The sequence below is a fragment of the Miscanthus floridulus genome, chromosome 16, assembly GCF_019320115.1.
Source record: "Miscanthus floridulus cultivar M001 chromosome 16, ASM1932011v1, whole genome shotgun sequence".
Lineage (NCBI taxonomy): Eukaryota > Viridiplantae > Streptophyta > Magnoliopsida > Poales > Poaceae > Miscanthus > Miscanthus floridulus.
Window position 1 is genome coordinate 78,116,896 of NC_089595.1, and position 72,089 is coordinate 78,188,984.

Here is a 72,089-nt window from a genome sequence, read left to right on the forward strand (position 1 = left end):
CTTTATAAATGTGCCAACACCACTAAGTGTACACCACCATGTGTATGTGTGTTAGCATTTTCACAATCATTTTTCAAAGGATTAGCCACTCAACTTGCCACGCCACTTAATCCTAGCGATGATGCAAAGTTAGATCACTCTAGTGGCACTAGATGACCGATATGCAAACAAGTTTGCCTCTGTTGATAGTACGGCTATCTATCCTAAACCCGATCACAAACTTCTCTACACACCTATGACTGGTGAAATGAAATATCCTAGGTTATACCTTTGCCTTGCGCATTCCATTCCATCTCCTCCAATGTCGATGCAACACATGCACCAACACGATCAATAATGATATGATCCACTCTATATCATCACGTGATCATATTGGTTCATCGATCTTGACTTCACTTGCTTTTCACCGTTGCCTTCGTCCATCGGTGCCAAGCCTTGCTCAAGCTTCACCGCCACGCGGTCCATCGCTCCAAAGCCTCTGACTTGCCCTTCACGCTTGCAACCGGTCCATCAAGCCAAGTCTTGTCTTGATCTTCTCCACCTTGATCACATGACTCAATGTCATGTCTCATTTGCAATGAGCTCCTTCATCATCACATGTGTGAGCTTTGTAACATCTCCAAGCCATTTTCACCTTCATGGCATATGTTGCTCACACATATGTACCTGTGGACTAATCACCTATGTATCTCACATAAACATAATTAGTCCACCTAGGTTGTCACTCAATTACCAAAGACACATAAGGACCTTTCAACCGTGGATATTTTGGGCCTGATTTCATCAAAGAGGCTCAAGAGCATGTCATCATTATTCAGAGTCATTTGAAGGCCGCTCAGAGTCGACAAAAAGCCTATACGGACAAGCGAAGAAGGCCCTTGCAGTTTGTAGTTGGAGATTATATGTACCTCAAGGTGTCTCCTATAAGAGAGGTGCATCGGTTTAGTATCCATGGCAGGGTAGCCCCTTGATATGTGGGTCCTTACAAGGTTTTGGCACAGTGTGGCCTAGTTGCTTATTGTCTCTAGCTTCCCGATATATTTATCGGTGGTACACGATGTGTTTCATGTATCGCAATTGAAGAAATGTTTGTGGGTTCCTGATGAAGCTATGGAAATTGAAGGACTTCCACTCTAGCCTAATTTGACTTATATTTAGCACCCTGTCAAAATTTTGGATAAAAAAGGAAAGAGTGACAAGGAACAGTGTGGTGAAGTTCTACAAGGTGCAGTGGTAAAACCACTCAGAGGAGGAGGCCACGTGGGAACAAGAGAGCTACATATTGAAGCATTACCCCCACCTTCTCTCTGGTTCTGATGAGTAGTTGTTATGTTGAAATGTATTTCCTATCTCATTCCCACACTAGGCACACGAAATCTCGGGTCAAGATTTTGTTTTAGGGGGGTAGATTTGTAACACCCTCGGTGTTATATTGTACAATCTTTTGCTAAAACACTATATGAGCATCATACTTATGTTTAAATATATGAAATATAATGTGTAAATAAATTCCTGTGACTTGAAACATTAATCAGAAACACGAAACAAATGTTATATTTTATGTCATGTTATATCGATTAGAGTTCTAAATGAATTTTTATTGAACAAAAATGTTATAGAATGCATACTAGGCACTTTAATAAAGTTTGTAGTACAAACTTTGTAGGTGGCAATGAAATACTTGCGGTCAAGAACATGATTCGCTAGATAGCTTGCTTAATAGCTTGGAAATCGAAGTTGATGCGAATCCGAACAAACTTAGCTATTTTCTTAAGTCGGAGAATGGGTTGACGAAGCTAAGATTGATAATTTTCGTAGAAGAATCGGGCTAAGTAGTGGCATGGTCTTAGGGTTTGTTTTAGTAGCTTGATATACCATCTCAAGCATAAAATAGTTGGTTTAGCAATTGAAGCATTGAGGTAGGTTTTTGGGATGCTTTAAAAAGCGTGCAAGACACGTTGATTGGTGCCAGCGTCTGGCCACGGTCACCGGGTTCGGTTCGGCTTGGGTGCTGCACTGGCCTACCCCTGGCGCGCACGCGCGCATAGGTCTACACCACCATTGTCATGCCCTAGCACACGCTCACGCATGCACGTGCATCGCGCCAGCAAGCCTAGTCGGCGTAGTCGGCGTGAACCGGAGCCACCCCACGCTCATGGCCAACCATCTTGTCGAGCCCTGTGATGTCTTCAAGTCTGTCCTACACATATCTAGTGAGGTCCTCTTGCTCCTAGGGTAGGTGATTGAGCCGGTTAGGGCCAAGGCTCGTCGGAGCGCGTGGTCGCCTCTAGCGAACATAGTGTAGATGCGGTGTACGTGGTTGGCTCATTTGGGAGTGGAACGGGTATGTCTAGGACCTCTGGGATGTTACCAGTACGCTAGGCATGGAGTCTAGGTAGTGATGGTAGCGTGGTGTTAAGTGATTTCGCCGGCGTCGGTGTTGCCGCGGCCAGACCCCGCCATGGTGTATGGCCACGTCTATGCGCTACACCATTTTTAGTGTATGATACCTCTATCGATGGCGCTTCACTTGTTGAAGGTAATGCTTGAGTAGTACCATTGTGTGAAGAATTCTTCTGGTGGGCACAGATGAATCCTTGTTTATTATCGCTAGATGCTTATTTTTAATTCTGTTGTTTAATATTCTACACTCTTGACATTTGGCAATGTAATAATGAATTTCTAAGAACTCTGGATGTATGAAATGTATTAAGTATTGTAGCTCGTTCTCATTATTGGATCCTTAGAAAAAATGTGGATCTTTCGAGTTCTCCCTTGGGGTATGCCCAATGGAAACCGCCAGCTACAACATGCTTACGGGGTGCTTAGTGTTTGGTGGAAGACAAGCGCCTCCGTAAGTGCGTTATTTTGGGCAGTTCGACCACACCTGTCATTGCTATGATGGCCGTCTTGGAGAAGATGGGAAGAGGAGGAAGAAGATAGGAAGAGGAGGAAGAAGATGACATGTGGGGTCCGTACGTCAGTGATAGAGAGAGGGGGCTACCATGGACCCTATTCACTTGGAGCCGAGGGCATTTGAGTCCATACGAGAATACACGTCGTTGTATACGCCTGCAACTAGGCCCATATCATCCTCATAAGTATTCTATGGTATTTTTGTGAGGAACAAAGAATTGCGATGGTATGCTTCAAAATAGGTGAAAGTAATGGTGTTTCTCCATGCTTCGAAAATTGTAATGGTCCCAATCCAAAAAACCCAAACTTAAATGTTGTTTGGTTGGGCCTTTTTAGCCCATAATAGGTTCAGGCACAAACTGATCCCACTGCTTTGTGTTAGGTTATGTCTTCTTATAACGGATCACAATGTTAATGGATAAATGGCCAAACACAATGCCGATACCACTTGTCTTTCAGCGCTATCTGACCCCCTCACATAGTCGCAAGAAAACGGTAATGCTCTCTTCAAGGCATCCGATGCTCCGGACACGCCTTTCGTGGGCCTGTGGAGCCTAATATGAAGCCTGCTCCTGGCTTCTTAAAAAAACTATTCCACCACCTCCTTCTCCAACTCAACCACCCGCTGCTGGCTGTTCCTGGTAGCGTCAAGCTTGGGCGGAGGCACACATTCTCGACTTGGAGCCACGACATCGGTCTCGAGGAACAACACAATGATGATTGCCTCCTTGAGGATCTTATGCTCTAGCAGCTTGGTGCGGAGCCAAAACTCCTGCTCCCGGAGCTCCTCGACGACGGCTCGACCGGCCAAGTCGCACGCATCGGTTGCACTACACGTACGAGAATGGCCCATTAGGGCTGCATAATCGTCCGCTCGCTAGTATCTCCCCCCACTCCACGGCATTGAGCTCCGCGTCGATGAGCTTCCATTCATCCAAGCAGCAAGTAGATGTTATGCTGAAAGCGCATGTTGTAAGAGTATGTTTCAAGTGTTTTAGATGTTTTAGAGGTATATTGCAAGTATTGTATATTGATGTTACAAAAGTAGATCGGGATGTTGCACAGTTGTAATGGCTATACATGTATATTTCAAGTGTATGTTCCAAATGTTTCATCTGTTACAGATGTATGTTGCAAGCGTTTTATCTAGATATTATAAAAGTAGATCTGAATGTTGCATGTACATGCATGTTGCAAACATATGTTTCAAATGTTCTAGGTGTTTTCATACTCATATTTGCAAGTGTTTCATCTGGATGTTGCATATGTTTCCAATAGTTTTCAAGTATTTTTCAAGGGTTTTACACAAGTGTTTCAGACGCTCGAGTGTTTTATCTGCCTTCAGACGTATGTTGCAAGTGTTGCATCTAGATGTTTCAAAAGTAGATCAAATATTACTTCTCCCTGCGCGCTTTATGTTGTCCCGCCTTGGTGTTTCCTCCTCCTAGCACCGGCTGGACATCTGCTGCCCCTCCCTCTTTCTCGATGCTCATGACGTTCGGGGTGACGTGGGCCCCACGTGGACGTGCGAAAAATGGCTATAGGTGTGGGTGTCTGGATGCCCCATTCGTCCGGACGTTCGGGTGCTAGCAAGCCCGCAAGAAAAATCCTCACTCGAGGCACTGAACAAAAGACCTCGTCCTCGTGTCCATACGCCGCCATGCCTCTAGTGCATCATCGACGCTTTGCCGCTAACCCCGCCATGGTTTGGATTTCTTGCATGGTATCCTCCTCGACCTAGACGTATGTGAACCTCTCCCTCCTCTTCATCTTCTCGGTGACTTGGGGCCATTGGCCAGTTTCTACCCCTAGATTTAGGATCAATATGATGTCCTAGCCATTCTGCTTCACCTCAGCTTCCTATATCTGGCCCCCCTCGATTTTATGTTTCTGCAATGAGGGACTTCAGCGCACCTTCGCGGTCACCGGCACCAGCCAAAGCCTTGTGTCCAAGCATGGCAAGTTAAGTTCAAAATGGGATTCTTCGATTATCTTAGTTCTGAACCAAACACGTGGATGTAAGTTGAAACCACGACCACGAGCAAACAAACAATCTCCGCTTCTGATTACAGTGTAGTAAGCATTAGGCGTTGCAATTGGATCTCATTTACCTCACCATTTATAGAGTCCAACCAAACACCACCTTAGTTTCACGTGTTTGATTCAAGGAACCAACTTATTCTTGTAATGTGATGTGTCATAAGTTTATTTTATGAATTTAGTGAAATCATCGTATTTCTCATAAACAATGTATTAGAAAAAGCCAAAACGTCTTATAATCTAGAACATAGGTTGTATATTCTTATTTATTGTAGTCTCTTGTATTGTTTGAAATCCAATTTCAAACTGAATTGAATGAGATGAACCTAACAAATCGATCCGTAGTTGAATTTCATTCAAATAAGCTAATTTTAATTTGGAAGGAAAAACAAATACAATCGAAGCATTTCTGAGACAGGCCACCGTCATTTGTTGAAGAAGAAGAAATATTTAGCCTAGCAGACTGGCCTTTAAACCCAAAGCCGGCCCAGTCAGAATATCCGACCTTGACCTTACACGGCGCCGGTCTGAGCCGGCCCATGTACAAGGCAACCTCAGTCCTCGGATCCATTGCCATGTGCTCGAGCACTACTCGACCACGCTGGCCGGCGTCGCCGAAAGCGGCAAAGACGCCACGAAACATCGTCACCACTCACTGAGTCACACCAGAGAGAGGCAGATAGAGAGGGAGAGACAGCGCGCATCTCGGCAAAGCCCTCGCGTGCAATTATCGCACGACACTGCCGGTAGTTTGCAAAATTGCAAGACTGCGCACCGTGTTCCGGGCAAATCGGTGACGCACACCGGCACACGGCACACGGCACACGCACCGCTCCGTCCCTCCCTAGTCCGGACTCCCGCACCCCACGGCCCTACTTTACTACCCTCCCCACCTGCGAGATTTTTTTACACTTTTTTAAAACTATTTTTAATTCTAATACTATTTATTTTTTTCAACCGCGTCTATTCGCATGGCGCGGCGAAATCACATTGTTGCGTCATGCATGGGGGCGCGGTAGGAGCGGTGACGTGGCAGCGACAGGGCCGCTAAACACTGACGTGGTCGGGGTTACCGCGCCGCGGATCTGGACGCAACACTGATGCGCCACGGAGCATGACGTGGCAAGCCCGCGGCAAGACAGGCAGGCGAGCAGAGGTCAGGAGCGGAGCGAGGTCGGTCAAACATTCGGTCTCGTGTTTTCGAGCGCGGTGTCGCGACGAGCTGGCGCCCCCTCCCCCCACGCCTGCATTCACACACACGGTCAGCAACGCAGGACGTGATTTGACGCATGACGCTGACAGGCAGGCGAGCATAGCTCAGGGCCTCATTATGATCCATCCATCTCCAACCGGTCCGTATGCGGTTTAGACTTTGGAGGCCAAAGACTTAGGAGTATGGGAGTATAGTACGTATTGCGTGAGTACTCTATACACCTTCGATACCAAAGGGCCCCAGCAGCCATGTGTTGGATGTAGTAGAGCTTTGAGCAGCAGCTAACCAGCCAGTAGAACGCTAACGCTTTGCTAAAAAAAGTAGAACGCGCGCTGGTGCGGTCTTGGAATCTTGCACGCCCGCACATCCTCCTCTCTAGATTTATGAATCCAATGGCCATCCTCAATCGCTAATTCCTCCGGTAGTGCTAAATGGATGATCAACTTTGCATAAATAATGAAGGTTAAAGTTCAAGTGTTTATTATTAGATCAGTGATAATTTTGCATAAATGAATTTTAAAAGGAATTTTAAGGTGATTTAATATGTACTTCCTCAATTGCAATGTAAACTATACTTCCTCAGTTTTAAATTAAAAAAAACTCGACCTGCGGGGTAAGACAACCCCTAGGCATCGTGCTTTAGAAAAAGACATTCTCATGCAGATCTAAAAAAACCCCGAATCTCTGCCCCACCCACACACAGCGGCACTGCAGCTCCTGTGAGACTGGGCTCGCCTTAGACCTATGCTTGACGTGAGGCAGACGAGAGGATTTTTTTTAATGCGCAAATAAATTGCGTCTCCTCCGGTCAACAAATCCGCCCCCGAGGGGGTTCGAACTCTGGGCGACAGGGTGCAAAGCGCACAGCCAGACCAACTGGTCGAGCGTTCGCTTGCCTCCGTCTCAAATTATAAGATGTTTTCTTAACATACCATATATCTAGATGCGTAGCAAAAGGTTATGAATCTAAAACAAAAAATTCTTATAATTTGAAATAGAAGCAGTAAATCGTTTAACTTTTGTCCTAAATTAAATATGTCTATTTATATGCAACACCAAACAAGATTTCGAATGATACTAAATACAAATAAATTATTTCATAAAATATTGCTTATATATTTCAAGTGTTTATTTGTAACATTTAATATATAATCATATAGTATTATTTGTTATTAAGATGGCTGTATCAGGGCCCCTGATTGCGTGTGCCGCTCCAGGACCTATAAAACACAGGACCGGCACTGGCAGTACCCACGCGTGTGTACATTGACACACGGTCACTGGCCTGCCTGTCGGCCCCTGATTGCGTGTGCCGCTCCAGGACCTATAAAACACAGGACCGGCACTGGCAGTACCCACGCGTGTGTACATTGACACACGGTCACTGGCCTGCCTGTCAGCGCCATGCATCAAATCACGTATTGCGTTACTGACCGTGTGTGTGAGCGTGTGTTTAGTTTTCACCGTAAATTTCTAAAAGGTGCTACAGCCATCGAATCTTGCGATACATATATGGAGTATTAAATATAGATGAAAAAAAACTAATTATATAGTTTGGTTGGAAATTGCGACACGAACGTTTTGAGCCTAATTAGTCCATGATTGAATACTATTTGCCAAATAAAAACGAAAGTGCTACGGTAGCCCAAATTCCCAAATTCAGGGAACTAAACACGCGCTGAATGTAGGCGTGGGCGAGAGGGGCCGCCAGCTCGTCGCGCCGTGCTGGAAAACACGAGACCGAATCTTTAACCGACCTCGCTCCGCTCCTTACCTCTGCTCGCCTATCTTGCCGTGGGCTTGCCGCCGGTCCACATCTGCGTGGCAGCCTCGGCCACGTCAGCGTTCAGCGGCTCTGTCGCTGCCACGTCACCGCTCCTATCGCGCCTCATACATGGCGCGGCAACGTGAGTTCGCGGCGCGACGAATAGACGCGGCTTAGTTTTGAAAAAAAGAATAATTAAAAATAGTTTAAAAAAATGTTAAAAATAATAAAAAAAAAATCACCTGCGACGCCGTTGCTTCAACTCGATTCCAGCACTCCTCGTCTCCGCATCGCCGCGCCCGCGTCGCCGCCACTCCGCTCGCTTTTGCTCCCGGAGAACCCGGACCCGCCGACGCCGAGCGGCCATGGACGAGGAGTACGACGTGATCGTTCTGGGCACGGGGCTCAAGGAGTGCATCCTCAGCGGCCTCCTCTCCGTCGATGGCCTCAAGGTGAGCACCGACCACCCCGCCTCCCGGTAACGACACTCGGACCTCTCACTCCGGTCCCCGAGTCCGATCCGCCACTCTCCCCCCGTACCCAGACGCCGCTCGGGGCCTGCGCGGGGGGTCCGGTAGTAGAGTGCGTCGTGGTAGTAGATCAGGCGGCGCTGGTCTGGCCCCTGTCTGATCCGGGACTGGTGCGCTCGGATGGGTGCTTGTCTAAGCTATCTGCGCATCTGGCTCCATCTGGCTCCTGGCATTGGTCTGGAGAGTTATCCAGTTGATGCAGAACATCGTGAAATCCTGCGAGTGTTGCCACAATTTCTTGAATTCTGTAGACCGGAAAGATCAGGGCAAGGTTAGATTCTTAAATGAAGAGACAACTAATCTACTAGGAACAACTATTTAGATTCAAGTGAGATTCATTGCTTTGAATTCTGATCTATCGTACTTTTTTGTTTCTGTGACTTAAAAATGCTGTTCCCATCCTTTAAGACGATAAGATGGCATCTATCCTCTGGTATCAGTGAGGTGAGACGGGGGTAACTGAAAGGAGGGAGAAAGCTGCTTAAGTTTAATAGTCAACTTACTGCTTTAACTTGACCAATGGTGGATTCCTTTTTTAATGGATTCTGAAGAATTTTGTGTGATGCCTTTGCAGGTTCTACACATGGATAGAAATGACTACTATGGAGGAGATTCCACCTCCCTAAACCTGAATCAGGCAAGAACCTATAAATCTATGATTTTTGTTCTTTTTGAAACTGAAACATGTACTGAGTAATATGATCCAGTTTTGTGTGTGTGTTGGCTTCTCGTTCAGTTGGTTTGTGTAGTTAATGACTGATGAAGTACTCTCTTATTTTCCATTGTATTCCCTTTAATCACCCTTATCTTCTTTGTGAACAGCTCTGGAAGAGGTTTAGAGGGGAAGACAAGCCACCGGCACATCTAGGTGCGAGCAGAGATTACAATGTAGACATGGTTCCAAAGGTGTGATAACCCCCCATGGATTGTAGCTATCTATGTGCTTATTATTTCTTGCCACAGCCTCATCATACATATATTTTCATATTCTTGCGCACTAATTAGTTCCTTAATTGTTTTATATATTTGTTACAATACCATATACATCCTTTGTGCTGCTTAGTCTCGTCCTGACTGGAACCCTGGTCCAGATAGCGTTTCATGTCAATGCATTTATTTTTAGTGTTGTTAAAGAACAATAGTTTTATTTAGAATTCAGCCCATGAAATGCTTCAAACCTACAATCAATATATATGCTTATGTTAATTTCTTGATGATAAAGTATGTCGATATCAAACTCTCTTTCTCTGACCAGTTTATGATGGCGAACGGTACTTTGGTCCGTACTCTCGTTCACACTGATGTGACAAAATATTTGTCATTCAAAGCTGTTCATGGAAGCTATGTCTTCAGCAAAGGGAAGGTAATGTCTTGAGTTTACACTCATCCATCCTAGTTCTATCTTGTAAGTTCAGATTTTTCTGGGTTTCTCACAAGTGGTTTCTATATTCTAATCATGCTGCCTTATTTTCATTTTCATCAGATCCACAAGGTTCCTGCCACCGACATGGAGGCTCTAAAATCTCCTTTGATGGGTCTATTTGAGAAACGTAGAGCAAGGAACTTTTTTGTTTATGTCCAAAATTACAATGAAGCTGATCCAGTAACACATCAGGGGTTGGACCTCACAAGGATTACAACTAGAGAATTGATTTCGTGAGTATCTTGACCATCCTGGCATCATAGTAGTTGCTGTGATTGTTGTTCCTTGTTGCCATGTTATTATGTGTTGTATGATTCTTGTATCACTCCGCCTCATGTTGCTGTATGGATCTTATATGATTCTTCATCTACTTTGGCCTCTTTCTGCTTTCATACAGTATGATGATATTTTGTGCATCAATAATGTACACAAGTTAATTGTTGTAGTGTTATATTGATGAACAGCTAAACAAAACTGCTATAACCGTTCAACTTCTAAATGCTACACTTTTTCTTAAAAACTTTAAAGAGGATGTATAATACTTGGCATGTCCTCCTGCTGTCCTACATTATAAGTAACCTTATTTGTCATTTTGTTTTCAGGAAACATGGATTGAGTGATGACACTGGATTTTATTGGCCACGCACTCGCTCTGCACAGGGATGATCGTTACCTAAATGAACCAGCCCTTGATACTGTAAAAAGGATGAAGGTATGTTTTGAGTGAAAATTTGTTAAACTATTGTTCCTTTTTCATATTATATTGTAATTTTGTCAAATCTACTTCCTGGCATATGCATCAGTATTCTTGGATGGGAACATGATAAAATTTCATTGGCTATCTTCTCTTAGCTTTATGCCGAGTCTCTTGCACGTTTTCAAGGAGGCTCGCCTTATATTTATCCATTATATGGTTTGGGTGAGCTGCCACAGGTCAGTTGTTTCTCAATTCCTTTCCCTGACTTTAGTCACTTTGATGCTTCTAAGAAGCTTCCATGCTAAGGTGATATCTTATGGTTTAGGCTTTTGCACGTCTAAGTGCTGTTTATGGTGGTACATATATGTTAAATAAACCAGAGTGCAAGGTAGTGGCTTGACCCTTTTTTACTCCTAATTATCATAGTCTGCGAAAACAACTTATCAAATATGCTCTTTTCTGATTTCACTATATCGTTTGCAGGTTGAATTTGATATGGAAGGGAAAGTGTGTGGTGTTACTTCAGAAGGTGAAACGGCTAAATGCAAAAAAGTTGTCTGTGATCCTTCTTACTTGCCTAGCAAGGTAAATGCCACTGCCCATATAAAATTGAATTACTTTGTTTATGTGTAGGAGGAATTCACTGAAATCTTGATATATGTCAACCAAATTTACTTGAATTTTAAACCTTCCTGCTACAATATCTCTGTTGACTGCTTTCCTGGTGCTCTCCTGCTTTGGGGTTCACTTTGTGTTTGTGAATAGGTAAGGAAGATTGGAAAAGTTGCACGTGCAATCGCTATTATGAGCCACCCAATTCCAAACACAAATGAGTCCCACTCGATTCAGATTATTTTGCCGCAGAAGCAACTTGGGCGCAAGTCAGACATGTGGGTCTCTTACTCGTATTTCAAATAGTTTTCATTGGCTGAGTGCCTAAATTCAGTTTGCATCGTTTGGTTGTGACATGCATTCTGAAAATGTTTCTTAGGTATGTGTTCTGTTGCTCATATACACATAATGTTGCGCCAAAAGGGAAGTTCATTGCATTTGTGTCTGCGGAAGCTGAGACCGATAATCTGCAGTCCGAACTAAAGCCTGGAATTGATCTACTTGGCCAAGTAGATGAACTGTTTTTTGATATGTATGACAGATACGAACCTGTCAATGAACCATCTCTTGATAATTGCTTTGTTTCAACGGTAAGTTTAGCATTCTGTAATAACAAAGTGATTACAAGTCTCAGATATTTTAGATGTTTATGGAAGCTTTCTTTGCAGAGTTATGATGCTACTACACACTTTGAGACAACTGTGACAGATGTTCTTAGTATGTACACAGTGATTACTGGAAAGGTAAGGTTCATGTCATGTCTCTTTTTACTTATTTTTTGTGGTCAGCAAAGCAGATGCATGTATCAAATATTAATTTCTTCAATGTTGTATTGGGCCGAGAGTTCAAAATCTACAAGTGAATTTTGCTAGCTTTACACTGAATGGTCAATTGTTTGTTAACCTTCTCAGCAATAGATGATTTGCCTCAAAACAAAATTAATCCCTAACTAGACATCTATCTCTTTATTATTAGCAGTTTGACGTTACTATTTTATGTTTACTGGTTCAAAGATGGAGTGCACATCTTTAACTCTCTGCATGTCTGTCTCGCAGACCGTTGATCTCAGTGTTGACCTGAGCGCTGCCAGCGCTGCTGAAGAATACTAGAGATTTTCCTATTAAACATAGCATTTCCTCGAGATACCATACTTTACGTAAGACAGGCCCTGCCTGGTGGCTTGCCAGGTTACCAAAGTACTGTGCTGCAGGTGCAGCCGATTAAACGGACAGAAACAGCATATCACCGTATATCATTTATATGGTGTTTAAACGGGCTGGAGACCGTTTATGCGAACAGTGGACGATGATGGTGGTTCCTTTGTTCCTTACATGATTGATCGGATGGATAACTTTAAACTGTGTTCACGTTTTGCTAGAACCAGCTCGTTCTTGTCACTAATGTATCGTGATCACTTCTCAGATATGCACATCAGCATTTCCGTTTCTTGCTCTTCGCTAAATACCTCAGTAGTTAATGGGAGAGGGGAGACCCAAAGCACCCTAGTTCCGCTTTATGAATTCGAGATGGTTTTGGGACTTCTTGTATCGCCTAGATGTGGGTCTTTTTATTTTTTAAATAAAGGCACCCAAAGAAGTGTCCCGTACCTATATACATCAAGAGAAGAAAATGCTAGTACAAAAGGTGGACAAACGACCTAATAAGAAATAAAAGTATGTGAAACTTTGCAACAGTTAGTATAGTGTGGAACTTCCACGCAATGTTGTAAAACATCTGCAGAACAACAGAATAACATGAAGTTCACTACGCCCGGGGAGATCAAACACAAGTTTAAGATGTCCAATAACAAGTTCACGAAGTATATGCATTTACAAAACATACACAACCAAGTAGATCAAGTGAAAAGGAAATATTGCAATTCAAAATATAAGAGAAATGATTTGTTTAACTCAAGTTCGGGTTCCACTTGAACCCTATGCCTCCGTTGAGGTGTCAGTGAGCAACTCACGAAGTTCGTGCTCATGCCAGGTCCCTCACAACCACTTTCCTCTTCTCCATAGTTGATCTTTTTCCTTCTGTGGCAAGATCGCAATCCTCATAGACTTTCCCATGGCTCACCACGAGCATGGGAGCTCACCGGGTGACGTCTAGCTGTCTAGGAGCTTCATTTCCAAGAGTAACAAATGTTTCATGAATACTTGATAAAACTCGATATGTGCTCAAGATTTGGTTTGCTCTCTAACTCGAAATCATCAACCCAACACTTTGATTTGACAACTAAAACTCAATCTCACAAAGAGAGGGTCCGGGAGTGTTCCACGAGCAGTGGCAGAGCTTGGACACTTGAACGGAAGGGGCCAATCAAATGTGATCAACAATAGTAGGACCATATTAACATTTTCTTAACAACTAAATGGTAGAATTAAATATTTACTTGAGAAATCTTGTAGGGCCATGGCCCACTTTGGCCCTAAGGAAGCTCCGGCTCTGTTCACAAGGCTTATGATAGTTCTCTCATCCATCAGCACATGTGCTTATACAAGTTAAAACAACTCACGATGAGCGATGATACGGAATCTGATCCCTATGCGTTTTGGTTCTGTTGCAGTGCACTTTCGATGCTAGGATAGGGGCCTACCTTGGTGGTCATGGGTGACATAGAATTAGGGTTCGATTCCGATGAAGGATCCTAATCCAAGGAAGGTAGCAGGCACACAAATTACCCAATGCTAACACTAGGAGGTAGTGACAATAAATAACGATACCGGGTATATTAGTGTCTGGTAATTGAAATGCGGTCAATCTAAATCTCTTAACAAGAATGTATTGGAAGGTAAGTCTGGTGCCAGCGGCCACCGGGTCGGCCGGTCCGGCTCACAGTGAGAATGACACGTATGCTAGGAAACAAAAAAAAAAAAAAAAAAAAGAGAGCCGCAATTATTTGGTAAGCCGAGGACCTGCGCTCGAAAGCGACCAGCTGCATCCCATCCGCATCCGCGGCATCCGGCATCCGGCATCCGGCTCCTCCCTCTCGGATTCCCAATCGCCAGAATCCCATTCCCACCCCCGACGCGCCGCACCGTTCGCTTCCTTTCGTCAACTCCATTTCTCTTCTCCGCCGCGTCATCTCCCCTTCGCCGCCGTCGCCGCCGCTTCACCTGGCAGCCAGCCATGGATGAGGAGTACGACGTGATCGTGCTAGGCACGGGGCTCAAGGAGTGCATCCTCAGCGGTCTCCTCTCGGTCGACGGCCTCAAGGTGAGCCCGCCGCTCGCCCGCTCGCTTCCCCTACAGCCGCCGCTAGTATGATCCGTAGCTGCCGTGCTCGGATTTCGGTTCCGCGTACAAGTCCGGTGCTCCAAGGTCGCTTGCATCTCTTGGAGTGGGCTGGGTCGCTGGAGCACACGAGCTCCTAGATCGGGTGCCCCAGCCCCTTTGATCTGGACGTTGCGCGCTGCGATTAGATGCATGCTTCGCTTTGCTGTGGTATGCTGATCTATAGTGTTCGTCTACCTACGAGCCCCCCAGCTCCTTAAGCCCTTGGTGGATCCATAGGGGCGGACCAGCCATTGATGCAATTGAGTATAGTCTGAGCTTAGCAAGGAGTGGTTCTCTACTGCAAGCAGCCGTGCTTAATCGGGAAGTGGCACTTAATCGTACTGTTTACCAGCAATTCGGTGGAAGAACATGTAATACGAATTAAAGCGAGGACTAAGGAGAGGGAGGAGGGTGGCCATTCTTGCCCAAACTAATTGTACTTCGTTGTGTTGCTTGCCCACACTTGTTGCTTTTCATAAACCAATGTTTTTCAATTTCCATATTATCCTAATAAGTGGGTTTCCCTATTTGTTGCACATACACAGGTGGCAGCATGTCACTTGCAAAATGATGTCGATGATAGAAGTTAGGGTTAGGATTTCTGGGTTTCCCAAGCCACCCTGACCTTTGGCCTCAGCTTCAAGGAGGAAGCTGAACTGTGGTTGGTATTGGTGCTGCTGTGGCAGGGGCAGCATGGGTGTTGTTACCATAGGTTTGCTGCTGAGCAACTATGGGGCAGCTGGTAGAATGGGTGCTTCCTGGTAGCAGCCTGGTTGTTAATGGGTAAGGTGAGGAAGCAGCGGTGGTGGTAACGTACCAGAGTTGTAGGGCATGCCAGGTTGCCTTCAGCTGCTGACGGTAGCAGTGGAGCTGGTGACAGTAGCCACCTGCAGCTGGTACCAGCTAGGGGCATGGTAGATGGTGTTGTGGGAGAAGGTCATCTAGAACATGGGGCTGGCAATGGAACACTAGAGGTTAAGGGTTGTTTGTTTTGCCACCAAGCCGCAAGTGCGGCCATGCTAGAAGTTTGGCGGACAAAATGTCCGCCACACTCTTGGCGGGCTTTTTCAGCCAAATGCACTAACAAACAGCCAAACAAGGTGCAACAGTCAAATGTTTGGCCACGAAACAAATAACATCCTAATCGAGTGTGGCGCTCTGATCTTGCAGCATGGCAACCTCTGACGCCATGCAAACACGACTAGTCTCTAATAAGCTAGCTACCAAGAGTCCAAACCAAGAAGGATGGAATTAAAAGTCCCTTTCATTAAACAGTGAACCCTTATGACGTAGAGATGCTTTGGCCCTGTTTAGCAGAGCTCCAGCTCCAATAAATGTGTGGACTTTTTGGAGCTAGGTATTCCTAGCTCCATAAATCTGTGAATCTGGAGCTGTGGGTACATTTAAGTTGTTCGGATGAGTTGTTTCTTTCAGTTCTAGACAAATTATAGTCTCGAGGTTCTTGATTTTGGTATACAAACTCCAGATCTGAGGTGAATCTTGGAGCTAGAGTTGTGCCAACAGGCAATGGGGCCTTGTATTAGAGAGCTTTTAAGTGGATGTATAATGAGAATGCTGTATGAGGAGTCAATTTAAGAGTACATAGGATATCCAGAAGTTGCCACAACCCCTCGCAAACACCTCTCTCTTTTCTCAGTGCATTATGCATGTATGCATGAGTTGAATTATTCTGTGCCACCTGGTCTGTAATTGCTTTTGACCCTTATGCCATTTTTAGAACCTTCCTTAAGGTGTGGTATTTGAAGTCTACATGTAAGTGTAGGAAATTCACTTTTGAGGACGTGGTTTCGATGATATTGTAGGTTTTGCATATGGACAGAAATGACTACTATGGAGGAGATTCCACCTCGCTCAACCTTAATCAGGTAAGCAACTCCTACAACTTCTGTTTAAGTACAGAGGGCTCTAGATTTGTGCATCGATTTCTTGTCATAACAAAGCTTTTGATTGATTTTGCTGGAACTTTTAGACTGACATGCTTTTCACTCTACCTTTTGGAATAGCTCTGGAAGAGGTTTAGAGGGGAAGACAAGCCCCCAGCACATCTAGGTGCAAGCAGAGACTACAATGTGGACATGGTGCCAAAGGTGCAACACCAACAGCCTTTATCCTATGCAAACATGTCTTTTTAGCACCTTTATCAGCACAGCTGATATTTGTGGAAATACCTGCGAGATGATAAATATAACACAAACCCTGTGATCATGCATTATTTTGACTTGGTAGGAATCATTTGTAGTCTTTTAATGTGATTTATGTATTGATTTTTGCTTCAGAAAGTTATGAAAATCCCTTGCAGAACTGTTTGTAAAATGAAGTCTGCGAAGTACTCCTGCTAGATTTATGACTTATTTGTTAATAGTTTGCCTTTTTTACTATTTATACCACCGTGTACCATAATTATGTTTTTGTTGATTTAGTTGATTCATTGTTAAAAAAAAGACTGTTTCTGTTATATCAGTTTATGATGGCAAATGGGACATTGGTTCGAACCCTCATCCACACTGATGTGACAAAGTACTTGTCATTCAAAGCTGTTGATGGGAGCTATGTTTTCAGCAAAGGGAAGGTAGTCATCAGTCTATGTTCTCGTCCTGTTTTTCATCAACATTACGTTTCCTAAATTTTCTTAGATCTAGTAGGGTAACATGCCTTTTCTCTGTTATTATATTCAATCAGATTTACAAGGTCCCTGCCACTGATATGGAGGCTCTGAAGTCCCCTTTGATGGGCCTATTTGAGAAGCGCAGAGCAAGGAACTTCTTCATTTATGTCCAAGATTACAATGAAGCTGATCCAAGGACACATCAAGGATTGGACCTTACTAGGGTGACAACTAGAGAACTTATAGCGTAAGTACCTCTCTGCTTGTTGCATTATACTCATTCCATTGCTAGTTTACTCTAATAGAAAAACAGTAACCCCCCCCCCCCCCCCCCCCCCCCCCCCCCCACCCACCCACACACACCCCACCACCACCACCACACACCCCTGCATAGACAAAAAAAAATAACATACCTGTAAACCTGGATAACCCTTTTAAAGGTGTGAGTTATGACTTACCTGTAGTATTAGGGTGTCTCACCAATATGATTCTTATTGTGAATTTTCAAATCCATTGTAGACATTGCTTGGTGTTGCATCTTACAGTACCTATGAACTAAATTTGTTGTAGTTAGCATCTAAGGTTTTCCTAGTGCACTCTTGCTACATTCAGCCATTCAGGGTTGTGCTCCTACAAGATCCATTGTGAACTTTGCTGCCTCGCAGATTATACATGGATACCAGTTTATTCCATATGTTGTGCAAAGACATTTCTTTTGCATGTTGCTTTTATGTTCTTGTGTAAAATTCAACCTATGCATGTTCCAATCCCCTTAATGTGTTCATGACATGTGGGCCCATGATCCACATGTCAGTTACACATTTTGGGATTGCAATTTTGCAATGGCAAATAACTAACCTCTTTCTGCACAAAGGTAACTCCATGTTCCATGTGTATTTCAGAAAATATGGTTTAAGTGATGATACAGTGGATTTCGTTGGACATGCACTTGCTCTTCATAGAGATGATCGTTATCTTGATGAACCGGCACTTGATACAGTGAAAAGGATGAAAGTAAGTCTTGGCCAAAGCTGCTTCCTAGTTGCTATAGATAAACTTGTGTGCTTCCTAATGGTTTGAATATGATTCCTTTATATAGTGCAGTTATATTTACCTATTGTGTGCTTTTAGCTATATTCAGAGTCTCTTGCACGCTTTCAAGGAGGCTCGCCATATATCTATCCACTATATGGGTTGGGTGAGCTACCACAGGTCAGTCAAAATCGAATCTGTTAATACAATACTTCTTGAGTGGGCATTGTGTTCCCTGTTGATGACACAGTGCTTGTTTTGGGCTACAGGGTTTTGCGCGACTGAGTGCTGTTTATGGTGGTACTTACATGTTAAACAAGCCAGAGTGCAAGGTCTTCTTTTTCACCTCTCTTCACATAATTTGGATGCCTAGAAAATTCTCTCCTTTTTACCTGTGTTGCCTCATTTTATAGGTTGAATTCGATATGGAGGGGAAAGTGTGTGGTGTCACATCTGAAGGTGAAACTGCAAAGTGCAAGAAGGTGGTCTGTGATCCTTCGTATTTACCAAACAAGGTGAATACTCTCTATATCCAGATTTTAAAGGGCTTGGTCATTTTGGTGCCAAATACTTATATTTTGCTAGATGACAAGCTAATTTACTGAACTTTTTTCCCCCATCTTGAGAAGGTATTTGTTATTATATGGCCTTCTGGTGTTTTTGTTAAACTTTTTTTCCTCATTTTTTTGCCACACTAATGTTTCTCCACAGGTTAGGAAGATCGGTAGAGTTGTACGTGCAATTGCTATCATGAGCCACCCAATCCCTAATACAAATGAGTCCCACTCGGTCCAAATTATTTTACCTCAGAAACAACTTGGACGCAGATCAGACATGTGAGGCCTTCTCTCATGATGAAATAGTTTTCGTTTCACTAATGACTAGATTCACTTAAACACTTCTATGAAGTGGATCACTATGCTTGACACAATTATGATATTTCTGTCCATATCCTCTTTTTAGGTATGTTTTCTGTTGCTCATACACGCACAATGTTGCGCCAAGAGGGAAGTTCATTGCATTTGTGTCTGCAGAAGCAGAGACTGATAATCCCCAGTCTGAGCTACAGCCTGGAATTGATCTACTTGGTTCTGTAGATGAGATATTCTATGATATTTATGACAGATATGAACCAGTGAATGAGCCATCTCTTGATAATTGCTTTGTCTCGACGGTAAGATGTGCAGTATGCTAATAGAATGAACATTTAACTTCACTGTTTAAACATTCTACTAAATCTTTGTGGCTGCTTCACTGTGCAGAGCTATGATGCCACCACACATTTTGAGACAACTGTAACAGATGTTCTGAACATGTATACAATGATCACTGGAAAGGTAACATGGACTTCATCTTTATTTTTATGATTGGAGTGATGTAGCCTGCAGTAGTCTTTGGTTAGTGTACTGTGCTAAAATGTTGGTCAAACTTAAGTACATTTTTTTTTGAGTTTTAACTTAAGTCCAATTAAACGAAGACTTGTGAATCTGTATCTGTGATATTTTTATCGAGTAGTTACAACTAACTGAGCATTGTTTAATCATGACTTGAAGCACACCTTATTTTGAGCAGATCTAGATACCTAGAGTCGGAACTGTGTGTGTTCCACACTTCCACTGTTTATATTTGCTAACGGAAAATGTCGCCTATGCTCTAATTTCAAGATTTAATGAATCTAGTTCCTCGATCTACTACTTTATGTTGCAAATATGGATGAAACATGTGCATCCTAACTCTGATCTCATTGCAGACTTTGGATCTTAGTGTGGATCTGAGTGCTGCTAGTGCTGCTGAAGAATACTGATTTCAGTCATAATGTCATGTTTATCAAAGATCACATTGTCGGGGACAGCACATGGAAACTTTAATGAATGGCTGGTATGAGTTTATTCCGGTCCAGATTGTATCATGCCCCTTCTACTGTTCTGCGAAATGTCTACTGGGTACTTGTTGCTGGCAGAACTATGCACAACATTGACTCAAATTGATGGTTGGTGATGGTTGTATTATTTACTAGTTGATCGAATGGTGTAAAACGCTATACAGTGACCATCATGGTTGTGTGATGTATCATAACTGTTCAGTAAATTTGGGTTCTTTACTGTCGAGTTCTGCTTGATGCTATTGAGCGCTGCCCGATCTGCTTGTTCTACTGCGTCTACTGGGTACTTGTTGCTGGCAGAACTATGGACAATATTGACTCAAGTTGATGGACGGTGGTGGTTCTATTATTTACTAGTTGATCGAATGGTGTAAAACGTTATACAGTGACCATCATGGTTGTGATGTATCATAACTGTTCAGTAAATTTGGGTTCTTCACTGTCGAGTTCTGCTTGATGCTGCTGAACGAAGTTTGTCACCCATCGAGTTGTTCAAAGATTTTTTAGGGACGAATGCCAAAAATCTTTTTGGTCTGATGTGTCAGAACATGACCTTTGGCTCTTGTGATAGGGGTTGTTCGCCAAATTATGCAAATTTTTTTTTCTGGCAGGTGGAGTCTGGCGACTGAAATTTGTGGCACATGATATGGTGTTGAAAGGTTTGGGTCTTGTTGAATTTCATTTCTATTTTATACACCAGTTTAGTTGAGACTAAAAGTTCTGGTGTTGCTGGTGTTGGTGGTGTCAGTGTCATCGCAATCAAAAGGCCGTTTTGTTGTGTCAAGCAAGCAAGGGGATGAGAGCTGCAGCTCCGAAGATAATCACCGTGTTTGCTGAGGCTGAAGTTTGACTTATGCTGATGCTTATGCTGAAACGTTGCGAGGGAAAAACGCTGTTTCATAGCTGAAAAGTAGTTCTAAATAAGCTAAAGATAACAGGGCGAATGACTGATTCTTGTCTTGCCTCCATGGTTAGAATGGGAAAGACTATGGTTTTGCGGAGTCACTGTAATGGCTAGATATTATAACGGAGAGGCTAGCGCTTGGACGATCGGACTCAGAACGTCCGGACGTAGCTCCAGCCGTTCGATACGAGGCACAGTAACCATCTGATACGAGCGACATGCCGTGCTTTCCCATAGCGTGTGGCTCGCTCCGCTTTCCAGCGCGGCTGTCCGCCTGCCCTAGTGCGTCGTGCGTCGTCCGCAGGCTCCTGGCTCGCCATGCGCTCTATCCGCTAGCCCTTGACTCGTCCCGTCCGCAGGCCCTCGGCTCGCCACGCTCCATCCCCTGGCACCCAGGGTGTGCCCTCATCGAATATGCATTTGAAACATGAAACACTTGATGCAACATACGTCTGAAATAAATAAAATATTTGAAACATACACTTACAACATATGTGTGAAACATATAAACATCCAAATAAAACACTTGCAACATGCGTTTGAAACAGATGAAACATTTTTTTATATGTATTACAACATACTACCTCCGTTTTCGTTTACTCGTCACCGAAATTTTACTGTAGCAATTTTGACCATACGTTTTTTTCCTGCAAAAAATTTTTAGATACATCAAGTTTTCACATATATGATTCTTTATTGAACATACTTCATTAGTGTTATATACATTGAAGTATCTAAGAATTTTTTAGAAGAAAAAACAGATGGTCAAATTTGCTACAGTAAAAAGTTGCTGACAAGTAAACACAAACGGAGGGAAGTATGCAACATCTAGATGTATTTTATCCAGATAAACAACTTGAAATAGTTGAAATACCTAGAACATACACTTACAATATGCGGTTGCAACGCAATTAATGTCACCTTGCTGCTTGGATAGATGGATACTCGTCGTTGCGGAGTTTGACACCGGCGTGGTAGCAGCGCGGGGCAGCTCGCCGAGGAGGGGGGGGGGGGGGGGGGTTCACACGAAGCTCCTCCCCTCGCCTGCTTGCTGGAACATCCGTCGTGGAGGCTCACCGGCTCGGCGACACATGCGTGGAGCTCGACAACGCGCCGATGGCCGGTAGCGTGTGCAAAGCTTGACGGCACGACTGTCGCAACCTCTTCGTATCGAAGTCATCGACGCGAATGGATAAGAACAAAGGCCGCAACGGGCGAGGAGGAAAGGGAATGCCAAATGCGTCCAGTTTTTTTTAGATGGAGAAGCCGTGAGAGGAGCAGTGTTGGGTCGGTCCACGGGCCCAGCAAGGTGCATCCTGGCGTACGGACACCTTGCACAGACCATTATCGATATTATAAATATATCATCTGTCTTTTCTGGCTGCTACGAGTGATGCTACCTTCAAAAACGCTAGTACGTTAAAAGAAAAACTAAGCAACCTAGGAAGAACTTGACGTTCTTTTAGTTAATTATTTAGAAGAAAAAAAGTAGACATCCGAATACTGAATTGACGAGAACTCGAAACTGAATGGTCGGATGTATAACTTCATTTCCCACCCAATTAGATGAGCTAGCCTCACATTCTATTCTGGTTACAAGCCACTGTCGTAGAGTACACATGATGTTTTGGCAGGATGAAGTATGTAGGGGTGTTGGTTTAAAACCAATTATATAGATGAAGGCTAATTTCTGAGACGAATTTTTTAAGCCTAATTAATTTGTCATCAACGTATGTTTACTGTAGCACTATGTTGTCAAATCATGGACTAATTAGACTTAAAAGATTTGTCTCGCAAATTAGTCGTAAGTTATACAATTAGTTTCATAATTAGTCTATATTTAATACTCTATATATATATCTAAATATTCAATGTAACAGGAATTTTAGAAGTTCCTACCTAACCAAATGAGTTTTGTTTCTACCTCGCCGGTGTTTGGTCTCATCGTAATACAAAGACACGTAGCTCTCATGTGTTCGAGAGGCTTGTTGCTGTTGCTGCCTGCCTCGTGCGAGAATCGTAGCGCTGTCGTGCTACCTCCGGAGCCAGAGGTCAGAGTGACCCGGTCACTTGTTTATCTTATAATCCATCTTTTTTAGTTTATTTTTTTAATTAGAATAATATTTTTTTCTCATAACAAATTAGCCGGAACAATATTTCATCTTATTTTTTCAGCGAAGCGAACGGGCCCCATTCTTATCTTTACCACCGTGTGGTCATTTGTCATGCTCGCTTGTCCTATAAGCCGTACTTTTCAGTGAATAAACAGTGTTTTTCTCTTACAACAAATCAGTCAATAGTACTTTTTTACCTAGCTTATCAGCCAAACGAACATGACGATTGTCACTGTGGCAGAACCACCCGAAATAACACACCTTTGGAGGCATTTATTTTTCGCTAGACACTAAGCACCTCGAAAGTTGGCTACATCAGACAGTTTCGTCGAGCACACCCCAAGAGAGAACTCGAACAAATCCAATAATGAGAACGAGTTTACAATACTTAGTCTATTTCATACCACAAGAGTTCTCGAAAATACATTATTATAATACTAAGTTCAGAGTGCGGAATTTAAACAACGGAATTGAAATAAACATCTAACGATAAGATACAAGGATCTGTCTGTGCCTACTGTTCGCCTAAACGGCCGTTTAGCCCGTTTACACACCGTTTAAACGCTCGCGGTGGTACACTGTTTCCGTTTAATCGGTTGTTTTGACCGTTTAAACGACCATTTTTCCCGTTTAAACACCCGTTTTGCCCAAATAATGGGCTAAACGGTAGGTGACCGACTGTTTACCGTTTAGCGTTTATGATAACACTGTCTGTGCCCACCAGAAGAATCCTCCACACAACAACCACTCCTCAAGCTACACCTGCAACAGAGGTAAATAAACATTGAGTACACAATGTACTCATGATTCTTACCTGACTAATGGAAATAATTTCTCGACTCCAAAGGATAGGATAAGCTTTATGGTTTACTGGGTTTCTTTTTTGCGAAAAGCATTATTAGTAGTGAATCATTATGTATGTGTTTTATTAGCAGTCATGAATAGTTCATTAGCTAACCATTCTATGTAAGCACATATTCTACTTTTAAGCAAGAGTTGAGCAATCAGATCCATTCATCTTCTTTTTATCTTTCAGTTCTTACTATGGTGCTAGACCATAGCCAAGTCGTACCGTATCACACGGCGATTCACGAACTAATGTATCACAGCTAGGTACCCTGAAACACATGCCCTGCTTATACCCAGGCACAAGCAAGACCAACCCATCACTCTCCTATCAAGGGATCCAGGTCCTCGTCCAAACTTGGACTCCAAGCCCCCACTTCTGAGTTCCGGACTCAGTGTGGTGCTTAGACCTCCACCATCCCTATCTCCAATTAGTCGGTCCAGAAAGAGCCAGAACCCACGACAAGATAGCAACGAGCCTTCCTGCTCCAATAAGCAAGTATGTGCTCAGGATAATAAGTCTGTGACCTAACTATCATCCACAGCAATGGACGGTCCTTAACCGACAGGACAGAGAAAACAGTGTAACCAAGCTATGCCCCGTTGGCCGCGGGACACAACCTATTACACCCACCAATACTCATACCATATCCCTGCCCTGTCTCCATTTTCTTTCACCATTTTATCATGAGAATAATAATAATAATCACCTATTGTGAGTAAAGACATGTTACTCACGCTACCGATAGCCTAAGCATAGCAGCTACTCGACCTATGCTAGTATGGCTCATAGGTAGGTTTATCTATGCATGTAGTTTTAATATAAATCCTGTAACATAAATGCACATCACATATATATATATCTAGTGATTATTCAAAATAAAGGTTATGCACCGGGGCTTGTTTTGGGTAGGCGTATTGTCAGCTATGTTAGTCGTCGGTGGCTCCGAGCCTTCCTCCTGTACGAGGATCTCCTCCTCGTACTCCTCAATCACCTCCTCATACTCCTGCTCTCTAGTGGTCACGAACTCCACCAACTCATTCTCTACATGCATGCGATGATGATGCAACACTTAACATTTATGCAATAGCAACTCTTAAAATAAGAATACACATACTAAGCTACTAAGCTAGCTCTAATGACTAAGGCACTAAGCTAACAATCATCTTTACCAAGCAAAGTGTTGGGTTCAACTAACAAACACCTAGCTTTACAAATGAAGGATATATCTTTATTTCTACAAACGATTTAATGTATATTTGAAACAAAAAGCATTTAAATACCCTTATGTTTAGTCTATTCTAAAGCTACAAAAATTACAGTGAACACATAATAATACCACGATGCTGCTATAAAATTTTTAGGGCTAAAGCTATCACCAATTTATCACAAAAATTCCTACAATAATTCTACTAACAATATTAAACATTTCCAAATGATTTAATAGCTCCAAGTATCAACATGTATATATATGAACTAAGTACACTAACAGATAGAGCACAATTTTAGGAATGTAACAAAATTTGTTTCATAATTTTTGGACACCTACCTGATTTTATATGATTTACCAAAGATCAGCTAAAAAATTATATTAGAAAACTATTTCTAATTCCTTATGAAAAAGAAAAATGAATTCTCCCGCGTGGCCCACACGCGACGCAGCGCGCGCGCGAGTGCGCGGCGGCCCGCGCCGCCGGCCCACTCGAAGACGGCCCACGATGGGGAACCCCCGCGCGTGCTGATGTTTTGGCAAAATAGACCTCACACTTCTCTCGAATCACAACTAAGTACTAACACTATTTCCCCCTCTCTCATAACTTCTCACTTAACCCCCTGGCCTTTCCCTAATTCACCCGTGCGCACCCCCAATGACTCAGTGCACAGCGGCGCAGCGAGCGGCAATACTGAGTGCCTACACCGACCACCTAGGACCTACGTGAGCCCACCTAACAGGTCAATCACCATCCCTGGCCCGAGCGGCTATGCTAAGAGGCGGTGCAGGGTGACACAACTGGCTGGGGAAGGCTGCAGCGGCGTGCGGCGCCACTATTTCGGTGGGCTAGGGTAGCTACAGGCCTAATTGATTAGCGCATGAGCGTCATGAGGCTACCATGGACTAGGGCAAGGTGATAGTTGGGGCGGAAGATGACGGAGGAAGGCTGACCACATGCGACCGAGCCATGCGGTGGTGCCCGTGGCGGCACGGTCGCGTCAGCGATGAAGGGGAGATGGTAGCGGTTCGACTAAGGTGCGCAAGGTGGAGAGAGAGTCAAGGTGATGCTAGTGGTGCAGGTGAATTGGCTCAGGAGGGGCGATAGGAGAGCTGCCGACACCCATGGCCAAACGCGGCCTTATCGGCATGGCGGCGGGGAAACTCCAAAATTAGAGCTCGACCGGGCGCCATTCAAGGCAGGGACGGGTAGCTAGGCAGTTGTGCGATGGAGCCAACAATGCGACGAATCGACTTGAGATGATCTCTCCCTGATGAATTTAATGGCATGGCTCGATGGTGGCAGCAGAGAGAGAGAATAGAGAGGGAGAGCGAGGGAGCGGTGGGGGAGGGGCAGCCAGCGACTCAGCAAGGGCATGCCTTGGCGGGACATGGTTGGCGTGACTGTTTTAGTAAATAATTTAGGGTGTAACACCGAGGGTGTTACAGCTCTCCTCCCTTAAACAAAATCTCATCCCGATATTTTATGTGAGTGCCTAGTATAGGAAAAGGGTAAAAGTGAGCTTTTAACATAAACTATTACCTTGGCACACCGGGGAGAAGATGGGGATAATGCTCCAAAATATAACTCTACTGTTCCCATGTTGCTTCGTCCTCCGAATGGTTTTGCCACTGGACTTTATAAAATTTCACCACTCTATTTCTAGTAACTCTTTCTTTTTCATCCAAGATTTTGATAGGATGCTCAATATAAGAAAGATCAGGTTGGAGAGGGAGTCCTTCAATTTCCACCACTTCCTCAAGAACTCATAAACACTTCTTTAATTGGGAAACATGAAAGACATTATGTACTGCTAACAAGATATCTGGAAGTTGGAGACGATAAGTAACTAAACCACATCATTCCAAAACTTTATAAGGTCTGACATAACGAGGAGCTAACTTTCCACGGACTCTGAACCGATGCACACCTCTCATTGGGGATACCTTTAGGTACACATGGTTACCAACTTCAAACTATAAGGGCCTTCTTCGCTTGTCCGCATAAGTTTTCTGATGATTCTGAGCCGCTTAAAATGACTCTGAATAACGCTAACTTGCTCTCGAGCTTCATTGATAAAATTAGGTCCAAAGTACCCACGATCACCCACTTCAACCCAGTTAAGAGGTGTTCTACATCTCTTGCCATATAGGGCCTCAAAAGGTGCCATACGAATGCTTTCTTGATAGCTATTGTTATAAGAAAACTCAGCTAGAGTCAAGCATTCATCCCACTTTTCTGGATAAGAAGTGACACAAGCCCTCAATATATCCTCAAGTACCTGATTGACTCTTTCTGTCTGACCATCAGTTTGTGGGTGATAAGCTAAACTCCTCAGGAGATGGGTACCAAGACATTTCTGGAGTTGCTCCTAGAAACAAGAGACAAAGACTGACCCTCTATCAGAAACAATGGTAAGAGGAACTCCATGTAGGGTCACAATCTGATCAAAATATAACTTGGCATACTTCTTGGCTAAATACCTTGTATCCACCGGGAGAAAATGAGCGGACTTGATAAGGCGATCCACAATGACCCAAATAGAGTCATACCCCTTTGCCGCGCGAGGCAAACCCACAACAAAGTCCATGGAAATATCCTCCCATTTCCAAACAGGGATAGGCAAGGGCTGTAGAAATCTAGGCCTACACATATGGTCCGCCTTAACCCTTCCACAAATGTCACATTCTAAGATGTATTTGGTAATGACCTGTTTCATATTTGGCCACTAATACAAGTGATGTAAATCATGATACATCTTGTTATTTCCTGGATGAATGGATAATTTGGAGTTGTGAGCTTCATCCAAAATCTTTCTCCTATGCTTCTCACTTGATGGAACAACCAATCTATTCTTGAACCTCACTACACCTTGATCATTAATACTAAAATGTGGACCACGCTCTTCGGCAATTAACTTCTTGATATATGGAATTTCCAAAACATCTTGCCTTTGCTCTATAATAATTTGCTCAAGTAGATCCAAGAATAGAGCAATATGGGCTAACACCTCAGAATGGTTGAGAGACAAAGATTCTTCTTCAACTTGATGTGACTTCTGACTTAAGGCATTAGCTACCACATTAGCTTTTTCAGGGTGATAATGCAGTTCTAAGTTATAATATTTGATTAACTCAAGCCATCTCTGTTGCCTCATGTTCATCTCAGACTAAGTGAAAATATATTTGAGACTCTTGTGATCCGTATAAATATACACTTTATTTCCTAACAAATAATGCCTCTAAATTTTTACAGTGTGCACGACAGCAGCCAGCTCTAAATCATGGGTGGGATAATTCACCTCGTGCTTTTTCAACTAGCATGAAGCATAAGCTATCACACGTCCATCCTACATAAGCACATATCCCAATTTAGTCCTTGAGGCATCACAATACACATCAAATGGCCTGTCAATATCTAGTTGGGCGAGAATAGGAGCAGTGGTAAGAAAATGCTTCAGAGCTTGGAAAGCTTGTTCACAAGCCGAACTCCATACAAACTTGACATCTTTCTAGAGCAACTTGGTCATTGGTTGGGCTATTTTGGTGAAGTCAGGAATGAAGCATCGATAATAACCAGCAAGACCAAGGAACTGATGGATCTGATGCACTAACTTTGGAGACTTCCAATTTAACACATCTTGCACCTTGTTTGGGTCCATAGAGATACCCTCAGGTGCAGAACATGTCTCAAAAACTACACTCGATCTAACCAAAACTCACACTTGCTGAATTTGGCATACAACTTATGTTCCCTTAATCAAGTTAGTACTATCTGAAGATGTTGTGCATGCTCTTCTTTGTTCTTGGAGTATATCAAAATGTCATCAATGAACACCACTACAAACTTATCCAACTCCGGCATGAAGATTGAATTCATAAGATACATGAAGAATGCAGGAGCATTGCTAAGACCAAAGGACATGACTAGGTATTCATACAACCCATACCTAGTAGAGAAAGCTGTCTTTGTTATATCTTGTGGTTTGATCTTAATTTGATGATAACCCGAACGAAGATCAATCTTAGAAAATACCTTTGCACCAACCAAATGAATGAACAAAGTATCAATACGAGGCAAGGGATACTTTTCTTAATGGTTACCGCATTGAGAGAGCGGTAATCCACACACATCCACAGAGTACCGTCCTTCTTCACAAAAATTTCTGGGCAACCCCATGGTGAAGAGCTAGGACGGATAAAGCCCTTCTCCAATAATTCTGCTAACTGCTTCTTCATTTCTACTAGTTCTTTAGGACCCATGCGGTAGGGATGCCATGAAATAGGAGTAGTGCTAGGTTCTAACTCAATAGTAAACTCCACGTCCCTATCCGGTGGCAACCTAGGTAGATCTCCAGGAAAGACATTTGGAAACTCACAGACCATAGGAATAGAAGCAAGATCAAGAGAAGCTTCAACATGAGCAACAACTGGTACAGCTGGATCTGAGGGCATAAGGAGAGACAACCTATCCTCGAAAGAAGAAAGCCGTAACTCAACAACTCTCTGCTTAAGGTTCAAGACTACCCCATAAACTTGCAACCAGTTCATGCCCAAAATTGTATCTATGCCTTGCCTAGGCAGCACCATGAACTAGAGGCGGTAAGTGTGAGTGGCTAGCACTAATCTAACTGTGTCCATCCGAGTATTAACGCACAACTACGCATCTAGAGTACTGATTCTATAGGCAATAGGAATAGCCATAAGAGATATATTGTGCCTCTGTGCAAACCCCATGCTCATGAATGAATGTGATGCACTAGAATCAAACAACATATATGCTGGGTGGAAATCAATGGTAAACATACCATCCATCACATTTTCATTCTGCAAAAATCTCCTCAGCCTCAGTGAAGTTGACTTGTCCAGAGCGACTTATGGCCACCTTCTCGTGATAATCATCTTCTTGACCAGACGGGAGTTGGCTAAAGGCTGGAAAGTCTACGCAGGCTGGTTCTATAGACACTCCCAAGCATAGTGGCCCTCCTTGCCACACTTGAAACAAGCACCAAACTTGTTCCCCTGTCCCTGATGTGGTGGAACCCACTATCCCTGAGGCTGTTGTTGCACCTACCGAGTAGGTGCACGATACTGGGTGGGAGGTGCCTAGTAAGCCTGCTGAGACTGACGGGATGGCTATCCACTCGGAGAGTGATAGGACATCCTCCTAACAACCTGCACCTTCTGAGCCTGTGGGTGACTAGAAGATCTTGTGATCACCCACTTATGCTTCCACTCCACCTGAGAATCATGCTGAAGTCCCTCCATAGCAATGGCAGCATTCATCAAAGCACCAAAAGTCTGTATCCCCTAGTGTACATCTCCTTTTGCAAGATGCAAGAGAGGCCATGGTAGAAATGGTCCCTCTTCTTCTCATCAGTATCTACATGGGTCCCAGCATACTATGCAAGATGGTTGAACTTGTTCACATAATCCATCATAGTCATACTCTCTTGCTTCAGATCCAGGAACTCAGTCAACTTCCTGTTCAGCAAACTAGTAGGAATATAGTATTCACGGAAAGCAGTAGTAAACTTCTACCAAGTCACATGGTGGTCCACCGGCTGTATGGCATTGAAAGTATCCCACCACGCACTGACAGACCCCATAAAATGTTGTGCGGCAAAGCGCACCTTCTGCTCTTCAGTCACAGTGAGCAGCTAAAACTTCTGCTCTAGAATACGAAGCCAATGCTCTGCATCTAGAGGCTTAGCAGTTGGCGTGAACATGGGCAGGTGTGTCTTCAGGAAGTCCTGGTAGAAACAGGGCCCCATGGGAGCATGGACACCACCCCTATTCCCGCCATTGCCACCGGGGCCTCCACGGGCGAAGGCACTAATAGCCTAGGCAAGCATCTCCAAGGCACGGGCTAACTCATGCCGAGCAGCCAGCATCTCCGCATAGGTCATCGGAGGTGGTGGTGGCGGAGGAGGAGCTAGAAGTGGGCCTTGTGGCTGTCCCCATTGGTGTTGCCATTGTCCTCACCACGACCGTTATCACCCTGGTCTGCCCCAGCGCTGGTACTCCCCTGACTAGACCTCAGGTTCATCTATAAATAGATAAGAACCAACCATTAGGGACAACCCTCTAGATTAGGAACAAGAGACTTAGAGAAATGATAAGGCTTTTATTAAAGCATTCTTTTAGGTTATCCAATCAATTCACTAATCCAAATTATATGTGTGGGGGGAGTTTAGTTTAAGCAAGATTCTCTTTTCATGATGCATGCATCGGCCTACCCGTTCACTCAAGCCAGAATATAGCGGCATTCACAAAAGTTTTCAGCACATCGCACACTCACTTTCCACTTACTAAACGATTCTTACGTAGCATAAGTGAGTGTATCTATAGAAAATTGATTAGATAAAACCAGTGCCGCAATCCTAGATAGACCATATTGCTAGGGCTTATACTTATTTACATAATTTTATCGTATCCTACTTTTCGCAAAACTTTTGTTGGTCAAATTTTAGGTTTCAAAAAGAGTTATGAAACTCGTAACTCATTATTGGCTCTGATACCACCTGTGGAAGAACCATCCGAAATAACACACCTTCGAAGGCGCTCATCTTCCGCTAGACACTAAGCACCCCAAAAGTTGGCTACATCGGACAGTTCCATCGAGCACACTCCAAGGGAGAACTCAAACAATCCATATTTTTCATCCAGAATCCAATAATGAGAACAAGTTTACAATACTTTGTCCATTTCATACAACAAGAGTTCTCGGAAATACATTATTACAATACCAAGTTCAGAGTGCGGAATTTAAATAGTGGAATTGAAACAACCATCTAACAAACTATGCCCATCAGAAGAATCCTCCACACAACAACCACTCCTCAAGCTACACCTACAATAGGGGTAAATAAACCCTGAGTACACAATGTACTCATGATTCTTACCCGACTAGTGGGAATAATTTCCTGACTCCAAAGGATATGATAAGCTTTATGGTTTGCTGGGTTTCCTTTTTGCGAAAAGCATTACTAGTAGTGAATCCTTATGTATGTGTTTTATTAGCAGTCATGATTAGTTCATTAGCTAACCATTCTATGTAAGCACCTGTTCTACTTTTAAGCAAGAGTTGAGCAATTAGATCCATTCATCCCCTTTCATCTTCTAGTTTTTACTATGATGCTAGACCATAGCCAAGTCATACCGTATCACATGGCAATTCGTGAACCAATGTATCCCAGCTAGGTACCCCGAAACACACGCCTTGCTTGTACCCTAGGCACAAGCAAGACCAACCCACCACTCTCCTGTCAAGGGGTCTAGGTCCTCGTCCAAACTTGGACTCCAAGCCCCCACTCCTGAGTCTCGAACTTAATGTGGTGCTTAGACCTCCACCATCCTCACCTCCAATCAGTCGATCTAGAAAGAGCTAGAACCCATGACAAGAGAGCAACGAGCCTTCCCTCTTCCATAAGCAAGTATGTACTCAAGATAATAAGTGTGTGACCTGATTACCGTCCACAGCAATGGACGGTCCTTAACCAACACAGACAGGGAAAACATTATAACCAAGCTATGCCCCATTGGCCGTGGGACACAACCTATCACACCCACCAATACACGTACCATATCCCTGCCTGGTTTCCATTTCCTTTCACCATTTTATCATGACAGTAATAATAATAATCACCTATTGTGAGTAACGGTAGGTTACTCACACTACCGATAGCCTAAGCATAGCAGCTACTCGACCTATGCTAGTAGGACTCATAGGTAGGTTTATCTTTGCATGTAGTTTCAATATAAATCCTGTAATGTAAATGCACATCACACACATATATATATATATATATATATCTAGTGATTATTCAAAATAAGGGTTATGCACCGGGGCTAGCCTTGGGCAGGTGGATTGTCAGCTATGTTAGTCGTTGGTGGCTCCGAGGCTTCCTCCTATACAAGGACCTCCTCCTCATACTCCTTGATCACCTCCTTGTACTCTTGCTCTTCGGTGGTCACAAACTCCACCAACTCGTTCTCTACATGCATGCGATGATGATGCAACATTTAGCATTTATGTAATAGCAACTCTTAAAATAAGAATACGCATACTATCGGGTTCATAAACCTAGGGTCCCTCATGGATCTGCTTCCCAGCAAAAGCTCGGCCCAGCAGATGATGTTGCGAATGATGCACAACTCCAGGGCCGTCCCAAAAACCTAATGATAGGCCAGAAGAACGATCTAGTCTCCGACCGGAAGGCCTTGCCAAAGAAGAATGATGCTCGCTTTCAACTCTGGCTTGCCTCTTCGATCGGAAGGCCTGTCTAAGGAGGAACGACGCTCGCTTTTGACTCCAGCCCACCTCTCCAACCAAAAGGCCTAGCCAAGGAGGAATGATGCTTGCCTCTGACTCCGGCCCACCTCTCCAACCAGAAGGCCTAGCTAGTTCACCTCTGACTCGGGCGCTCATTTCTGACTCTAGCCTGCCTCTCTAACCGGAAGGCCTGGCCAAAGAGGAATGACGCTCGCCTCCAACTCCGACTCGCTTCTCCGACCAGGAGTACATCAAACCTATGCTAATAGCTCTTCTTCGTCTGGAAGGTCGGAGCTGACTGGGGAACGACCGATCGAGGATGCTCGCTCGGTCAAGACCCAGGAAACGAATAGAGCAAGTAAGGCAGGGTGCTCTAGTCAACCACAATATCAAGGGTCATACCCTACGCACCTATAGGATAGTACTATCAGGCCATGTTAGAAGGACGCACCACAACCTTCCAAACATTTCAGAACATGAATAGTGTTGTGGGCGCTGACACTTATCTTATAGTATGGTAGGTGCCGATGTCTGCCATACTAGAAGAAGACGGTGGAACCAACCACTTGCATCCAAACACCAACAGTGTTATGGGCACCGACAAACTGTCTTGTACCCGATGGTGTGGGTAACAAGACTAGGTACCACACACACTCATTCTCTCACACTCTCTCTTGTAAGGCCATCCCCTTCATCTATAAAAGGGATGCACTCTCTCCAAAAGACGAACAATTTAACCACTAGGATCGATTCATGAACGACTCGACAGGGATCCAATCGATTAGAACACCCAATGAATGACTCCAATAGAGCACACACTCAAATACTTAGCACACATAGGAGCTCCTGTCTCTCTCGGCCCTACGGTCTAGAGTCTGACTGGACCTCTTGCACCCTCATCTTACTCCCTCTCATTTGTAACCCCACAGCAAACTTTGAGCACCTGGGCTTGGCAATAAAAGTCACCGACTGACTCAAACTGGATGTAGGGCACGTTGCCTGAACCAGTATAAACCACATGTCATTGAGTGCTAGGCCACATCCGATCACAACGTACGACAAAACTACAAATATTTATGTGTTGGTCACTTTCTGCACTGACAATTGGCGCCGTCTATGGGGAAGATGCCGTACGTTCACGCTTTTGGTCATCGGATGGCCCACCTTTCCGCCACCTTCGCCATGGTGGGCTCAAGTGATACGACTCGCTTTGGCTCGCTGGAGTTTCCCGCTCTCCCACCTATTGGGATGTGGGTTCCTTTTGTCTTCAAGCCATCCCAAGCCATCCTCTTTGGAAGCCTGGACTTCATTGCCAACCGGCTCAGCATGCTTCACCTCCACGAGGAGGCACTTGTCCTAGCACCCGTCGGAGGAGGAGCGCCCTTCGTCGGCATCGAGCGACCTGACGACCTCAATGATGAGGTGCCTATGCTTCGCTCCGAGCCTATGCTAGGCTCAAACCCCACTATGAATAATGTACATACTGTTATTTACTCGCTATTTACTATTTTTCGTCGATTCTCTGGAGGGACCCCGTTGTCCCTACCATGACCGTCGTGCGACCGGTTCCCCTATGGCCTCACATCCCCCACAGATGCGTATGCACGGGGGCTCCAAAAGATGCTGGTGCTGCCCCTTCTCACTTCTGAATTCATGGGGATAGCAAACTATGCTCCCGCCTCTTTTCACGACCTCATGGATGACGATGTTGAGAGCGACGGCTCCAGCATCGGCGATGTCGTGGCACCTAGCCACCCTCTATCCCATGAGTGTGCTATGGCAGACGCCCTGGGATAGCCACTAGTGGTGGTGGAGTCTCTTCAGACCCACACCCCTCTGGACCCTCGCACGGATGCCCTCACATGTGCCTAGGAGCACGGTGAGGAGCTATGACAAAGGCGGTAGAGACAGCCACCACCTACGCTGGCATGCTCGACACACCTGATGCACCCCATGCGCATAACCCGGCGAGCGGCACCTGGGGTCGCGCCCGCCAGGTTCAGTGTAACATCATCGACGAGGGGAACAATCCCCCACAATTCACTCAGGCTAGTCAGAACATCGCTGCGGCGACGATGCTTCTACGTGGGCTTCCTGAGCCTATCGACCCACATGAGCAGGCGGTCCACCAGAACCTATGGGTGCTAGTGGAGACTACCATCGTTCAATAGGCAGAGAGCTCCACATCGCAACACTGACTCGTGGCCTCTCTCCCCACCAGGGGGGCGGGGATGCACTAGACGCATCGCTCCATCCGCCCACCACTATAGCCACCGAGCATAGAACAGGAGGCCGCGGCCACACCATGACCTAACCCGGTGCTTGCTCCACACTGGCCGCCTATGCATGAATGCCTTGAGCCGAACCGAGATGCTCGCAACATCATCAACAAATGGCATCAGGCCTAGCATGACAACACCTACCTGAAGCTAAAGATGCCGAGACCGAACGGCCCCATCACAGTGGGTAGCACCTTTTCGCATGCCTACATGTGAAACCGTGAGCATTTCAAGCCTATACGGTGACCGAAGTAATCCGATCGGGCACCTACCAACTAAAGGACAACAACAACAACGTTCTCACCAACACTTGGAACATTGAATAGTTATGTCGTTTCTACCCCTAAAAATTTGGTCTTACCGCTTTCTTTCACTTAACATTTGCTCCTACAAGCGCCCCGACCCGAACACTCTCGCCCTAGGTCACTCAGGGGCTCCACGAGGGTGCGATACCACCTATCTTTTTTACTATCTTATGGTAAATACTTTTCTACCCGAACAAAAGGGTAGTTCGTTCCTTTAATTGCCTTACATAACTTTGCTTTAAACATTCCGACCGATCACACCCCACCACAACCTATGGTTACGAGCAGCTAAGCTTCGCGGGCCACGCCTAGGTTCTTAAGGTTGTAGCCTGTAGTTCAAATGGGCAGGTGCAAAAAAGAAAGAATAAAAACAAAGTTATGCTAGGGTAAAAATAAGGAACGGATGGGATAAGCTTCCCTGAACAAAGTGATTCATCACAAAGCAAAATGGATGTATTCATGAATAAGAACTATTCACATGGGGGCTCCCCCATGAACTTAACTTTTGCATTTGCTAAACTACTTTTACTCTAATTCCTACTATGGTTGCCTGGCGGCATCAACTGACGGTGTGACCAGGGAAGGTAGGGGCTGCTCGCTCTCTGGTTGGATGAGACTTGGCTCAGTCGGAGGTGGGGCGGTGTTCGCTTTCGACCTAGGCTCCACTCCATCCGTAGGCTGGGCGACGTCCTCCTTGTGCACGCCTTCGGCCATGTTCGCATAGCGGGCATCCATCACCCACTGCACAAAGACTTGCTCAGCCACCAATTGTGCATGTGGCAGCAAGCTTTCCCCGAGCACATGGATGGCCTCTGGGCTCCAGCCGTCGGCATACCCGCTATAGATGGCAGCGAAGCCCAGATCCAGGTGGTGCGTCGCCACCGAAGTCAGCACCCCCGACATCCCATAGAACACCCCGTTGGTGATGAGCACCCGAACTTCATTTGGGACCTCTGCCAGTTGGATGGTGGGTGTGCTGGTGCTCGGCACCAACCTGAACACCTCCATGACAACGACCTAGGCGACGTTGTAGATCTGGTCAAGCTCCCCCTCGAGAGCATGTTGCTCTTCAAGGGACTTGGCCAGCGCCTTTGTATTCCGACCGACCATCGCCTTGGCTATCTCTAGGTCCTACTCCAGCAACCCAACCTTTCCACCTAGTTCTTGAAGAAGGATGGCGAGCTCAGAAGCAAGTTAAAGGAAAAACCAAGACATCAACCAAAAGTAGAAAAGGTACATACCGAGGTGGGTGTTCTTGAGGATGGAGAGCTCTTCCTCCTACCAAGTCACCTGCTCATGTAGCCGAGCATTTGCCTCCTCTGTCCTGAGCACCCAGCCCCAGAGCACGAGCACTTCCTGGTCAACCTCCGACTGGGCCTTCCGCTCTCACTCTAGGGCCTTCTGCTCTGACTCTAGGGCCTCTACGGAACTCTAAAGCGTCACCTTAGTCTCCGCCAAGGAATTCTAGAGCACTGCCTTAGTCTCCATCTAGTGGACCTTCGTCGCCTCAAGCCTCCGCCGTGAGCAGCTCCACCGCTCGCGCCTCCGTCGCCTTGACCGCCTAGCCTTGAGACTCATGGTAGACAGACTCTAGCTCGTGCTTGAGCTTGGCAACCCACTATGACATCATGGCCTCCTAGACATGCTCCTCTCGAAGGAAGCAAGACTTGCAGCTCGACATCTCCTCCAAGCCCTACAACACAAAAGGCAAACACGCTGAGATAACCAGTGGAAGACCAAGGGGCCAAGGATGAACACAAAAAACCTACCTCTATGACACGGGGTAGGTCAATAGTAACCGCCTACTGGATGGACTTGACCCACTCTAGGGCCTCCTCGAGCTTCACCCTAGTTTGGGCGAGATCAGACTCCATGGCGAGTCCTCTCCTCCAAGCACGTCCCAGAGCTGATCCTCCTGCTCATCCCGAAGGATGAACTGAACCTTCCTCAGGCCCTCGGGGTAGGGCCACACTAGCATACTAGGTCAGTGGTCGCCCCTTTCCTGCTGGAAGGCCTAGCCAACGATCGGACCACCGCCAGCTCTTGCGACGGCACCGACGGCTCCACCCTGTCACTGACTTCACCGTCGGAGGAGACCTCTACTATCTTGATTTCATAGCCCACCGACAGACGTTCAGCCTTCGGCCTAGCCATGTCTCCCCCCAACACGTCCAGCTCTAGCCAAAAGGGCGAGCCATGTGGCCCTCTGATCGGCAAGGCAGGGAGCCTGGTCTCCCTCCCCTCTTTCACCGTAATTGGTGTGGGAAGGATCGCAAGGGTCACCTATGACCTAGCCTCCGACGCTACCACTGTACTTGCGACCGGCTAGGAATACACCACCCCCAGAGGGGAAGGACCCACCGCCACCGCCCTGCTCTCCTCGCCACTCACCGCGGCTGGGTGTCCACTCCACCCGCATGGGAGTTGGGGCGATACTCAACCCCATCAACATCTGGCCGCTATCAAAACAAGTACATGTCAGTCTCGCTCAAAACACTTGAACTATGAGATCAAATAGTGCATACTGAGACGTAAGCGGCAAGGCTCTGAAGCCCTGACCTACTGGCAATGGGCCCGCTAGGCGAGGACCGCTCATGGGCCGTGACCCATGCCCCCTCACTTTGATTGGGGGGGGGAGTTGAAAGGTCCTTGTATGGTTTTGGTAATTGAGTGACAACCTAGGTAGAGTAATTGTGTTTATGTGAGATACATAGGTGATTAGTACATAGGTACATGTGCATGAGCAACATACGCCATGAAGGTGAAAATGGCCTAGAGATGTTGCAAAGCTCACACATGTGATGATGAAGGAGCTCATTGCAAATGAGACATGACATTGAGTCATGTGATCAAGGTGGAGAAGATCAAGACATGGCTTGATGGACCGGTTGCAAGCGTGAAGGGCAAGTTAGAGGCTTTGGAGCGATGGACCGTGTGGCGGTGAAGCTTAAGCAAGACTTGGCGCCGATGGATGAAGGCAACGGTGAAAAGCAAGTAAAGTCAAGATCGATGAACCAATATGATCATGTGATGATATGAAGTGGATCATATCATTGTTGATCGTGTTGGTGCATGTGTTGCATCGACATTGGAGATGGAATAGAATGCGCAAGGCAGAGGTATAACCTAGGGCATTTCATTTCACTGGTCATAGGTGTGTAGAGAAGTTTGTGACCAGGTTTAGGATAGATGGCCGTACTATCAAGAAGGGCAAACTTGTTTGCATATCGGTCATCTAGTGCCACTCGAGTGATCTAACTTTGCATCATCGCTAGGATTGAGTGGTGTGGCAAGTTGAGTGACTAATCCTTTGAAAAATAATTGTGAAAATGCTAACACACATACACATGGTGGTGTACACTTGGTGGTGTTGGCACATTTATAAAGGAGATGAAGTTGGAGTTGATGTGGATCAACTCGGCGATGGAACAGAGGCGAGAAGGGTTCGAAACTCCACTGGCGGAGTGCGGATAGTCCGACAGTGCCACCGGCACCCTATACAGAAAAGATAGGGTCTCACAGAGTGGACGAGACGCTGGTCGCGTGGTGACCGAACGCTAGGGTCCTACATCTGGCCAGTGGCGACAGAGAGCATGCAGGCGTCGGTCTTTGACCGGATACTGGTGCTGAAAATGACCAGACGCTGGCTGGGCGCGTCCAGTCAGGATGATGTATGGTGATGTAGGCAACACAGAAAAGTTGGAGAAGGACCAGACACTGATGCTGCGTCCGATCATGACCAATCAGACATGTCCAGTCATGACTGGAACCTTACTAGAAATGATCGGACGCTGGGGCCTTGCATCCGGTCACTTTGAGCAGCTGCGTCCAGTCGTCACTTGACCGTTGAGATCTAGCGACTGAGGTTGAAGGGAGGTGACACATGGCAAGCATCTGTTGACCGGACGCTGGGGTCCTACGTCCGGTCATTACGACCGGCACGTTCGGCCACCATGAGTTTTGCCCAGTGAAGGGGTAACGGCTAGTTTAGCCCGTGGGGCTATAAATAGAAGGGTATCTTGGCCATGGTTGGAGCTGAGCACCTTAGGGGAGTTTGTGTCCATGCTTGTGAGTGCTTAGGAGCCCTCCATCTCACATATGCTTGATAGTGATCATCCGACTGTGTGAGAGAGTGATTCTAGTGCAATTGCATCATGAGGTTGCATCGAGTGGAACTAGGTGATTGAGTTTCAAGCCAGTGGTGCTTGTTACTCTTGGAGGTTTCCACCTCCTAGATGGCTTGGTGGTGGTCTCCATCGAAGCCCGCAAGAAGCTTGTGCAGTGCTCCGAAGAAGAGCTTTGTGATGGGCATTGTGCTTGCCCCATGGGAGCCATGAAGAGCAACTCTAGTTGAGCGTGTCATTGAGCTACCTTCACTTTTGGGGTAGGTTCTTGCAGTGCCCGACGTGCGGGCTTGGTGGGTGATGCCAATTACCCACCGAACCACTAAGTGAGCGGTCAACACAACGGGGACGTAGCTTGTTGGCAAGCACGTGAACCTCGGGAGAAAATCATCGTGTCAACCTTGTTCTCCCTGTTGGTTTGCAATCCCTTTACACAAGCTTGTGATTACTTTTATATACATTGTGCTTGTGTAGTTGCTCTTGTAATTAGTTAGCTTATGTAGCTCACTAGTTACCTTCTTGCTTGTGTAGCATAGAAGTAGATCCCTTGCATGAATAATTTGGTTTGTGTAACCTTGTTAGTCACATTGCTTAGTTTGTGTAGCTAAGTATTTGCACTCTCTAATTTGGCATTGGTTGTCTTGTTATTGAGCATTGCTAGTGAGCTTAGTTGGCTTTGTGCTTTTGCTTACTAGCATGTGTAGGAGCTCCCTGTTGCTTAAAGTACTAGTGGCATAGGTTTATGTGACCTTGCTTCTAAAATTGATTAGGTGAGCTCTAGCTAGCCCGACACCTTTGTTGCTTAATTAGGATCTTTGCAAGGTGCTAGAGAACATAGATAGAGGGGTGTAGTCTTGGCTAGACTGATAGTTTTAATTCCACACTTGTTTAGGTTAACCGACACGATTAAGTTTTAGAAACAACTATTCACCCCCTCTAGTCGCCATCTTGACCTTATGTAACACCTCTGGTGTTTTGACCTAATACTAAAATTTGACATGTCATCATGTGCATTGCAAAGCATTTATATAGTATAAAGTTTTGAATGCATTCACTAAATAAGGTTTATTTCATAATGTTGTTATTTCATGTGATGTGTTTCAAAAACCCTAAATAAAGATCATGACCACAAGGGTCAAATTTCATGTGATCATGTGAGGCCATGTGTCATTTGACTCAAATAACCCTAATGGGCCATGTTACTGGTCAAAAATCAAAATCTAAGTAAAAGGAAGACAAATCAAATTTGAATTGATATTCAAATTATAAAAGTCCTTTTTGCCCCTTTTGACTAATTCAAAATCCATGAGGAATTTGGGATTGAGGCAAAAAGCAAAGTTGGAGATTATTTTATGTAGATCAACTTTGGTATTCAAAGTTTTTCAAGCTTACATATAAAATTTGGAGTAATTTTGAAATGATTCAAATGCTCAAATGCACCCCAAATTCAAATTTCAAAATGGAGGTAGAATTTGAAAATACTTCTAGAAGCAAAGTTGTAGAGTTTGAAAAATTGAACAACTTTCATTTTTGGAGATTTTCAACTTCTTTAGAAAATTTGTGAGTAATTTGAAAAATGGATGCAGTGGCAGTTCTGTAAATTTTTCAAAAATCTATCTCCACCTCTCTGCTTACCGCCGGTGCCACGCGGAGATCACCGCCGATCGGGTTTCACCGCTTTCACGCGCAGTGACACGCTAATACCTCCGTGGCGAGTTCGCTCGTGTGCTGTCAACACCATACGCCCTCCTTGCTATAAATAGGAGTATGCCGTCGTCATTCGGAGTTTTCCCGTCGATTGCTCGCCGTTGGTGTCTTGTCCGCACTCTCGCAATTCGTCCTCGCCGTAGTATCTAGGGCCAATTGCTTTTGCTAGAAGCTCCGCCTCGTCTTCCTGCTCCTCCCAAGCCTGATCATGTCGCTTCTGGAAGTCCAGCGCCACCGCGCGATGTCGTCTTCCCCGAGTCCGACAGGAGCTCCGCCATCCTCGGTCTCACGTGGTCCCGTCGACCCAGTACGCCTCTGCCTTCATCGAGTCTACCTACGTGATCACGGTGAGCTCTTGAATGTGAAGACCGTTTCGCTTTAGTCCCTACTGCAGCATCACCGTGGTTACGCCATTCACCATCGTGCTCAGTCTGCCATGCCCGGCATGGAGGTGTCTCCTGTGCACCTTTTTCCTTTCTAATAGCTAAGATTGATTCGGGGGAAGTAGTAGATCATTTTGGGGAGGTCTGTTTCGCCGGAGTGTCACCGTTGGCGCATTTTGCGGCTAGTCAGTGAGGGTAGTGCCGCCGTGATTGCTTTGAGTCACTGACAGTAGGGTCAGCCTGTCAGTACGAGTGAGGAAGAAGAACAGTGATGATTTTTATTTTCTATATTTGTGAATAGTGCTAAAACTTTGGGAATTTGTAGGAAATTCATGGTAGCTCCAAAAATTCTGAAATTTTGTGTGTAGCTTCTGTACATGAGCTAGTATGATTTAAAAATTTGAAACTTGAAATTTGAGTAAAATTTTAATGTTCAAATATTCAGTCTATTAATTGAAAAATGCAATTTCCATGATTTTTGTAGGTCACTGTATCATTCCAAAAATCATGAAATTTGTTTTGGTACGCTAATTTGTCATGAGGAATCTTACATAAAATTTTTAGGTCATTTGGAACAAGTTCATTGTTGGGCTTAATTCCAAATTAATTCAAAAATAAATAAAGACAAACCCTAAGTGTTTGATTAGTGTTGGATCTTGTTTTGGCCATGTTTTGTGACTAGTAGGATTCCAAGATCCATTTGGTCAAGTCACATGTGTGGATCTTAATGGTAGGATTGCAAGTTGGTTTTGTTGGCTTGCAACTGTACCGTGAAATAAAATCATTTGCGGGTGTTTTTACATTTCATGTACCGTGAAAGCATCATGTTTACATTATCATCATGTTAAAGCATATGTTATCATTTCATGTAGAACTCGAGAACGAAATGATTCTAGTTGAGCAAGTTCTGGAAGAATCCCCGGTTGTCATGGGACTTGATAATTGTGGTACTAATCTAGAACCTGAGATCGTCAACGAAGGCAAGCCCCGGTTTATGCATTAAGCCCTTACCTTGATTACTTTGAAAAGTTTATCACCTATGTTACTTATTGCATTAAGTTGTTTAATTCAAATGTTACTTACTTGATGCATTACCTACCTTGTTACTTGTTTACCATCCTTGAAGATATTTTTATTTACAAAAGCATAGAATGCTTAGTATGCTTTATAGTAGGCTTTCAAAGTAAAAGTTTTGATACAATCAAAGATGGCATACTGGCCAAAGAAAGAAAGAAGGTTGAATGAACTAGAGACTAGTCGGGTGACTTATCTTGAATGTTGGGTAATGTTGTCGGCTATGTCGCTTAAAGGCCACTCATTGTGGATCTTCTAAACGAGACACTTTGTAGTACTAGTCACATACTCTGGTAAGCATACTTCGGCTAATCCGATACTAAGACAAATGCCCGCACACTGGGAGTGGAGAGATGGCGAGAGTAGCGTGTACCCTCGTGGCTGGAATGTGGCCGGATTTGAGGTGTGCTGTGCTCTCGGGTGGCATGGAGACAGCTTAGTATAGGAGGATCCGGTAGCAAGGTTGATATATGCAAGATTAAGTTCTACATATGTCGTGTGATAAGGAATCCCCAGCTAGGACTTGAATCAATTCGAATTGCCGGTGCTCCGTGGATATGGAGACTCGATTCATTACAGAAGCAATGCAGGACTGGTGAATTACTAAAATATGAGGAAGAATGGAATGAGAAGGAATGGAATATGGGAAATGTACATTTAGTTTGAGATAATGAACTAAAAGGACTTAGGGGTAAAACTTGAAAATAGGATAAGAATAGTAAGCGTTTGGCAAAGGACTTTGAATTTTGCTACATCCTTACCTTGCCCCAAACCCTACATCTCTAAAAGTCTTACACCCCTTTACATCGGGTTAGTCTTGTTGAGTACTTTTGTACTCCGGGTTTGTTAACCCTTGTTGCAGGTGAGTCACATGCGCAGGCTTATTTTGGTCCCTGCTACATGTCTGTGTTTGAAGTCAATGACAATGAGGAGTGATGAATGGCCTTTGGACATGGAACTAGACTGTTTGATAAATAAGTTAATGTAATATTATCCCGCTACTATGGTTGTATGACACTTATGGTATTGTAAGTTTGAAAACAACTGGTTTGTAACTATGTTATCTTAAGACTTCCGCTATCTTTTACTCTGGTATATATGTTTGAATAAAACTATTGTAATCTGCAATGACTGTGATTGGGATCCTGTTTGAAAAGAGAATCGTGGATGATTCGGGTTTCCCGAGGACACTCGACAGACCTGTTGAGTTGTTGGGAACTCGTGTACACTATCTGAGGTTTGTTAAGACAACGATAGGTGCATGTGGGCCCGATTCCTTAGGAGGTTCTACCACAGCTGGTATCAGAGCAGTTCCCATCTAAGATCATTGTAGGTTACTTTGGAAAACCTTCAAAATGATTTGGATCAAAGAAAGTAAACTTGATATTTTAAAGTTTAAATTTTTTCTTCTTACCTTTGATCTAGACTCAATCCTGACTTATTTGAAAAGTTTGTGGCGGATAATATGATTAGGTTTGTCCTATGTATTAAAAATCTAGTACTTATGATTATATTAATCTTTTGTACTTAGATTCGTAAGATCGATTCATGCATCATGCTTGAGCACCTTGCATTATAATTCCCCTTAATAGTGGTTGGGTAAGTAATGTCAATCCCATTCTTGCTAACCTCCATTATCCTCAAGCTATTCTTATAGTCCTACCCTAAATTCTACAGGCTATGGCTAAGACCAAGAAAACTGCACGTAAGTCCACCGGACCTCATGGAGTCCCACGTCACCAATTGGCACCAAGAAATCACAAGCTTGGTGAAGGAAGTTCCAAGAACCTAGGAGAGGAAGGATCTTCAAGTAACCCTGCCAACGTTGAGAACCTTAACAAGGAGCTCAACACTCTTCGTCAAGCTCATGACAAAGACCAAGAAGAGCTGGCGGAAATGCAACGGGGTATCACCATGACCATGGAGCTATGGAATGAAGCCTGGACACGAGAAGATGCAGCCAATGAACACGTCAATGAGTTGGAGTTCTACGTAGAGGACCTAGAGATGGACAATGCCATTCTGCATGAGAATGTCCATATACTGTATGCTCAACTTCATCCTCCTCATGGGGATGGTGAAGTTATCGATGAAGAAATGATTGTAGATCTAGGAGAAGTCAAGAATGAGGAAGAGGAGGAGGATCCTGAGGAGTTAGTGTACTTCTCAGATGAAGATGAGATTTCGTCCGATATGGGCACGGATGCCAAAGACTAAAAGCTTGGAGTAGTAGTAGTTCCTTTACTGCTTTCCTAAGAAAACCAGGGTTGTCTTATGGGATACAAGACATGTAATATAAATAAAAACCCTTAGTAGTATGAAACCTTTTAAATGCTTTTAATAAAGAATAATGTAAGTAAATGTGTTTCTCTAACAGATGCCTCGTCCTATCACCTGAACTGGTGTTAGTGGCTCGCATGACGATGATGAGTGCCCAAATCCTCCACCAATGCCCTCGACTATGGTAGATGCCATAGCTGCACTCGTCAACGCAACAGCAGAGAATGCCAGGCTGTTAAGGGAGTTGGTGCAGAACCAGCAGGCACCATACCCTCATCGTGGCCATCGTAATGGAAATGATGAGTCAACTTATGTGGATTTTACTGACACACATCTGCCTGTATTCTCTAAGGCAGACGAACCTTTAGAAGCTGATCATTGGCTTAGGACAATAGAGCAAAAGTTTGAGCTGATCCACTGTACTGAGGTTCAAAAACTAAGGTTTGCGGCACAGCAACTCCAAGGAGCTGCTGGTGCCTGGTGGGCAAATTTGGTAGCAATACAGCCCGCTGGTCTCCAAATCAACTAGAGGGAGTTCAAGGATGCCTTCAGGGCACATTATATTCTGGACGGTGTGATGACCATGAAGTTGGAAGAGTTCTTGGCTCTTAAGCAAGGGGAGCACCCGGTGATGCATTATGTTGGGCGTTTCAACCACCTGTCGCAGTATGCTATTGAGTATGTGAATACTGATAGGAAGAAAAAGAATCCTTTTTTTAGAGGCTTGAACACTAAACTTTAGACAATGATGGCAGCCTGTGGTAATGCAACTTACCATGAGACAATCAACATTGCTATCGCTTCAGAAGAGAATTACCGCCGTCACAAGGAGGCGAAGAAGAAGAAAATATTTGCTTCCGGATCATCAAGTGGTAAGCGTTAGAAGATAGTATACCATCCTCAGAATCATGGCCGTACGCCATTCCACCCACAACAAGGCCAAAGCATGCAACAAATCTTCATTCGCCCTGCAACTAATACGCCTTATACTCATCAAGCACCGTAGCAGCAGAACAATACAAATAATGCAAACCGCAATGCTACTCCCCAGAATCACAATTTTCCATGCTATAATTGTGGTAAATCTAGGCATTTTTTCCGAGAATGTCCGTATCCTAGGAAGAACAATCCTGATGCACCCAAAGCCCCTGTTAATCAATCTCAGAATCAGTACAAGGGCAATGCTCAGAATAATCAGAAGGGTCAGGCTGAGAAGAAAACTAGAAGGGTATTCTATACTCAAGTGGAATCTATTCCAGAAGGAGAACCAGTTATGATGGGTATGTTTCCCATTGCTAAGCATCCTGCAATTACCTTATTTGATTCTGGTGCATCCCATACATTCATCAATCGTACATTTGTTGTGAAGCATGGGATAGCTATTAGGGAAACAAAAGAACCCTATCATATACAGTCGGCTGGGGGATGAATCTATACAAGGGAGGTAGTTAAGCATGTACCTATTGATTTGGGAGGATATGAGTTCCCTACCAATATGCTGATATTAAAGGATCAAGATATAGATGTGATCCTTGGTATGAACTAGTTAACTCAACACAGGGCTATCATAGATGTCCTACGTAGAACCATAAGGGTAAATGCACCTGACAGCAAAACCCAACTTCGCATCCAAATTCCCTTTTCTAAGAGTACAGTGGAAACAGTCTGTGCAACTATTATTGAAGGAGCCGAGGAAATTTCAGTGGTATGTGAGTTTACAGATGTCTTTCCCGATGACTTGCCTGGTCTGCCACCAGACCAAGACATAGAGTTCAGAATTGATCTGAAACCAGGGACAACACCAGTGTCCAGAAGAGCATATAGGATGCCACCGAAAGAATTAGCAGAATTAAAAATGCAACTACAAGAGTTGTTAGACAAGGGTTTCTTTCAACCCAGTTCATCACCTTGGGGATGTCCTGCTATTTTCGTGAAGAAGAAGGACCAAACCTTAAGGTTATGTGTTGACTATAGGCCATTAAATGAAGTCACCATCAAGAACAAATACCCCTTACCCCGAATTGATTTACTTTTTGATCAACTTGTGGGAGCTAAGGTATTCTCAAAGATAGACTTAAGATCAGGCTACCACCAGATTAAGATCAGACATGAAGATGTGCTGAAGACAGCGTTTACTACCCGATATGGACTATATGAGTATCTAGTCATGTCTTTTGGGCTGACCAATGCCCCGGCTCTTTTCATGTACCTGATGAACTCAGTTTTCATGCCCGAGTTGGATAAGTTTGTCGTGGTGTTTATTGATGACATTCTTATCTACTCTAAGAGCAAAGAGGAACATGCGGAACATCTCCGTATTGTTCTACAAAGATTAAGAGATCACCAATTATATGCCAAATTCAGCAAATGTGCATTTTGGTTAGAGGAAGTACAATTTCTGGGTCATGTGCTATTGCTGAAGGTATAGCTGTTGATCCGAGTAAGGTAGAAGAAGTCCTTAATTGGAAAGCACCTACAACTGTTCATCAAGTTCGTAGTTTTTTGGGGTTGGTAGGGTATTATCATCGTTTCATCCCTGACTTCTCCCGAATTGCGAAGCCAATTACTGGATTATTGAAAAATCAAACTAAGTTTGTATGGTCAATAGAATATGAAACAACCTTTCAGACATTGAAGAAGTTGCTGACAACTACACTAGTATTAGCACAACCTGATATCGAGAGGCCATTTGATATCTATTGTGATGCATCTGGGATTGGTATTGGCTGTGTTCTGATGCAAGAAGGCAGAGTCATAGCATATGCTTCTAGACAACTTAAGAAGCATGAAGAACATTATCCCACCCATGATCTTGAATTAGCTGCTGTTGTCCATTCACTCAAGATTTGGCGACATTATTTATTAGGCAATATATGTCATTTTCATATGATCATGTGAGGCCATGTGTCATTTGACTCAAATAACCCTAATGGGCCATGTTACTGGTCAAAAATCAAAATATAAGTAAAAGGAAGACAAATCAAATTTGAATTCATATTCAAATTATAAAAGTCCTTTTTGCCCCTTTGACTAATTCAAAATCCATGAGGAATTTGGGGTTGAGGCAAAAAGTAAAGTTGGAGCTTATTTTATGTAGATCAACTTTGGTATTCAAAGTTTTTCAAGCTTACATATAAAATTTGGAGTAATTTTAAAATGATTCAAATGCTCAAATGCACCCCAAATTCAAATTTTAAAATGGAGGCAGAATTTGAAAATACTTCTAGAAGCAAAGTTGTAGAGTTTGAAAAATTGAACAACTTTCATTTTTGGAGATTTTCAACTTCTTTAGAAAATTTGTGAGTAATTTGAAAAATGGATGCAGTGGCAGTTCTGTAAATTTTTCAAAAATCTATCTCCACCTCTCTGCTTACCGTCGGCGCCACGCGGAGATCACCGCCGATCGGGTTTCGCCGCTTTCACGCGCAGTGACACGCCAATACCTCCATAGCGAGTTCGCCCATGTGCTGTCAACACCGTACGCCCTCCTTCTTGCTATAAATAGGAGTACGCCATCATCATTCGGAGTTTTCCCGTCGACTGCTCGCCGCTGGTGTCTTGCCTGCACTCTCGCAATTCATCCTCGCCATAGTATCTAGGGCCAATTGCTTTGGCTAGAAGCTCTGCCTCATCTTCCTGCTCCTCCCAAGCCTGATCGTGTCGCTTCTAGAAGTCCAGCGCCGCCACGCGACGTCGTCTTCCCCGAGTCCGGTAGGAGCTCCGCCATCCTCGGTCTCATGTGGTCCTATCGATCTAGTACGCCTCTGCCTTCACCGAGTCTACCTACGTGATCACAGTGAGCTCCTAAATGTGAAGACCGTTTCACTTTAGTCCCTACTACAGCGTCACCATGGTTACGCCATTCACCATCGTGCTCAGTCCGCCATGCCCGGCGTGGAGGTGTCTCCTGTGCACCTTTTTCCTTTCTGATAGCTGAGATTGATTCGAGGGAAGTAGTAGATCATTTTGGGGAGGTCTGTTTCGCTGGAGCGTCACCGTCGGCGCATTTTGCGGCCGGTCAGTGAGGGTAGCGCCGCCATGATTGCTTTGAGTCACTGACAGTGGGGTCAGCCTGTCAGTACGAGTGAGGAAGAAGAACAGTGATGATTTTTATTTTCTGAATTTGTGAATAGTGCTGAAACTTTGGGAATTTGTAGGAAATTCATGATAGTATGATTTAAAAATTTGAAACTTGAAATTTGAATAAATTTTTAATGTTCAAATATTCAGTCCATTAATTGAAAAATGCAATTTCCATGATTTTTGTAGGTCACTGTATAATTCCAAAAATCATGAAATTTGTTTTGGTACACTAATTTGTTATGAGGAATCTTACATAAAATTTTCAGGTCATTTGGAACAAGTTCATTGTTGGGCTTAATTCCAAATTAATTCAAAAATAAATAAAGACAAACCCTAAGTGTTTGATTAGTGTTGGATCTTGTTTTGGTCATGTTTTGTGACTAGTAGGATTCCAAGATCCATTTGGTCAAGTCACATGTGTGGATTTTAATGGTAGGATTGCAAGTTGGTTTTGTTGGCTTGCAACTGTACCATGAAATAAAATCATTTGCGGGTGTTTTTACATTTCATGTACCGTGAAAGCATCATGTTTACATTATCATCATGTTAAAGCATATGTTATCATTTCGTGTAGAACCCGAGAACAAAATGATTCTAGTTGAGCAAGTTCTGGAAGAATCCCCGGTTGTCACGGGATTTGATAATTGTGGTACTAATCCGGAACCTGAGATCGTCAACGAAGGCAAGCCCCGGTTTATGCATTAAGCCCTTACCTTGATTACTTTGAAAAGTTTATCACCTATATTACTTATTGCATTAAGTTGTTTAATTCAAATGTTACTTACTTGATGCATTACCTACCTTGTTACTTATTTACCATCCTTGAAGATGTTTTTATTTACAAAAGCATAGAATGCTTAGTATGCTTTATAGTAGGCTTTCAAAGTAAAAGTTTTGATACAATCAAAGATGGCATACTGGCCAAAGAAAGAAAGAAGGTTGAATGAACTAGAGACTAGTCAGGTGACTTATCTTGAATGTTGGGTAATGTTGCTGGCTATGTCGCTTAAAGGTCACTCATTGTGGATCTTCTGAACGAGACACTTTGTAGTACTAGTCACATACTCCGGTAAGCCTACTTCGGCTAATTTGATACTAAGACGAATGCCCGCGCATTAGGAGTGGAGAGATGGTGGGAGTAGCGTGTACCCTTGTGGCTAGAATGTGGCCAGATTTGAGGTGTGCTATGCTCTCGGGTGGCGTGGAGACGGCTTAGTATAGGAGGATCCGGTAGCGAGGTTGATATATGCAAGATTAAGTTCTACATATGTCGTGTGATAAGGAATCCCTAGCTGGGACTTGAATCAATTCGAATTGCTGGTGCTCCGCGGATATGGAGACTCGATTCATTACAGAAGCAATGCAGGACTGGTGAATTACTAAAATATGAGGAAGAATGGAATGAGAAGGAATGGAATATGGGAAATGTGCATTTAGTTTGAGATAATGAACTAAAAGGACTTAGGGGTAAAACTTGAAAATAGGATAAGAATAGTAAGCGTTTGGCAAAGGACTTTGAATTTTGCTACATCCTTATCTTGCCCCAAACCCTACATCTCTAAAATTCTTACACCCCTTTACGTCGGGTTAGTCTTGTTGAGTACTTTTGTACTCAGGGTTTGTTAACCCTTGTTGCAGGTGAGTCGCATGCGCAGGCTTGTTTTGGTCCCTGCTGCATGTCTGTGTTTGAAGTTAATGACAATGAGGAGTGACGAATGGCCTTTGGACATGGCACTAGACTATTTGATAAATAAGTTAATGTAATATTATCCCGCTACTATGGTTGTATGACACTTATGGTATTGTAAGTTTGAAAACAACTAGTTTGTAACTATGTTATCTTAAGACTTTCGCTATCTTTTACTCTGGTATATATGTTTGAATAAAACTGTTGTAATCTACAATGACTGTGATTGGGATCCTGTTTGAAAAGAGAATCGTGGATGATTCGGGTTTCCTGAGGACACCCGACAGACCTGTTGAGTTGTTGGGAACTCGTGTACGCTATCTGAGGTCTGTTAAGACAACGATAGGTGCACGTGGGCCCGATTCCTTAGGAGGTTCTACCACACCTTACAGGAGTTGACCCAGTCGGTTCCCGACTAGCCCACGAGTCGCCGCGACCACCGTCTCAAGGTGTGCCCACTAAAGCAGCTAGCAAGGCATCCCCCCATTGAGGGTCGCACGCCGGCGTAGGCCCTAAAAATGCACGGTGTGAGCCTGCTCTTCCAACCGCCTCATCTGCCCTGGAGTAGGCAGGGACAAGGCTAACAATGCCTTCGAAGGGCATGGCGACCATGTCTGCTTCGCCTCCCACTCGCCAATGGTGTCCGAGCTCGCGGCGTGCATTCTCGATGCAGGAACATCACCGTGCCTCTCTGCCTCCTGTCCACCACCGGTGGACATAGCCGTAGGCTCGTGACGCTCCACTGAGGTCGTGATGATCTCCTGGCCCCCTCATCCTTGGAGGAGATCACGTCGTCACCCGTCTCCATGGGATCCTCTAACTCGAGCTCCACCTTGATGTCGCTCCTATTCTCCCCGGCGCGCACACACCCGGCGATATCCCACTCCTTCTGGTGCCGCCTCTGAGCCTTCTTAGGTCTCTTCTTCTTCTTCTCGACTGCCGCCTCCTTTAGGGTGGCTTGCCAAGCCATGCCATCTGGCCCCTTCTAAAGATGCGGCTGAGACTTGTAACCTTTGAGTCCCTTTGAAATGGATGACTCAAAGTCAAGATATAGAAGTGCAAAAAGGAAGAGAACATGGGGTAAGGAGAGGGGAGCATGCTAGATTAGACAGTTTCATGGCGTGAAGAGGTCTGGGCTTTCCATCAAGGGTCTCTTTGGCCCTCAGTTGCAGCACCCGATCAAGACGACTCCAGACCACGTCCGTCGGCAACTCCTTCGACAACGCGCGGTCAGGGTTTATTGGGCCGGTGTACATCCACATTGGCCACGTCCCTTCCACCAGTGGGGTGACCCGACAGCAAAAGAATGTGTGGAACACCCGCACCCTATCAAGGCTGTGCCACATCAGCTTCTAGAGCTCCGCCTCGATAATCTCTAGCTTATTCTACCAGCTGGCAGGGCCCCATGAGCAGCTCTCCTACCTCTCTGGCCTCCTACCGATGAAAGGTGGGAATGGCACCTCCATCGAGTTCTTGATGTAGAACCATTCCCCGTGCCACCCCCGATTGGAATCATAGGGGGTGTACGCGGGGTACGAGCCCGATGAGCTTAGCTTCTTCTATAGGGTGAAGCCACCAACTGGCGTGGTCCTGGCTGGCTTCCCCTCCGACAAACCTCGCCCGGTGAAGATTTGTCGAAAGAAGTCCACGTGCGGCTCCATCCCAAGGAAGGCCTCGCACATGGTGACGAATCTGGTGATGTGCAGCACCCCAGTCGGATTGAGGTGCTATAGCTCTAAGCCCCACTCATTGAGGAGCCTACACAGGAACCAGTGCATGGGGTATCCTAACCCACGCTCATGGAAGGCGAGGAAGGAGACATCCTCACCAACCTAAGGTCGTGGGAAATCCTCCCCCGTAGGAGCCCTCCAGTGCGCCACCTCCTTCGGTGATAGCACCCCTTCTCGGCGAAGGTGGCCAACATCGACTCACTAACGCAAGGTGACCTCTAGTTTGACATTGCGCTCTGGATTCATGAATGGATCTTTGAGTTTCTCCTCTCCCTCGCTCTCCCCTTTTTCTCCTAGGAACCGCCGTGGCACAGGAATGCTCTTGGCGAGAAAGAAGAAGGAGGAAAGGCGGTAGATGGGGAATAGATGAAGGAATGGGACAAAAGCCCTCTCCCTTCCCGTATTTAAAGAGGAGACATAGCTGTTGGGGAAAGGCGAAGGATTGGGATGAAAAACCCTCTCCCTTCCCCATTCAATGCGGATGGAACGTGATGGGATGCGTCCTGACCGATGGGATGCGCCCTACCTGATGAGACGGTGCCTTGTTAGATGGGGCGTGGCCTAGGCTGGGCCCACCACTACTGTACACTAGGCATAGGAAATAAGGCATGATTGTGCGTAGGCGGCTCTTTGCCTTCCCAAGCAAGACTTGGAAGGGCCCAACAATGGGATCTCCGCCAAAGAGAGACCAACAGGCTTCCTGAGTCGATCGGACGGCTCAGGCGAACACCGATGGATAGGTTAGGAGGAGAGGGACACCCATGTGGGCCACGCTGACTCCATAACAAATGATGAGCATGGATCCTGTTTTGGACATATCTGGTAAAAACTACTCAGGCCTGAAACTCGGGTCATCAAGGTAACTCTACCAATCCCTCCTACTTTATTTTTCCGATACATGATTATTCATTCATCCATACTCATACATGCATTCACGCATTCATTTACACAATCATTCATTCATTCTATACATCCAAAGCATCACATATGCAGCTAATGCATTACAACGCTTTGTGTTGCATCACGAAACTGTAGTTGCCTCATTCAACATGAGCAACGACCGACCAGGGTTCGAAGGCCAGCTCGTGAAGGGCTCGAGGCCACCTCGCGTCAAATAGAGCCAGGGGGAAAACATAGATGAGCCCCAACGGCCCTCATCCAGTCTGCTCTGAAGCAGACAAGCTCATCTTGTAACACCCTGGTGTTACGATCTTGTTTAGCACTACGATTTAGGTCTAAGAAAAATTTTCAAAATGAGTTTCTCGGATTTTTGATTTAAAACGTACTTGATACGATGAGTGAATCCAGTGACTCAATTTTGTGGACTTGAATCAACGCCCAAGTTAAATTACTCAGTGCGTAAAGATATTTAGGAATGCCAGACAACAATTCTAGCCGATAGATAGTGAACAGTTTGTTCTATTAGATTAAGCATGAAAAACAATTTTTATAAACAAAAATAAAATATAACTTGTGATTGGTACTTAAATAAAAATTTAAGTGCATGTTGTGTCAAGGGAAAATGCAACTTTGGTTTTGGAGGACAAATAGTGTTAACTAGGGTTATTGCCAGCTCAAAAATCAAGTTTAAAATTTAAAAGCCAGTTTCTCGCGTCCATGGTAGAAATGTGAAATTATCTTTAAAAGCGTGGTGTGACGATTTGTGTTGCGCAAATAATAACATAACACCCTAATATTTTGTTCCATAGCTTGGTACGGAGTTTGAGCTATCACATGAAATGTTTATTGGTGAAAGCACGTAACAAACAAGAGAGAGAGAGAGTGCAGTAGCTTCATTTACTTTTATTGGCGCGGCGTACAACGTACTCGCCTTGCTTTGCAATTGTGCATCAGCTCATCTCCTATCATGGCTCTACACCTTGGTGCACCGGTTTGCCTACGCCATTGCCTCTCTCTCCTTCGCTAAGCGCCACCGTTCGTCTGCTTGTTCCATCGCTTCACTCTACGATGTCATGAATGCTCTAGTTGTCTCTGTCTGCCTCTGTTTCTCTGCTCGCAAGACTCTACGTGTCTTTTCTCTGCTAGGCACTACTATTATTCTAGATGAGTGCAGGAGGCCATGTGCACTTGCCTTCTCGCATGTTTGCCTTCATTGCCTCTGTCCTGAAAGCATCTAGGCCCGTAGTTGGGTTTCGGCGATTAATGACAATACGTGATTACTATGACTAACGTGTGTTTTGCAGAGGCAATTAAGTTAGGTCATGGTAATGGAGATTGATTGGGCTATCATGGTGGTCATGCCCTTACGATGGAAATCGTTTCAGTTTTCAAAGGATGGACAACAAGGTTAAGGATGGACTTATTCTAAGTGTCGATTGGAGTTGAAGAGACACTTAGAGTAGTTTAGGACTTTGCTTTTCCTTTGGCCGTACTATTAAGGGGGGTATGGATAGGTAGCTTGACCTAGGTGAGTCCAGTGGGTTAGGTGTGGTGCACACTTGCTAAATCTAGCACTAGGTAGCTCCTAAAAAGCCCTTAGATCCATTGGAGCAAACTTCATTCACGTATGATCGAAAGTTGGAAGTGAATGGAGGGTCAAATGCTGACCGGACGCTGGCTTCGGTGTGACTGGATGCTGGCGCAGAGTCTGGTCAGTTCATTTGATCAAGGTGAAGTCATCTAGAAGTGACCGAACGCTGAGAGGTGAAGTGACCAGACGCTTAGTCCCAGCATCCGGTCGACTACAGTAAGGTTCTAGAGAGGGAAAATCACGACCGAACGCGTCTGGTTAGTGTTGACCAAACGCTGAGTCCCAGCATCCGGTTGACTCCCGTAAGGTTCCAGAGAGGGAAAATCACGACCGGACGCTGTTCAGCATCTGGTCACCACTTAAACACTAGAGTTTGGGGAGAACTGACCGGTGCGTCTTGTCAATATGACCAGAGCATCCGATCACCCCATAGAGGCACATAACAGTTCATTTTTAGCCATGCTTATAAATACTTCCTCTATTCGTGTGTGGGGATACTTTTGCTCATTCCAATAGCCGAGAAACACCTTTTGAGAGTGCCAAGAAGAGCAAGGTCCTAGTGAGGTGATTGAGATTTGAGAATCCCAAAGAGAGCCCTCATTAGTGAGATCAAGAGTAGCAAAGTGTGCATCCACCCTTCTCATTAGGCTTGTCGTGGTCAAGTGAGAGTTCATGCTTGTTACTCTTGGTGATCCCCATCACCTAGATGGCTTGGTGGTGATTGGGAATTTGGTGATCATCCGATGAAGCTTGTGGATGACCCAACTCAAGTTGTGAGCGGTTGTAGGTGATTCACCGTGATAGAGTGTCAAAGAATCAACTCGAAGAGAGCACTTGATCCTTGCGCGGATCAAGGGGGAGCTATACCCTTGTGTGGGTGCTCCAACGAGGACTAGTGGGGAGTGGCGAATCTCCGATACCTCAGCAAAACATCACCACATTCCTCCTTCTCTATTTACTTTGAGCATTTACTTTGAGCAATTCAATTCTTGTCATTTACATTCATAGAATTGCCATGCTAGAGTAGGATTGGAACATAGGTTGCTAAACTTTTGTGTGATAGATCAATAGATACACTTTCTAGGCACAAGGGTTAATTGGACTAACCATAGGACTTAATTATTGCAAATAAATTTAGAATTAGCCCAATTCACCCCCCTCTTGGGCATCTTGATCCTTTCAATTGGTATTAGAGCCTTGTGCTCACGTATTTAGGCTTAACCACCTAGAGAAAGATGTCTCACAGGGATGGACCTCCTCCTATCTTTGAGGGGGATGATTTTCCATATTGGAAAATCCGCATGGAGGCATATTTAGAAGCTCTAGATGTTGGAATACTTAGAGCCGCCTCACAAGGCTTCCCAAAACCTCGGGATGCTACACACCTACAAGGCGATGAGGTGAATTATGAAAAATGGAATGCAAAGGCTCGAAACACCATCTTTAGAGGCCTTTGCAAAGATGTGTTCAACCGGGTGAGGAACCACAAAGATGCCCATGCACTATGGTCAGACGTTTGTGCGCTCCATGAGGGAACAAAGAGTGAGCACGAGGAATGCTATCATCTTGTCATGAAAAAGCTTAACTCTTTTGAGATGCTTCCCAAAGAATGTGCTAATGAAATGTATTCACGCTTGAATGTTCTTGTAGAGGAAGTCAATGGGCTTGGACTCACTCAAATGCAACCATCCAATGTTGTAAGAAAGATCTTGAGTGTCCTCCCCATTGACAAATATGGGCATATTATGACTATGCTTCATCAAGGTGATCTTTCCACTGCTACACCAACACAAATCTTGGGAAAGATCAATGCTCATGAGATGTACATGCACATCACACCACAAGATGGCTCATCCTCTACTAAGAAGAAAGAAAAAGACTTAGCATTCAAAGCAAGCCAAGAGAAGGGCAAAGCAAGGCTTGAGTATGAGAGCTCAAGTGATGATGAAGTTGATGATGCAAGCCTTGCTCTCATGGTGAAAAGAACCACCAAGATGCTCAAGAAGCTCAACAAGAGTGGCATCAAGTTCGATGGCAAGAAGAAGAAGTTCTTCACAAACTCTAGAAGGAAGCCAATCTCCAAGATGGATTGCTACAATTGTGGAGAACTTGGTCATCTAGCACATCAATGCACAAAGCCCAAGAAAGACAAGTACAAGGGTAAGAAAGATGACTCAAGCAATGAAGAAAAAGATGAGAAGAAGAAAAACAAGCCATACAAGAAGAGAGATGGCAAGAAAAAGGACTTCCACAAGAAGAAGAAAAGTGGAAAGGCATACATCGTCGGTGATTGGCTCACAGACATTGATTCATCTAGTGGCTCATCCGATGGTGATAGTGACAATGAGAAGGTGGCCGCCATTGTTATTGACTCTTCATCATCTTCACCGCCACCACCGCCATCATCCCCTACACACCTATGCCTTATGGCCAAGGGTGATCACAAGGTATCAAATGATGATAGTAGTGGTGATGAACATGCTAGCAATGATGATAGTGATAGTGATGATGATGAATATGAATCACCTTCTCATGATGATCTTGTTAAATTGCTAAATCAACACACTAAGATCATTAGAAAGAGTAGAGCTAAGAATGAAAAACTAGAGGCTAAGAATGATTCACTTTTAGCAAAATGTGATATAGCCGAAAAGGCTAGTGTTGAGCTTAGAGAAGCAAATGATGCTATATTATCCAAACTCAAGGAGCTCAAATCTTCTAAGAAAGAGCTTAAAGATAAACATGATAAACTTGAGGGGATGCACAAAGAGCTCATCACTAGCCATAATAAGCTAAAAGAAGAATATACTACTCTTAAGATTAATCATGATAATGTTGTCACTGCTCAAGAATTTCTATCCAATGAGCCACATGATGCTACTAACAATGTTGTTAAGATTAATATAGCTACATCATGTGATGATTTGATCATTGAGAGCATTGAGCAAAGTTCTAGTAGCAAGGGCAAGCAAGTGGTTGAGGTCGATGATTATAATGAGTTTGTCATGCTCAAGAATGACAATGAAAAGCTCAAGAAAGATCTTGAAGAGCTCAAGACCACCAACACCATAGTACTTAAGACTAGTGATCATGATGGTGACTTGATTCTTGAGAATGAGAAGCTCAAAGAAGAGAACAAGAAGCTCAAGCAAGAGAAAAATAATGATGCTCTCAAGGAAGAGAACAAGAAGCTCAAGTTGGAGAAAGAGCATCTCAAGATTGGATTGAGCAAGTTCACAAGAGGCAAGCATCTTCAAAGTGAGCTACTAATGAACACCATTATGAAGATGGATAGAAGTGGCATTGGGTACATGGCAAACAAAGAGAAGAAGGCTCAAGCTCAACAACAACAAAAGCCAAAGCCAAAGAAGTGTTTTGAATGTGGACAAAAAGGCCACTTTGCCCATGAGTGCCAAACTTCACCACAACAACCCTTTCCCAAGCATGCTAGACCTTTTGCCTTCAATACTCATTACATGCTTACAAAGGATTCTAGTGGAAAGATGAAAGTCATGTTCTTAGGACCTCCAAACAAGAATAGGCCTAAGAAAATTTGGGCTGTAAAGTCACTTGTTGAGAAGGTGAAGGGCCCTCAACAAGTTTGGGTTCCTAAAGCTTGATCTCTTATGTGTAGGTGAACTACAAGATCGGTGAAAGTCATTGGGTTATTGATAGTGGTTGCACACAACATATGACCGGTGATCCTCGTATGTTCACATCACTAGATGAAGAAGTAGATGGACAAGAAAGAATCACATTTGGAGATAATTCTAAGGGCAAGGTTAAAGGATTGGGCAAAGTGGCAATATCAAATGATCATTCTATCTTAAATGTGCTCTATGTTGCTTCATTGAGCTTCAACTTGCTATCCATTGGACAATTATGTGATCTTGGCTTCCAATGCTTGTTCACTAAGAAGGAAGTTGTTGTATCTAAGAAGGATGATGATCAAGTGATATTCAAAGGATTTAGATACAACAACCTATACTTAGTGGATTTCACCTCTGAAGATGCTAACTTGAAAACATGTCTATTCACCAAAACAACACTTGGGTGGCTATGGCATAGAAGACTTGCTCATGTTGGGATGAGCTCACTCAAGAAGCTAATGAAGAATGATTTGGTGAGAGGGTTGAAGGATGTGAAGTTTGAGAAGGACAAGCTTTGTAGTGCATGTCAAGCCAGCAAGCAAGTTGCAAATACTCATCCAACAAAAGCTTTCATGTCAACCACAAGAGTGCTAGAACTCCTTCACATAGACTTATTTAGACCAACAACATAGAAGAGTTTGGGAGGAAATCTTTATTGTCTTATGATTGTTGATGACTATTCAAGATACACATGGGTATTCTTCCTTCATGACAAATCCGAAGTTGCATCTTGCTTCAAGAAGTTTGCCAAGAGAGCACAAAATGAATTTGAAGTGAAGCTCAAGAAAATTACAAGAGACAATGGGAAGGAATTTAACAACACAAACATTGTAGCCTATTGTGATAAAGTTGGGATCAAGCATGAGGTCTCTGCAACATATACTCCTCAACAAAATGGTGTAGTTGAGAGAAAGAACTGGACATTGATCAGTCTTGCAAGAACAATGCTAGATGAGTACAACACCCCCGAAGCTCTATGGGCGGAAGCTATCAACACCGCATGCTATGCGTCCAACCGCCTATTCCTTCAAAAGTTCCTTGGCAAGACACCTTATAAGTTGCTCAATGGGAAGAAGCCGGATGTCTCCTTCTTTAGGGTGTTTGGTTGTAAATGCTACATCTACAAGAAGCGGCAACACCTAGGGAAGTTTCAAAGACATTGTGATATTAGTTTTCTTGTTGGTTACTCATCAAAGTCTAAAGCATATAGAGTATTTAATTATGCCACCAGCTTGGTTGAAGAAACATATGATGTGGAATTTGATGAATCTAACGGCTCCCAAGGAGCGCATGAGAATCTTGATGATGTAGGTGATGAACCAATGAGGCAGGCTATGAAGAACATTCTAGTTGGAGACATCAAGCCTAAAGATGATGTACAAGTGATTGATCCACCTTCTTCATCAAATGTGCCACAAGATGGTGATAAAGATAGGAGAGTAGAAAATGAAGACACTTATGTCTCCCATGATCAAATGGTGATACAAGCATAAGATGTTGATGCTCCACAACCTCCTCCTCAAGTGGTCAATAGAAGAAACACACCTCTACTACAAGATCATCCATAAGATCTCATCATAGGGAGTCCATCAAAGGGTGTAATGACTCGCTCACAAAAACTTGCTTCATTTATTGCACATCGCTCTTTTGTCTCTTGTTTTGAGCCTACTAAGGTAGAAGAAGCTCTTTGAGATCTGGATTGGATAAATGCCATGCATGAAGAGTTGAACAACTTCACCTACAATGAAGTTTGGACTCTTGAAGAGCGGTCAAAAGGTGCAAGAGTCATTGGAACAAAGTGGGTGCTCCGCAACAAGCAAGATGATCAAGGTGTAGTTGTGAGGAACAAGGCAAGACTAGTTGTAAAGGGGTTCTCTCATGTTGAAGGTTTGGATTTTGGAGAGACCTTTGCACCGATCGTAAGACTAGAAGCCATTCATATCCTCCTTGCATATGCATCACATCATGACATGAAACTATATCAAATGGATGTGAAAGTGCATTTTAAATGACTTTATTAATGAACTAGTCTATGTTGATCAACCTCCCGGGTTTGAAGACCCTAGATATCCTAATCATATTTATAGGTTGTTCGAGGCGTTATATGGGCTTAAGCAAGCCCCAAAAGCTTGGTATGAGCGCCTTTGGGACTTCCTTATTGAGAAGGGCTTCACCCTTAGGAAGGTCGACACCACACTATTCACCAAGAAGCTTGATGGGCATATCTTCATTTGTCAAGTGTATGTAGATGATATCATCTTTGGATTATCAAATGAAGATTCTTGCAAAGAGTTTGGTGAATTGATGTCGAAGGAGTTCGAGATGTCAATAATTGGAGAGCTTACATTCTTTCTTGGTTTTCATGTCAAGCAAATGAGAGAAGGGATTTTCATCTCTCAAGAGAAATATATAAATAATCTTCTCAAGAGATTCAAGATGGATTTTTATCTCTCAAGAGAAATATACAAATGATCTTCTCAAATGATCTTGGACAGTTGGCGCGCCAGGTAGGGGTGTGCGTGCTGTTTCCTTGTCGAACAAGATAGTTTTTTTGTAGGCTCTTCATCCAATCTAGAGCCTAGCCAGATCTTCATGGTCAGATCCATCTTGTGGGTTATCAACACTGACAGAGTTAGAGAGCTCCTTGAGCCAGAGCAGATCGGTTCTACATCGGCCACCCCCGCACCTGCAACTATAGATCTGATCTCGAAGGCGATTCTGAGATCTCTTTCGGCAACAACTCATCGTTCGCTTCCTCACTACCAGAGAAGGCCAATCAACAATGACAATCTGATCGAATCCATCGATCGAATCCATTGATCGGGTCGGACTGAAGCTCATTGATTGTCTCTCCATCGCCGAATCGGCACTGAACACTCTGGTTCAGCGCCGACCACCCTCTGATCCAGATCTATCAGAGGGTGCTAAGGAAACTGCAAGGGCTATGGCCTTGCCCTTTGGATTCTCCAACATAGCCACCACTTACTAGCATGCCCTAAGGGGCAAATTCGCCGACTAGATTGCCATCCAGCTCCCGCTGGCTGTCAACATGCTACACTTAGGCCGAAGCCCTGGGGCGCACCTCTAGACCATCTCAGAAGAAACTCTAGGCTCTGAGTCTCAGGGCTCTACGGAGACCCTCACCGAAACCTTCTCTGATCAATTTCTCCTCCCACCCTTTCGGGGTGGTGCAATCTTCAACATTAGCATCGACAGCCCTCCTCGGAACGGTGAAATCGAGGAGGAACACTTTGCTCGGGAGAACCGAAACGTCAACCACACGTAGTGGCGAGAGAACAAGGCAGCCATTGCAAGGGCTGAGGCTGCTCAGAATAATCCGCTTGACTCTTAAGGAAGACCGCTCCCGCTCTACTACGACCTCGATGAAGAATTTCTCCACGTCGATGGCCACAACATCTTCAAGACTCCAAGCGCCAATTTGGCAGTAGCCGCCAATGAGCTCGCTCGTTTCCCTCAAACGCTCGAGCTCGCCAAGATCACTGCCATACTTAAAGCGGCTCACTATCAGGTCAATGAGATCCATGAGGATTAGAGACCTTCGTGCTCTACGAGCATGATTCACCGATCAGCTACGCCAAGGTCCAATCGCCGCCCGAGTCAAAGCCATTTCGCCGACCAGTCATTACCTCTCCAAGGGGGACTCGGGGGGCATCGCACCGAACACCATCGCCAACATGACCAAGAGGTTGAACAGGATGCTAGAGTACATCTCAGCAACCTCCAGGATGCACTGTGGTGTATCGAGCACCATCGCTTTGGTCGCCATGAAGACGAAGTACATCGCCGCTAGGATTACAAAAGGGAGTACGACAACCTAGACTCAGCCCTCGAGCCTATCCCCGACCACAACGCTATAGATTTTGGTGTCAACAATCCTGAGGGGCCTCCGGCTTTCACAAAGGCACTCCAAATGCTTTGATGGCCCCGTGGTTTTAAGATCACCGAGGTCGAGCCCTACGAAGGAAGAATGAACCCAACTCAGTGGCTGCAGGCTTATGCCACTGCCGTCCGTGCCATGGGAGGAGACACCAGTGTTATGGCAAATTATCTCCCTATCATGCTCATGCCACCCGCCATGAGCTGGTTCACCAGCCTTGCGCCGGACTCCATCGGCTCATGGGAAGAGTTGAAGAAAGTCATCACCGCCTTTATCCAAGGACTCCACCATCGTGAGCTTCGCTCCAAATTCAACCATAAGCCGCCAACCAGTATTAGCAAAATGATAACTACCACCAACCAGTACACCAATGTAGAGGAAGCAGAGGTGCGCTTCAATGAGAATGCAGGCACTCAGTGACCACCTCACCGATATGATGATCGCCCCGACGACCGACGTCACAATGACCGCAGCCCCGATGACCGCAGCTATCATCGTGATAGCGGCCATGATCGAACAGGAGGACATAGGCCTAGCCAAAATTGCTACCGCCGGCCAGAACACATCTTCACCGCCGCTAGTCAACCTCGCGCCAAGCATAACTACGATGAGCAGCACCAAAAGATACTCAATGGCCCATGCCCTCTTCACAAGAACGCTAAACACAAGATGAAGGACTGCATTGGTCTAGCTAGGGAGTTCTAGGACAAGAGGCTCGATGACGACACCAATAATGGAATAGGAGGTCACCAACCGCCTAGGAACAACAACAACACCTTTTAGGACCACAATAAGGTGGTCGCCACCATCTTCGGGGGCCTCACCTCCACTGAGAGTCAAAGGGAACAGAAGCTTGCCGCTCGACGAGTGCTCGCCGTCGCTTCAGAAGAAACTACCGCCGACCCTAGCTATCGCCCATGGTTCGAGATCCCCATCACCTTCAGCAGGGCCGACCAGTGGGCAAACATACCATATACAGGGCATTTCCCCCTCGTCCTCGACGCAATCGTCCAGAAGGTGCTATTCAGAAAAGTCCTTGTTGATGGTGGTAGTGCTTTGAACCTACTCTTCGTCGGAGCCCTAAGGGAGTTGGGCCTCATGATATTAGATCTCACACCCTTAGACTCCTCCTTCTAGGGTGTGGTACCTGGAAGGGCATCCAGGCCACTTGGAGAGATCACCCTGCCAGTACAGTTCGGCATGGCAAGCAACTACCACATCAAGCATATCAACTTCTACGTCACCAACTTCGACACCGCCTACCACGCCATACTTGGTTGGCCAGCTCTGGCCAAATTCATGGCCGTACCGCACTACGCGTATCTAGTGTTGAAGATGCCTTCGCCTGCAGGAGTCCTAGCTCTACGGGCCAACCTTTCCATCACCTACGCCTACAAGACAGAGAGTCTCGCCCTTGCCGAAGCCACCGACCTCTCCATCTAGATGGCTAGCGTGGTTGTCGAAGCCAAGACAGTACCTACCGATGACATGGAGATTCTATATCTAGAGCTTCCCCGCGCCTCTGCCAAGTCCAAGGAAATCAAGGAGATCGGCCTTGGCCTCAATGATGCTTCCAAGACCATGAAGATTGGGGCTCACCTTGACCCCAAATAGGAAAGCACGCTCGTCTCCTTCCTATGTGCCAACGCTGATGTGTTTGCTTAGAAACCTACAGACATGCTGGGGGTACCATGGGAGAAGATCAAGCACTCCTTGAATGTCTTGCCGACCACCAAACCGATCAAGCAGAAACTTTGCCGATTCATGCCAGACAAGGAGGCTATTAGGGTAGAAATAAAATGGCTCTTAGCTACCGGGTTTATAAAAGAAGTGTATCATCTAGATTGGTTAGCAAACCCTGTTCTCGTTCAAAAAAAGAATAAAGAATGGAGAATGTGCGTTAATTATACAGATCTTAACAAACACTACCCTAAAGACCCCTTCGACTTGCCTTGGATAGACGAGGTTGTAGACTCTACTGCCGGCTGTGAACTACTCTCTTTCCTTGACTATTACTCCGACTATTATCAGATCTCCCTCAAGGAAGAAGACCAGATAAAGACATCGTTCATTACACCTTTCGGAGCATACTGCTACAAAACTATGTCCTTCAGACTCAAGAATGCTGGGGCTACCTATCAAAGGGCCATTCAAATGTGCCTTGACTAGCAAATCGGCTGCAACGTCGAAGCATACATCGATGATGTGGTCGTCAAAATCAAGACAGCCGACAACCTTATCGCTGACCTTGAAGAAACCTTCGCTAATCTGAACAAGTTTCGATGGAAGCTGAACCCTTCAAAGTGCATCTTTGGAGTTCCATCCAGTATACTGTTGGGCTACATCATCAGTGCTCGAGGCATCGAGCCTAATCCTGACAAGGTCTCCGCCATCACCAATATGAAATAGCCAACATGTGTCAAGGATATACAAAAGCTTACAGGTTGCATGGCTGCTTTAAGCTGCTTCATATCACGCCTCGGCGAAAAAGGACTACCTTTCTTTAAGCTCCTCAAGGCCTCCGAGCACTTTTCCTGGTTGGAGGAGGCAGACTCAGCTTTCAAGCAGCTCAAGTTGTTCTTAACAAAGCCACTGATTATGACAGCGCCAAGGCCATATGAGACTCTACTAATATACATCGCCGCCACTTCTCGCATCATGAGCACAACTATCATCGTTGAACGCGAGGAAGCCGGGCATGCTTACAAGGTACAACGTCTAGTCTACTTTATCAGTGAAGTACTTAATGAGACAAAAACTCATTATCCTTAGGTACAAAAGCTGTTATATGCAATTCTGATTACGTCACGCAAGCTCTAACATTACTTCGAATACTACAAGATCACCGTGGTCACTAAGTTCCCATTGGGGGACATTCTTCGCAACAAAGAAGCCAATTGCCATATCATTAAATGGGCTATTGAGCTTGGTACCTATTCCATTGAATTTAGAAGCATACCTACCATTAAGTCACAGGCGCTCGCTAACTTCGTCGCTTAATGGACCGAGATCCAAGAGCCCATCGCCACTGCTTGCCCTAAACATGGGCGATGTACTTCGATGGCGCCCTTAACATTAATGGTGCTGGTACGGGCATTCTGTTCATTATGCCGACCAAGGATAAGCTACATTATGTTCTTCGGATACACTTCCCGGTCTCCAACAACGCCACGGAATATGAAGCATGTCTCCATGGTCTTCGTATAGCCATCGAGCTTGGTGTCAAATGACTAATGGTGTATGGGGACTCTGCATTGGTTATCAATCAGCTCAACAAAGACTGGTCTTTTTCCAGTGAGAAGATGGATGCTTACTGTGCTGAAATTAGAAAGCTTGAAGGAAAATTCTATGGTATCGAGTATCACCACGTGGTACGTGACCAAAATCAACTCGCTGAGCACTTATACAAGCTCGGTTCTTCTCGCGCCGCGATCCCGCCAAGGGTTTTTATTCAAGATCTCCTGGTGCCATCCATCAAGGAAGATAAGGAAGTTGAAGAAGTTCCCCTTGCCGAGCAGTTGGTACTTGCGGTACCTTCGCCGGTCGCCGATTGGAGGGAACAATTCATCAAGTACCTCACCAGCGCCGAAGTACCCGTCGACAAGACTAAAACTGAATGTCTAGTATGTCAAAGCAAGCTTTACATGCTGGTGGACGGCAGCTTGATGAGGAAAAGTACCAAGGAAGAGATACTGTAGAAATGCATCACCCAAGAGGAGGGAGCGAAGTTGCTTCTTGAAATTCACTCTGGTTCCTGCGGCAACCATGCAGCCTCGAGAACATTGGTCGGCAAAGCTTTCCGAGCAGGTTTTTATTGGCCCACAGCCATCACTGATGCAGAAGATCTCGTCCGACGTTGTGAAGGATGTCAATTCTTCGCTAAGCAAATACACGTTCCGGCGCAAGAGCTGCAAACCATCCCAACCTCCTATCCCTTTGCATGCTGGGGACTAGACATGATCGGGCCTTTCAAGCCAGCACCAGGTGGTTTCTGGTACATGTATGTCGCCATTAACAAGTTCTCCAAGTGGATTGAATATAAACCGCTCATCTCGGCTACTGCAAAAAAGGCAGTTGAGCTCTTTGAAGATATCATCCACAGATTTAGTCTGCCAAACAACAACATCACCAATCTTGGAACTACGTTTACTGGACATCACTTCTGGGTCTTTTGCGAAGACTGTTGCATCTCTGTCAAATATGTTTCTATTGCCCATCCAAGAGCCAACGGTCAAGTCGAACGGGTGAACGGTATGATACTTGATGCCCTAAAAAACGATTGTATCAAAAAGAAGAAAACCACCCGGGAAGATGGCTCAAGGAACTTCTAGTTGTAGTCTGGGGACTGTGTACTCAAGCTAGTCGCAACACCGGCGTGACTCCATACTTTTTGGTCTACGGCTCAGAAGCCATACTACTAGCGGATGTTACTTTCTGAGCACCTAGATTGGAAAACTATGATGAAGAGCAGGTTGAGGCTGTTCGGTCTAAGGACGTCGAGAGAGCCAAGGAAGAGCGCCTAATCACCTATGTTCATACAGCTAAGTATCTGGAAGGCTTGCGGAGGTACTACAACCGAAATGTCAAAGGTCGTTCATTTGCTGTTGGCGATCTCATCCTCCATAGAAAACAAAAGACTGACGGTTTGCACAAGCTCTCTTCCCCCTGGGAAGGACCTTATATCATCAAAGAGGTTACTCAACTAGGATCTTATCGCCTAAGTGACTTAGAAGGAGTTGATGTTCCCAACTCGTGGCACATCGAACACTTTATACGTTTCTATTCTTGAAACACTACAGATATATACTCTACAAATTTATATTCAGTAATGTTTTTTGGTCTCCATAACTTGTCTCCGTTTTGTCTCTATTGTGGATTAACAAACACTTATGGTCACCAAGCTATATGCTACTTCATAACAAACTCCAGTATGCAATCACCGTAAAAATGCCAACCACGATTTCTCCAAAACGCCGACCATGTTTTCTCCAAAACGCCGAACACGTTTTCTCCAAAACACCGAACATGATTTCTCCAAAACACCGAACATGTTTTCTCCAAAATGCTGAACACGTTTTCTCCAAAACGCCGAACATGATTTCTCCAAAACGCCAAACATGATTTCTCCAAAACACCGAACATGATTCCTCCAAAACGCCGAACACGATTTCTCCAAAATGCCGACCATGTTTTCTCCAAATCGCCAAGCTCGATTTTTCCAAATCACAGAGCATGTTTCCCATATAGCGAAAACATTCTTTGATCGGAGAGCAACATTTTTTCTTTTTTTTGATCTCTTCGGAGATGACCTAGTCTTCGATTTCTCCCTACACGTGCTACGGGCTCCGCGCTCTGCGTTATGGGTGGTCGGCTACGGTCCTTTGGTCACACCTATTTTTTCTACATGTCTATGGGCTCCGTGCTCGATGTTATGGATTATGGGTCAGCCAAGGCCAAGAGTTCAACATAGAATACATTGCTCGGATGCCGCTTGTGTTGCCTTTATCTTCGTGTTCGTTTAACAACTGCCGACCAGAACACGTTCAGTGCTGTTTTTTATGGAAAAGACTACACCACCAATTTTTTCCTACATGTGCCGCGGGCTCTGCGCTCTACGTCATGGGTGGTCGGCTGCGGTTCCTGGGTCATGTCTGTTACTCCTACATGTGCACAGGCTCCGCGCTCGACGTTATGGATTATGGGCTGGCCAAGGCCATAGGGACCAGCCATAGACCAACTGGTCGGATGTTAGTTGAACTACGTATAACCGTGTTCGGTTTGGAACTTTGAAGATTATTTCGCCGAATTATAAGCAAACTACATATATTACATATACAAGCACCTAATGACAAATATTTCAAAAGTATTTGTTTCTTGCGCTTTCGTGCATTCTAACTATATTGTCAAGATATTACAGATGATGTCCACCGAGGAGATCATTATGCTTCGCCACTACCATCATTCTCTCCGAACAGGTATATATCGCCGGCCAACTTTTTCGCCGCGCCCTCTACCTCATCTTCAAGCCACTAGGTCTCCGCTTCGCTTAGCCCTTCGGCATACCCGCCCCCTATCGCCTCTAGGTTAGTGACTAGATAGTGGGATCGAACAACAGCAAGGGCGTGGGTAGCGGCAGAAACAACGGTGTCGCGGTTGAAGCTTTTAAAGCTTTCCCACACCGTCTTGCATCTTTTGATGATAATATCTAGGCGAGGTGGCCTGTCGTCGGGATGAGGAGCAGTTTCTAGTTTGATGCAGTCGAGCACTGGTTTGATTCCGACAACTACGGTGTCAAATTTGTTCCTCTGGGTACGGGCGTCTTGCTCCAACACATCGAATTGTGCCTTGACCCTCTGACGGTAGTCTGCATGCATTTTGAAGTTCCATCAGGGAAGACAATTACCTCAGCAGAAACCCCAACCATGGGGCACTCACTGTCCAGCTCCTCGATCAGTTTGTTCGCTTGTTCTGTCTCCTTCGCTTTCTCCTCCCAGAGTTGCTTGAGGGCTTGACGCAGTTGACTGAGCTCCACGTCTTGTTCTACAAGTACATCATTCATCACCAAAAGTAATCATGTCTAGCTATGTGAGGAATTTTTATGGATCGAACGTACCTCTCTTCTCCTCAGAGATTTTTTGCAGCTTTTCCAATTGCTCAGAAGCATCTTTAAGTTGTGTAGAGGCAGTGATCAGCTGCTCGGACTTGCTCCGAAGTTGTTCTTTCATAGTCACCAATTGTTCAGATAGGACCCCATTCTGGTATTCTAGGTCCTGCGCGTTGGACTCGGCAAGGTCTCGCTCGCGCTGGGCCCTTTGAATATTCTTCTCCGAAAGGTTCATCGCATCCTTGAGTTTTTTGTTCTCCTCAGTGAGGGGCTCCATCCTCTTAATCAACTAGTAATGGTGCTCGGTAGTTCGAGTTATCCCCTGGAAATGAACAATGCCAATGATAGAAGGAAACAAACAATGACAACGAAGAATTTTTGGGATTTAGTATCAACCTCGATTTGTTTTACTACTCCACCGAGGGCGGATTTTAGCCTCCTCATTTCTCTAGGGGTGTCCTCTTCCTCGACAACTACCACTTCATCACCGCACTTGCAAAGGATTCAGATGGATTGGGTTCGAGGCTCATCACCAACGATCTCCTCGATCTCGTCCTCCTCTTCCGCAGCAGTAGGGGTCACCGTAGGGGGGCTCTGTGGCCGGATAGTGGGTCCGAGCATGACATGCGACCCCTCAGGGGGCACTATTAGCTCCTCGGGCACCCATGGTCTCGCCAACCCAGACTCATTCGCCTCGCTGGCAACTACAGTTTCAGCTACCGAGGGTCTGGTGCTACCCGACATTGCTTCGGGCATTGTTGCCGAACTGGCCTCTACTGATGCTGGTCCCTCAATGTCTCTAGCTCCACCTACAGCGGTTGTTGTTTGTTCCATTGATTGCCAAGCACTGGGGGACCCTGACACGGGGGTGGCAGGCGCTACCTCCTCCTTGGGATCAGCTCGAGACTGCTTGTTAGTCTGGGAGGGTGATTTCGAATCATCCATGTGCCTTGTGCTGCATCAGAACATTTGGTCAATCACCCAAAAAACTGAGATCAGATAGCAAGACAACAACAATGCAAGGTTACTTACCATTTGGTCTGCTGGTGTGCTTTTTTGAATCGGCGAGGCCTGTTCGAGCCCTAGGGTGCGGCTCTAGGGTCGACCTCTGTGTTATCGGGGGGAGGTTTGTCCTCCTCTACAGTTGGCCTCTGCTCTGCCTGTTGGTCTAGTGTTTGCTCCGCCTGTACCACCGGGTTAGCTCCGTCTGATGCTTGGGGACTCCCGTTGCTTGCTCTACGAGGGTTTTTGTTGCCTGCTGCTCGAGGACTTCGTCGCTTCCCCTTGGTTGCTCCTCCGCATGTGTTCTACGTGAAGTTGTTTGCACGCTCGGGGGAGGGGGAACTATATTTTCATCATCATCAGACCACTCCATCACCATGGCCCTCCGCAGATGGCTGGTCTGGTCACCGCCTAGTGATATACCACCCAGTTTGCGGGGAGCAGCCATCGCCATTTTCCTCTTCTTCTGGGCTGGCTTGTCTGCCGCTGCCCATTTTCCTTGAGATTTCTCTGATAATGGGGGGGGGGACATGCCGTATGGTCAACATCCAAATCTCTGGATTCTAACGAGATACTGACAGAACTTTCTTTAGGGTGTTCTGTTGGTCAAACATCCACTACTGGCGGCCATTCAACTCTCGGCATGTCTAAAAAATATACTGCTCTGTCTTATGAATGGATCTTTGCATAAGTAAGTCAGTTCCCTGCTTGGCAAATCGACATTTGAACAATGCAGGACAAGATTATTACCTGAGGAGGTGGGTTGGTACAGTTGAAGGCCTTTGTTTCTTTTGGCCAGCTAAATGAGGCGCTAGAGGTGAATAGTTCTATGGCACGACCTATTACTTCTTTCCTTGATAGCCATTCAGGTCTCTCCTGGGTTCCATCATCGTCGCCCTTGTAGTCAAAAGCAGGGTAGGCCCTTTCCTTGCAAGGCTAGACATGGCATACTATGAAGCTTGCTGCCACAAGTTCACCTCTCAACTCCACACTTTGAATCAAGTTAAGAAGCTCCTTCACTTGCTCCATGTCGATACTTCTTGGTCTCTCTGACCAGCTTCTTTGGTTCTCCGGGATATGGTGGACGTCGCAGCGGACGGCCGGGTGGTTCTATTTCATGTAAAATCACTTGGCATTCCACCCTTTCAAGGAAGTGTTCAGTGGTACACTGATATAATCGCTAGCCATTCCATCCCAGAGCTGTAGATATACTCTGCCGACCACCTTGGAGCCGCCACCGCCTTTCTTCTTTAACCAAAATAAATGTCTAAAGAGGTTGAAGTGTGGCAGAATCCCAAGAAATGCCTCACAGAAGTGAATAAAGATCGAGATGTGTAGTATAGTGTTGGGGTGGAGATTGCACAGACTAATTGACCAAAATACCAACAGATCTTGCAAGAAAGGATGAACAGGGAACCCCAATCCAT

At 44.9% G+C, this 72,089-nt stretch overlaps 1 protein-coding gene and 1 pseudogene across 1 annotated transcript; both read left to right on the forward strand.

Moving 5' to 3' along the window:
• Positions 1 to 8,196: 8,196 nt before the first annotated feature.
• LOC136512169 (guanosine nucleotide diphosphate dissociation inhibitor 2-like) lies at positions 8,197 to 12,613 on the forward strand (annotated as a pseudogene).
• A 1,525-nt stretch (positions 12,614 to 14,138) lies between these two features.
• Positions 14,139 to 20,461, forward strand: LOC136510088 (guanosine nucleotide diphosphate dissociation inhibitor 2-like). Its single transcript, XM_066504655.1, has 13 exons — positions 14,139 to 14,415; positions 16,299 to 16,361; positions 16,500 to 16,583; positions 16,958 to 17,065; positions 17,176 to 17,348; positions 18,004 to 18,115; positions 18,233 to 18,313; positions 18,403 to 18,465; positions 18,547 to 18,648; positions 18,845 to 18,969; positions 19,097 to 19,307; positions 19,396 to 19,470; positions 19,884 to 20,461. The coding sequence occupies exons 1-13, from the start codon at positions 14,329 to 14,331 to the stop codon at positions 19,935 to 19,937; spliced, it is 1,338 nt and encodes a 445-aa protein (XP_066360752.1). The 5' UTR covers positions 14,139 to 14,328; the 3' UTR covers positions 19,938 to 20,461.
• The last annotated feature ends 51,628 nt before the right edge of the window (positions 20,462 to 72,089 follow it).

Bases quoted from the DNA above. Each gene is read 5' to 3' on its own strand.
- LOC136510088 (XM_066504655.1), top strand. From the start codon at position 14,329: ATGGATGAGGAGTACGACGTGATCGTGCTAGGCACGGGGCTCAAGGAG. The intron at 19,308-19,395 runs GTAAGATGTGCA...TTCACTGTGCAG, and splicing joins ATAATTGCTTTGTCTCGACG to AGCTATGATGCCACCACACA. The intron at 19,471-19,883 runs GTAACATGGACT...ATCTCATTGCAG, and splicing joins ATACAATGATCACTGGAAAG to ACTTTGGATCTTAGTGTGGA.